Genomic DNA, 72,089 nt, shown 5'->3' with positions numbered 1-72,089 from the left:
ACTTCTGCTTTTTTCTTACAATCTACTCAGTCAATGCTGCTCAACACAAGGTGGAACAGAAAGCCTGGCTTTGGTCCTAAGAATGGCAGATCAATAGATTAAACTGGCCGGGCAAGTTTTTGACCAGTAATCTTTTTCATTTTATCATTTTGTTGATTTATCTTCATCATTTTATTTACCAGCAGCAGCAGGTTAAAGCTGTTCAACACCACCTATAGATATGAGATATTCATCTTAACTTGCCGTAACGTTCTTTCACACTGCAGCTAATGAATATGTCGATCAAGACTGTTCTGTTTAAATGTTTAGCGGTCAACCATCTCAAGAAACTGTAGTGACCATTTGATCCTCTCTGAGTGGGATGAACATTGTCATTCAGAATTTAATTCTTTAATAGTTTTTATTTTCATATACGGACTAAGAAATTACTTCAGTAAATATAAAAAAAATGGAGGACACAATGACACAGTATGAAATGCATGTATCAAAAATATAAACTGTGAGTTAGAAATTACTGATATAGTGTCTTTCTCTCTGACGCAGAGATTGAACTAGACTATATGGTTTTTTTCTATATTTCTTAGTAAACAGCAACGAATCCCGACAGATGTGCGGATGCTTGTGAAAGCCAACCAAGCCTTAAAATTAAATGTATGTCTTCCTCTGATTGGTGTAACTCTTGTCAGTGTTGCCTCAGTTATTTCACCAGCACATGAGAGCAAAGGAAACCAGGATAAACATCATTCAAAGTATGTATAATCATCTGTTGAGTCATATTCTGCCGACAGGAGCGGCAGCTTGACCTCAAAGGTTTGACTGAACACAGATTGATTCTTGCCTAAACAATACACTGCACTAATACAAGTACACTGTAAAATGTAATAGCTGTCCACACTTACATTAAATTAGTTAACTTTACTCGGTTATCAAAAATATGACTTCTTACTAGTTTTTACTAAATCACAGTTAATTGCAGGTGGAAAGAAACAATTTACTTATATTGTTCGGAGTTAATTAAGTCTGTAGTATATCAAGCTCTAGAAACACTGGATCCTGCCTCCGCAAACTCCACACCCATCCAGAATTACAGGCTTTTCCTTGTAAATGTTGTCTCAAAGTGCAAGCCGATGTAACCCTGATGATTTAATTAGGGGTTATTTCTCAAACCCAACAAAGCACCTCCAGAGCCACAAAGGAAATTATTACACAACTGTTTTCACAGGCTGAGAAGTACTCCCTATAACTAGTAAACTGACATGTATGTCTGAAATGTTGGAGTTTTTGTGTAAGTATACCCATGGCCAGGTATTATACAGTGAGACTAATCACTGACATTTAAAATGTGTGGTGCCCATGGACCCTGAAAATATGGAACTTCGACCCAGATTTGTTCAACCTAAAAGACACCAACCATCGTATGAGGTCAGTACAGTACGGTATGCCCTTATTATTATATAATATATTATAAGGTTTTGCTAACGCTCCCACTCCTCCCACACAGACATGTGAACACTCAGATGACTCACCAGCCAACGTTCCCACTGCTGATCCCAGCAGAGCATGGGCGGCCAGCAGGGGAGAGTAGAGCAGAACAGCACCCAGGATGAGGAGGGAGGGCCGCAAAGCTCCACAGGCAAAGATCTGACCCACACCCAGAAGGATGCCATGCGTAGAGAAGTTAAAACGGAGGATTACACGATGTAGCACATTGTAAATTATTATACACAGGTTTTATATAAAAGTATAAAAATCCAAGAGCAGAAGCACACTCACAAAAACGTAATGACAAAATGTGTGGATTCTACTCAATGGCTCTCTTTCCAGTCGAAACCAGCCTCTTTTCTTCTCCCAGTTAAAGGGCACATGAAAAACTCACTTTTTCAGTGCTTGTGCACATACATTTGGGTATGTGGAGGGACCTATCAACAAACTGTGAAATAAGACAAACCAGTCAGTTTTTTGTGGGCCGCCTAAATCACAAAACATGTGATTCAATGAGCCATTCAGATTTGGCTTCCATCACATGCAGACTCATAAGAATATACCTTTACAAGTCATAAATGGTGTTTAATTATATTGCAGCCAACAGCGGTGAGATGGTTTAGTCAGCGTAGGTAATTTACTTTAGAGAACTTCAGTCAGTTTGCAGATCTCCGTGTTCAGGAATACACTTATACAACATCCTTCACCACTCCTAGCTAATACTGTACTTCTAAAAACACACAAATGTCACGTGGTAAATGATTCAAACGACTCTCTTACAGGTCTAGTTAGCTGTCATCTCCATCTTCAGTGTTGCGTATTGGACATATTACAATATTGTGGTTAGTGCTGCTGAAATACAAAATTTGAGCAGTGAAGATATCTGTAAGAGCCATTTTGTTGTTTTTGTTTTGTACAACCTCCCACCACATGGGGGCGTAGTGCCTGTGTGAGTCAGGCCACTGGTAATATAATCAGTGGGGTCATTGGACACAGGTGGTTGCTAATAGGTAGAAGCAAACAGTTTTTGACCGTGCAGATTTAACGAATGCAAATATTATGATTTATTGGTATGAGGAGAAAATGGATAACTGAAGAGAAAGTGGTGAACTCATGGCACGTGCTGCAGCGCTACAGAAAAAGCATGTCTTGGAGGAACAAGCGGAACAGCTGAGGATGGCAAAGGAGCAACACGAAATGGACACTGAGATAGCAGCAACTACAGCAAAACTAGCAGTATTGAATGCCTCGTGTCATGGCAGTGTTTCAAATGCACATTCGGATGGAATGGAATCCTATTTCAAAAAAGGAGCAAAACTCAAGCCTCATGCTGAACAATACAACCCACTGCAAAAAGAATCATCTCGGCAGAAATATGCATGGTCTGCCAACCCTAAGGCAACAGTGGAAAAACTAATGGAAGCGGACAAATATGAAAGTAAAGGTGCGACTATGCAGACAAGCTTCAAGTGGCAAACTTCTGAGCAAAATAACTCGCATCAATCAGATATAAATCCTAGTGGTCAACCAGCAACACAATCCCAAGGCAATCCTCAAGTAACTGGAGATCTCTACAGTCTGTTACAAAGACAAAATGAAGTAACAGCACTCCTTATACAGACACAGAACTCTCAGTTTCTACCACGCAGAGAAATACCTATTTTTGGTGGAGATCCGCTGAAATTTAGATCATTCATCAGAGCTTTTGAACATTGTGTGGAAGCTAAAACAAACAACAGAGGAGATTGTTTGTATTATATTGAGCAATTCACTAGGGGGCAGCCTAGAGATCTGGTACGTAGCTGCCAGCACATGGCTCCGGAGACAGGCTATGCTACGGCCAAAGACCTTCTTGGAAAACATTTTGGAAATGAAATAAAGGTCACAGCTGCCTATGTGGATAAAATCATTGGATGGACTGCTGTTAAGGCAGAATATGTTAAAGGGCTACAGGCATATGCATTGTGTTTACGAGAGTGTTGCAACGCTATGAAGGAGTTGCAATATTTAGATGAACTCAATATGCCTGCAAACATGAAAACAATAATGCAGAAACTTCCTTACAAGCTCAGAGAGAAATGGAGAGTGACAGCGTGTGACATCTCTGAAACCGAAGGTCGCAGATCTGACTATAAAGACATAATCAGGTTCATCGAGTACCAAGTCAAGATCATTTCGGATCCAATCTTTGGCGACATTCAAGACACTCAAGGTGGTGTAAATAAAGGAGGCAACAAGGCCAAGTTAGAGCAAAAGGCGCAGTTCAAAAGAAACAGCTTTGCAACCACTGTCTTTATGTCTACTGAACCAGCTGTGAATGCAATCAAGAAAAGCATTCAGACTCAAACACAAAGTATGACACCTACAAGTTCAAATGTTGTTTCCTGTTTGTATTGTATGCACGGACATGCATTGGAGCATTGTCCACAATTGCAAAAAAGAACACATTGGGAAAAATTGGACTTTCTGAAAGAGAAAAGAGTTTGCTTTGGTTGCCTGCGCATAGGACACATGAGCAAGGATTGCAATAAACGCATATCTTGCAAAGATTGCAACCAAAGTCATCCCAGCATTCTTCACATTGAGAAAAAGGAAAGAAGCAAAGGCGAAGATCAGCCAAAGGAACTGTCGGTGAGTGGCACGGCTGTCTCTACCTGTGGTCATACAGGGGCCGGGGGCAGTAACGGCATCCTTTCAATCTTACCTGTCAATGTTAAGTGTACAAAGGGAAACAAAATCGTACAAACTTATGCATTTCTGGATCCAGGAAGTACTGACACTTTCTGTTCTGAAAGTCTAATGGAAAGGCTGAACATCAAAGGAAGAAAAACGAAGATTAATCTACGTACAATGGGTCACAGTACTACTGTTCCAAGTTGTATTGTCAAGGGTTTGGAAATCTCTGAATTTGCTGACGAGCAGTTTTTGGAGCTTCCTAGTATGTTCACTCAGAAGGAAATGCCCGTGTCGACAAACAATATCATTCCTGAAGAAGAATTGTCTAAGTGGACTTACCTGAAAGACGTACATATTCCCCGTATTAACGCTGATGTTGGTTTGTTGATTGGCACAAACGCCTCAAAGTTAATGGAACCGTGGGAAGTGATCAACAGCCGAGGAGAGGGACCATATGCAATAAGAACTCTACTGGGCTGGGTGATTAATGGACCTCTTCATGGAAACAGTGCAAAGCAGTGTAAGAGTAGCTGCCCTGCTGTTACTGTTAATCGGATTGGTGTTGACAAATTGGAAGAACTGTTGATAAGACAGTACAATCAAGATTTCAGTGAAAATGTCTCTAATGACAGAGGAGATGTCAATAGAAGAAAGAAAGTTCATGGAAATAATGAAAGGTTCAGTACAACTTAAAGATGGCCAGTACAAGATTAAGTTGCCTTTCAAGACACCCCATGTAAACATGCCAAACAACTTTACCGTTGATAAACAGCGTGTCAGTTCACTGAAAAGGAGACTTCTGAAGGATGAAACCTTCACACAAAGAATATTCAAACTTCCTTACTGATGATAATCAAAACAGATTTCCAGCAGAAGTAATTGACATGGTCACAATAAGTTTTTATGTGGATGATCTTTTGAAAAGTTTGTCTTCTAAAGAAGATGCTACTATAATGGGCAAGAACCTCACAACTATCTGCAAATTGGGAGGTTTCAATCTCACCAAGTGGATCAGCAACAGTCGTGAGGTGCTATTGGTAATTCCAGAAGAACATAGATCCAAGACCTTCAAGGAGTTGGATCTTGACAGAGACAAATTGCCAGTTGAACGGGCTCTTGGACTACAATGGTGCATTGAGACGGACACCTTCAAGTTCAAATTTAACATCCGTGAACAGCCACACACAAGACATGGGATGTTATCTGTGATCAGTTCAGTCTATGATCCTTTGGGTTTCTTAGCCCCCATTACGATCCCAGCTAAGATGATTTTGCAGGACCTGTGTCGGTTGAAATGTGGTGGGGATGATCCAGTACCCCAATTCTTTCAACAGAAATGGAAAAAATGGTTGGAAGATCTTGAAAGAGTGGAAAGTTTCAAGGTCAACAGATACTTCAAACCGAAAGACTTTGGATACACAGCATCTGCTCAATTGCATCACTTCTCTGATGCCAGTGAAGATGCATATGGAACTGTTACATACGTCAGGTTGTGAAACAACAAGAACAAAGTACATGAAGATTTCATGCTTGGCAAAGCCAGGGTGTCTCCACTAAAACAAGTGACTATCCCTCACTTGGAACTGACAGCCGCTGCTCTTGCTGTTAAAGTGGACAAAAAGCTACAATCAGAGCTACAGCTTCCTTTGGAGAAGTCACAATTCTGGACCGACAGTACATCAGTAGTAAAATACATCAAAAATGAAGACAAAAGGTTCCAAACATTCGTTGCAAACAGAATATCAACCATTAGAGAGGCATCACACACTTCACAGTGGAGATACATTCCTACAGCACAAAATCCAGCAGATGACGCCTCAAGGGGACTGAAAATTGAACATTTGGTTCAAAAGAGATGGATTGAAAGTCCAAAGTTTCTGTGGAAACCAGAGGATGAGTGGCCAGCGCACGTCTTGGATTTGGACATTGCTGAGGACCCGGAAGTTAAAAGGAACTTCACAGTAGGCTAAATGCAATTGTCACTGAATATGATTCAAGTCCCACGCATCAACTGATTACTCACCTTTCCAATTGGAAAAAACTGAAAGTTGCAGTAGGTTGGATTCTCATGCTGAAGATGAATTTGCTGACTTTAAGTAAGAAAGGGAAGCAGCTGATTATTGCAAGAAAGGCAAAGATGGAAGGAGGAAAAAAAGAAATTTTTTACCTGGAAATATCGTCGTCGTTGTTGTTGATTCAACAGCGCCTCGTGGATCCTGGATACTTGGAAAGATACTACAGACATTTCCTGATAGGAAAGGACTAGTGCGTTCTGTTTTTCTGCAAACCAAGACCAGCATAATTGAAAGACCAGTGACAAAGATTTGTCTGCTTTGTGAAGCGACTGGTGTGTAACAATAATAGTGAAAACCCACAACCATGTTTTCAAGACATGGAAATATAATTTATCGATTGGACGTTTTTATGAAATTGACTGTTTAAAACAGTACATTTTTTGTTTCTAATGTAATGGCTCCTTACGTAAAACGTATAAATAATTGTTTTGTCTGCTGCCAGAACTAATTAGGGGCCGGTGTGTAAGAGCCATTTTGTTGTTTTTGTTTTGTACAACCTCCCACCACATGGGGGCGTAGTGCCGGTGTGAGTCAGGCCACAGGTAATATAATCAGTGGGGTCATTGGACACAGGTGGTTGCTAATAGGTAGAAGCAAACAGTTTTTGACCGTGCAGATTTAACGAATGCAAATGTTATGATTTATTGGTATGAGGAGAAAATGGATAACTGAAGAGAAAGTGGTGAACTTTGTGGTGATTATGTGAGAAATAAAATGCCTATATTCGAAACTGGACTTTGTTATTTATGGCACGCGTCAGAACAAACATTACAGCAACCGTAGTGACTTTTTTATTGGGAAGCAATGGTCACTACAATATCTAATATCTAGATATTTGAGTGTTTTATTATACATGTTTATGGGAATATGGATAGTTTGTTGTATCTGTATGTGAGGTTATGTTGCCAATTGTGATCAGCACTTATACACCAATGCTAACGAGTAATCCTTATGTTTTCTACAGCTTGCATTTTAATCACGGTGACTTTCAGTGGCATGCATATAGGCCTTACAATTTTATTGCTAGTTGTTTGTCTCTCTGGCTTTACAAAAGGTAACTGCAGCTATAAACTCCACCTCAATATTTCCTTCCTGGAAACCCATGTGACACTCATACTATCACTACCGTTCTGAATATTGTTCACGACCTCAGACACTATCTTAAATGCAACTGCCTTATTGCCACTATGAGTTTCAATCACCAAGAATTGTTAATTAAAACAGTTTGGGCTGATTATAATTTCCGAACCGGAGCTCCATCAGTAACTGTTGCTTAGTAACTGGTGAGTCATGGCTGATCTTATGCATATTTTGCTCCGATCAGTTACTTGTTCACTCCGGCTGCAACATAGCAGACACAAGGAGGATAACTGGCCTTAGTTTAGTGTTTGTCTTTTAAAAACAATCCAGTCGCTTCCAATAGTTCCCTTTGAGACAAGTAATGACCTGCACCTGTTTTTGTGATCATGTGACTTGACGGGCTGTCTCTGTTCAAATATAGATGAATCCCTCATGGTTTATTGCTGATAAAGACAAAATGCAAATTGGGTAATCTTTCCTTACACTCTGAGCACGGAAACGTGCCACACAAACAAAAGACAACATAAGACAATGAATACATATAATTGTCCTAAATATGGGATGCAATATATTAGCATTTGAATATGAATTTTCAAACATAAACAGCTTAACAATGTTAAAAGGATCATTTCTGGAGTTAACAGAAACAGCTTAAACTTTTGCTGTGACTTGTGATGATCTAAAATCTATGCTATCTGCAAAGCAATAGACAAAATATTTTTACTGTAATATAGTGTTATTTCATTACTGCTAATGGGTCATAGTGTGTGGAGTTTTGGGGAAATTGTGCCATGGAAAACATGAGGAACGCTAGAATAGCAAATAGTGAATTCATAAAAGGAGACATTATCTGCCCTTGAGAATAGAATGCTGGATGGAACTGGGTCACAGCAGGATTCTCGAATAAATTAGAATGTTATAATAATAATAATAATAATGTAACGGGTGTAGTTAGGACCCTGGTGTTGTACGACAACACCAGGACTGGTATGATTTGAGTTCTTTATTTGCAACACACGACAGGCAGAAGATTCTCTGGAAGAATCCGTTTCTCGTGGTCAAGGACAGAAGGGCTGAGTAAGTTACCAGGGCAGAGGCAAGGCGAGGTAGTCCGGGACAGGCAGGGTCGGCAACAGGGAATCAGTCCATGGGTGAGTGCGGGAAAGTTGAGCATGAATGCAAAGAACGACCTGGCAGTGAGTGTGTCTGAGGCAGGTGTTGAAATAGTGAAGAGGCAGAGTGAGCAGGTGAGAGTGATGAGCTGATGAGGTGAGTGTGACTGGCAGGTGCACTGAATGAACTAATTAGGTGAGTGAAAGGTGGATAGAAGTGACAGAGCTGTGACAGAACCCCCCCCCCCCCCTCAAGGGACGGCTCCGGAAGTCCAAAAAAAACCCCAAAGCGTCTCCCAAGGGAGGGTGGTTGGGGCCCGGAGGAGGGTCAAAACTCCTCCGAGGCCGCAGAGTCAGAATCCCCATCCGGGTGGGTGGAGGGGTTCAGGTGGTAGGGTTTCTTGGGCCCGGAGGGAGGTCTCTCATAGTCCGCACCGGGGACCTGCTGGGTGTTCCTGGCAGTCGTCTGGGTCCTAGACGGTTGTTCTGGGTGCTGCCTATGAAACCTGGCGATGAGTCTGGGGTCGCAGATGTTCCGAGCCGGAACCCATTGCCTCTCCTCCGGACTGTATCCCTCCCAGTCGACCAGGTACTGAAGGCCTCGCCCCCAGCGGCGGGAGCGCAGCAGGCGATGAACAGAGTAGACCGGACCTCCTTCAACGAGGCAAGGAGGCGGAGGAGGTGGAGCAGCCGGCACCAATGGACTCTCCAGGACCGGTTTGACCTTGGATACATGGAATGTGGGGTGGATGCGCATGGATTTGGGGAGCTTGAGCCTTACTGCCGCCGGGTTGATGATCCTCTCAATTTCGAACGGCCCGATGAACCTGGGGCCCAGCTTCTTAGACTCCACCCGCAAAGGTAGGTCCCGGGTTGACAACCACACCCTCTGACCCACCTGGTAGATAGGGGCTGGAGTGCGGTGTCGATTAGCCGCTGTAGCATAGCGGTCCGCAGCAGGGTTGCTCGGGCCCTAGCCCAGGTCTGGCGGCAGCGGCGGATGAATGTCTGGACAGATGGGCAGGAAACTTCCCTTTCCAATGCAGGGAACAGAGGTTGCTGGAACCCATAAGCACACTGAAAGGGTGACAAGCCTGTGGCGGAGCTGGTCAGGGTGTTATGGGCGTACTCCACCCACATGCAGCGAAGGGCCGTTTCCATCTCCTGATTCTTCCTCTCTGTCTGACCGTTGGACTGAGGGTGAAACCCCGAAGACAGACTGACAGTGGCCCCCAGCACAGTGCAGAATTCCCTCCAAAAGATGGAGGTGAACTGAGGACCTCGGTCGGAGACAACGTCGACTGGAATTCCATGCAGGCGGAAGATATGCAGACAGATGAGTTCAGCCGTCTCCTTAGCAGATGGGAGTTTGGGGAGAGGAATAAAATGGGCTAGCTTGCTGAATCTGTCGACCACTGTCAGAATGACGGTGTGGCCCTCAGATGTTGGTAGTCCGGTGACAAAGTCCAGGAGATGTGAGACCACGGACGATGAGGCACTGGGAGAGGCCGCAGGAGGCCGGCCGGAGCCTGGTGGGAAGGTTTATGTTGGTTACACACAGGGCAGGCGTTGACGAATTCCCTGGTGTCCTCATTGAGCGAGACCCACCAGAAGCGCTGCCGCAGGACGTCCTGGGTCCTCTGGATGCCCGGGTGGCAGGTAAGTGGAGAGGAGTGTGCCCACTGGAGGACGTCGGACCGAAGGGCTTGAGGGACAAACAGGCGGTTAGGAGGGCACGCGCTGGGACCGGCTTGACCCCTAGTCGCGGCCCTCACCGATTCCTCAATCTCCCAGGTGAGAACGCCTACTTGACAGGAGGCAGGGAGGATGGATGAGGGGCCAGAGGTGGATTCCTCCTCCCCCTGGAACTGATGGGAAAGGGCATCAGGCTTGACATTGCGGGAACCGGGGCGATAGGAGAGCGTGAAGTGGAACCGGGTGAAGAATAACGACCACCTGGCCTGTCGGGAATTGAGTCTCTTGGCTGTGCGGATGTACTCAAGGTTCTTATGGTTGGTCCAAACCAGGAATGGGAGCTTGGTCCCCTCCAACCAATGCCGCCACTCCTCCAGGGCCAGCTTCACTGCTAGTAGTTCTCGGTTACCAATGTCATAGTTTCTCTCGGCGGGGGAAAGCCGTCGCGAGAAAAAGGCGCAGGGATGGAGCTTTTGGTCAGTGGCCGAGCGCTGGGACAGGACACCCCCAACTCCTATGTCGGAGGCATCCACCTCCACCACAAACTGTCTGTCTGCATCCGGGACTCGGAGGATAGGTGCAGAAGTGAACCTGGACTTCAGGTTCTGGAAAGTCTCTTCAGCTGCAGAAGTCCAACGGAAAGGGGTCTTGGAGGAGGTGAGGGCGGTGAGTGGGGAAGTGGATAGTGGATAGAAGTGACAGAGCTGTGACAAATAATACTACATCAATTTTATATAGCGCTTTTCAAAATACCCAAAGACGCTTTACAGGGCAGAGACAAACAGAACATAGTAAAAAAAAAGAAAGACAGAGGAGCAAACAAAACAAACAAACAGAACATTTTGGTAAACAAAAAAAAGAATAACTGGAGGAGCTGTGCGGAATGGGTGATGTAGTGGAGGGTAGGGTGCAGGGGTTAGCAGGTGAAGGCGAGTTTGAAGAGGTGGGTTTTGAGGGCTTGTTTGAATGATGATAGGGAGGGAGCCTCACGGATGTGGATGGGGAGGGCGTTCCAGAGGGGAGGTGCAGCAGCTGAGAAGGCCATGTCACCCCAGGTCCGGCGCTTGGTCCTGATGGTCTTCAGAGTGTTTGCACAGGCGGACCTGAGGCAACGGGTTGGGGCGTGGAGGGGGAGGAGGTCTGAAAGGTAGGGAGGGGCCAGGTTGTTTAGGGCTTTGAAGGTGGTGAGTAATATTTTGAAGTCTATTCTGTATTTGACCTGGAGCCAGTGGAGGTTGCAAAGGACTGGGGTGATGTGATCATAGCGGCGGGTGGAAGTGAGCAGTCGAGCGGCGGAGTTCTGAACATATTGGAGTTTATTGAGGATTTTGTTGGGAGAACCATAGAGGATGCTGTTGCAGTAGTCGAGTCTGGAGGGCATGAGGGCATGGATGAGAATTTCGGTGGTGGCAGAGGACAGGGAGGGTCGGAGGTGTGCAATGTTCCTGAGGTGAAAGAAGGGAGTTTTGGTGATGTGGTTGGCGTGGGGTAGGAAAGAGAGGGTGGGGTCGAGGATGATACCGAGGTTGCAGACCTGGGTGGAGGGGGTGACGATGGAGCCATCAATGTTGAGGGAGAAGGGCTGGGCTGAATGGGTGAGGGAATATTGAGGTGTCATCTTGTGTATGAAGCCAGGCGCTTGTGCAAATTAACCTCAGTATCTTCCAAATCTTCCCAGAGGACACCTGGACAGCTCTGAGGCTCTGAGGCAGGCTCCGGCAGAAACACTGGTCATAACGTCTGCAGACAGTCAGATTTCACTCTGACGACAAAGCATGGCGTTAATGTTTTATAAAGTTATTTTATTCGACTGTGGTCAGGCTTCCTGGGGGGGCTCCCCACCCATCTTAGTTATGCTGGGATGGTGAACTTCTGTTAACGTGAAGGTCTATCATCTGGCTAATTGGCTGATGAACTTGCAAGCTTTTCAACCAATTTCATTCAGGTTTTGCCCTATCATGCTCATTGTGTTGAGCAGTTTGGGGAGTGTCCTGCAGCATATCTTAAGACAGGGGTGTCTTGAGTTTGACACCCCTGTCTTAAGAACTGCATTCTGGGAAGACTACGGAGTCACCCAGGTAGTAGCCCTGGCTTCTCGGAGCCAATGCTGACGGTGGGCGTTTGGACTGTGGGGAAGACTCAGTCGTGCTCTTAAGCCCTGGATGGTGATAGGTGTCGCTGTGTGGGTCAAGCCAGCGCGGCCCGGAGGACTTGTTCCTCTGGAGCTTGAGTGGCTGCCGTCAGCAGAGTGTGAAGATGGTCTTCAATGCTACCAGGGGGCAGGAAGTCTGCGTGTCAGTCTGCCTCAGAGCTCACTTCAGGCTTCCGGTGTGTCCGATGTAGGCTGATGTGGTAAGATACTGGCACAAAACTCCTGTCGTGTAAACCAGTAGCATATCTGACCTGTAACTTTGGATTCAGAATAGACTTTGACTGCTACCACTTTTCATAATTTGGCTCAGGATGTTTGGTGCCACCATAATGATTTTAGGATGACCAAATCCCTCCTTGAATATCAAATTGTTAACATTGATTATTTACTGAGAGTAAAGTACAGTAAAACTTGGAGAGCTTTGCTTAGAGGAGTGATATTTTGAAATACAGTATTTATAATCATACAGTTTTAAATGAATTAACTATGTATAGTTTGGGGATTTACTCTAACTTCCTACATTAGGACAGTCTTTTTATGCTCTCATTCACTCACAACTCTCTCTGACTCTCGCTCTCTGGCTCCTACTCTATCAGCTGACAGTGGGCGATTTCGCCACGGCCTCCCTCAGCCAATCATATATTTCCCGTCAAACTTTAAACAAAAGTACCAATGCCACACTGTGAAAACACTCCACTATACGTCCTGCATTCAAATCTGACTTAAAGTATGAAAAGTAAAAGTTCCCATAATGCTGTAAAATGTTCCCTCTGTGTTTTACTGTTATATGTGATGGTTCTGGATCAACACTTTCATTCTTCAAATGCAAAATCAACCCATCAGGAGCTCCGTAGTTTTCACTGCATAGGAAGAGGTTGAAAAATAGAAATCTGAAAAGTAACACATGACACAGTAAAGTAAATGTACCTTTTCAGTGGTATTCAAGTACTGTACTTGAGTAAATGTACTTAGTTACATTCCACCACGAATGCTTGGAGTTTTTTCTGCACATAGAAGTTATTATCTGTTGTTTTTTATGAGAAACAAATAAGTTACCTTTGATTGCAACTATTGCATTAGGACTTCGTATTGCTCACTTGTATGCTGCAACACTTTTCATCTACTTTGAATCACCGCAGTTACCAACGAGCCCGCTGACCGTGGTCGCCATCGTCCTCCCCGTCATCATCTTTCTGTCCTGCTGCTGCTTCAGGAGGTACGTTTTGCACACGGCACAAAGCACATTTCACATTTCGCAATCAATTTTTAATGAGTGGATGCCGTAAAGCGTACCTATGTGCAACGACGAAAACATGAGCTCATTGCAACACAGGGACCTGCCTTGCAATTTCAACTGACCTTGAGTGAGAGTGTGTGTGTGTGTGTGTGTGTGTGTGTGTGTGTGTGTGTGTGTGTGGGTGTGGGTGTGTGGGTGTGGGTGGCACACAGCTGACAAAGCCTCAACCTCAGGCAGAGGTAGGGAGTGTTTTAGGTTGAGCTGCAATAACAAGAAAAATGGCATAAAGGAATGTCCACTGAGCTGGACTCGCACTCTGGGAGAATTCCTCGAGGAACGTTTATAAAGTCTGTTGCACATCTGTCGTGTGCGGTGATGGAGTGAGCTGTGCCGACCTGACTCTGTGTCACTGCAGCCAGGGAACAACTTGAACCACTAGAGGTCGGCAAATAACAACATATTCAGCTGCTTTAGGCTAAAGCAGTGCAGATGTCCGGCTGCTGAGGCCTGGATTTGGCATTTTGGATTTGGGTGTGTCTGTGATGTCACAAAACCAGCCGGCTGACAGCCAAGCTGCTCTCCGTTTAACTGGTGCTCAGGTGCCTAAACTATGTTCTCCTCCCAAAACAAGTTGTGTACAAAGGTTGAAAAGCCATAACACCACGGGAGCCTCTTCCCAGTGTTACTCTCTCGTCATCTCTTCCATTTGTGCAGCAGATATCCAGGAACACAGCAGCTCCTGTTGGGACACTTCCCAGTAAATATAGCCTCCACTGGCCCGCAACCCGAACACAGGCTGCTCTCCCTCCCCAGTGCAGCCATGGAAAGCTTTCTTGCTTGTTAGTATTTCCGGGTCCACAGCCTGGTGGCCTTTTATTGTTGTTATGGTTGAAGGCTGCTCCAAAGATTCAGTGCATTTCCTTATCACCGTTACTCACACACTCCTTCCTTCCTTAAACCGAAGGAAGGGAGCCGTCTCCTGTTGCTTTGTTACATTTATACCAACACTTTTCTGTCGGGTGATTGTTGATGATTCTCGCTGCCTTTTTAATGAAAATAAAGAAAAGTGAAACATGTTTGTGTTGCTTGGTTGTGATTGGCTGCCACTGCCACCGTAGCAGCTACTCTTCATAACTCTTCGTGGGGCCCACACAAGGAAACGTTACTTTAAATGTGTAGTTCAGAATCCTGAAACAAAGAAAACAAACAAACTACAACAAGCTTCCAGATATTGTTGGTGGATTTTTGTTGTCAGTGGGCAGGTCACTGCTTCGGGATGTGTTATTGTTATTGTTTACCATTTCTACTAAAGTAACCCACAAAAATACCAACCCAAGCCCTCACAAGAAATTTTAGAGTTTTAGCTACTGGCTTTACTGATGTTACTGACTCATACTAATATCATGATACTTAATAGATCTGTTATAAAACTGTAAATAATAATAATGAACAATCCATTTGGCTGGAATTTATCAACATTTATAATGCAGATTACTTTTTTTAACTGAAAAAAATGTATTAAAATATTTATAAACATTGCAGACATGTACTAATCCTAATGGTAAAGAGATATGAATTTAAGTAAATAAATTGAAATTATAATAAAATTTAAAAAGAAAATAGAATTTGGAGATAGAAACTTAAACAATGTATAAAATGATAAGACAAAAAACGAATTAACCATACATTGGACAGTTGTATCTCTTTTGTTGGTGTTTGTAAGTTTGAGTCTTATATATATATATTCTTTAAAATCAGATAGAAATACGGTGAAATTGGCGCTAGTTTTAGTTATTTGACATTAAATTGACTATGTTTAATCAATAACTTTACCATGAATGTTCATGTTCATGTTATGTTCAAAATGTGTGACACTTTTACAATCAATTTTGATATTATGATATATTATTTACACAACAAATAATCTTTCATCCAAGTCCAAAAAGTAAGATTTGTGCATTGTGAAATAAATGTGTTATACACTCTGGTTCATCATTACAGAGATTACATTTTATTTCAATTTCTATGAAATCTGGAGAAATATAAATTGTCTGGATATATATTATATATGTGTAAAATACAGCTTTGTCTTTAATCTTGTTATATCTTTAATATATATCTATATATATTGTATACAGAATGCATATGGTAATAGCTGAGCTCTTTTCCAATCAGAACCTTTAAGAATGTTCTCCCAAAAAAGCTTTTCCTCTGGGAGTCATTTTCCTTCTTTCTTTGAATGTATATGTTTATTTAGCATTCGTGATGTCAATAGTAGAATACATGTTACATCAAAGGATTTATGACGAAGTAATCGTTTATAACTACTTAATCACTTAAATAAAAAATATCTTTATCAACCCAATTTTGTTTAGTTTTTTTCCGCGGCAGTAATGTCTCCATTATTATTATTATTATGGTTTTGTGTGGAAGGCAACTTATTCATGGTACAATTACAAGTTAGTAGAACATAAAAAAACACCCATTTTTCTAGAAATATTGCATTTGATTTGGAAGATTAAAGTGCCGTTGGGTAGAGATGGAAAGCAACAAGAGAACAAAGTAATGCCTGTTAGGTAGGGCCTCTTACCGGGAACCACACTACTGGAAATTGTGATTATTTTTATTTGAAAATGTTGTTTTGTAGGGCACACTTTTAGGCTATTTATGTAAATAGACTATTTATGTAAATAGTTTATGTTTCATCTGCAAGATCTTCCTCTGGCACTGTGCCATACAGTTAAGTATTAAGTATATCTTTGCCACAAACTTGGTCCCTCTTCTGAGATTATTTAGTAAAATGCGTTTCTTTTCATTTGGATGGTTTGTTCTGGACGAGGCTCAGGAGATGGAACGCCTGTCTAGTAATGGGATGTCCCTGGTTCGGTCCTGTCAAAGTGTCCTGTGCAGCCTCTGCCTTGAATGTGTGTGTGAATGTTGCCACACATGTAGTGAAGCGCTCTGAGCGGTTGGTAGACTTGAACAACATTATATTCATGCAGTCCCTTCACTATGTGGATGTGAGGAAAAGTGACAAAGACAAATCAGTAATTAATGATTGATCTGCCTTGGAGCAACACAAATACGCTCCAAATCTCCAAGTACCAAAGATTGATAGGAACATTCTATGCATGAACGCTCCATCAGTTATTTATTTATTATATTAAAACTCGACCGAAATAATCCCTGCACTGGGACAATCGACAACTCTGCAACCATTTGCAATTCAGTAAAAGTTGAAGACAACGTAAAATAGCTGTATGAATGTTGGACTTTTAACTTATGGCAACTGTTCAGTTACATGAAACTGAGCACTTTCTGATCAATCAAGATCAAGAAAGTCAAAATACAAATACCTTCCCACCCAATCCATTCAACATTTCCCCGGCTGAATTACACCACTAAGGGGAGCCGTTGCACCATCATGAACTTCACACGCGGAAACCTGAACTCCTGTCAGATTGGGTTGGGCAATACCAAACATTTTGTCACAATTTTATCAACAGATACTGATCATTTCTTAATAGATCATTATGTTCAAATCCTACACACTGCACCTTTAAGACACGTAAAAGCTTCTAAATTCACCAGAGTTGTATTTACTGACATTTTTCTGACTATCACATTTCAGTCCAGTTTCTTCAGATTCAGGGTCATGGGTCTCATCTGTGGAAGAACTTTGCCAAAAAATTATAGTTAAAAGTGTGCAACTAACCGGGGATTTAATATCAATGCTAACAAAAAAATTGTTTTGGGAGATCATAAGCAAAATCAATAGCATAGCTCGGAATAATGACCCCTTGGCAGGAAATGTGGAATAATGAGAGTAAGGGTAGAAATGATAACAAAATTCAGATGTCAGTCAGAGTGAGAAGTGACACTCAATGTAAAAAACAGTGCCAGATAAATATGAGCCATGTAAGTGAGGAAACTGTTGAACATGTGCTGATCAGATGTAGCAGTTTCAGTGAGGAAAGAGAAAGACTGAGGGGCAAGGTGCTAGATATGAAAGAGAGTGCAGCATAGAGACAGGGGATGAACAAGTTAAAAAGGCTTTAATTAAATATTTGAATGAAAAAGGTTTAATATCCAGAATAGAACTTCCTAATAAAGTCATGATGTTTATTAATATTACTCGGTGTGACTCGAAATAACTGCTCCATGTTCACTTTGATGACGAATTGATCAAAGAAAACAGACAGTACCAGTTTTCTAACCTCATCTTACATTTTCGAAACCACAAACATAAAAATGACATAACCACGTTCAGCGGAGTCTTATCTCTCTGATGATATCAATACGTTGTTAATTGGACTCATGGCTTTTGAATTGGGGGCTTTGACAGGTAGTTTTGTTCAAAATCACTGTCTGTCATTGTCTTATGACTAAGAGCAGCCAAGTTACATTTTTTTAAATGTTTGCACACAGTTCAAAACATGTCAGTTCCTCATGGTATGACTTGGCTATGACAAAGAAGTTTTTCAAATGAGGAGCTAACATCCAGCCCAATCAGCAGAATATTACAGGATTTACACGAAGGTCAATGTGAAGTTTTAAATAAACGATGTCTTAATTGTAGGTTTCTTCTCACTGTAGATCAATACTTAAAATAAAGTTGAAGATGCTTTTGAAATAAATACCCGGACTAAGATTACGTAGCGCCAGTGAAAATATGAATTTTGAAATGCTTCTGTTCTGTGTGCATGTGAGGAAACCTTACTTTTGACCCCTGGCTAGAGCAGTTGATGAAACATAAAATTCTGGAACCACGTTTGATATTTTAATAACACAATACTCAGAATGTGTCACCGTCTGTTCGGATGAGTGTGGATCAGTGATTACAGCTGAGATTTACACTTTACCATTATTATTATTATTATTGTCACTGTAGCATGTAAAAAAGTGTAACAATATCAGTACCTAATATCCAAGCTTTGCTTCAAATGCTGATATTTAAAAGTACTGAAATGGTGAGGTGGGCGTAGTGGTGAAATGGTGAAAGCGTAGACTTGTATTCTGTGACAAATTCTTGAATCTATGAAGGATAGCTCCTCTCAAGTTCAACACTGTCAATCAGAAAAACATAAATGATAGCGATAGCTACATTTTCTAGTTGTTATTATTATTATTGTTGTTTTTGTCTTTGAATTACAAAACTGTCATGAAGCCATGATGTTACACACTCCGGTACAGTAAGTGGCGGCATGCACCTTTAACGTTTGTTTGTAGTCTACTAGAGAAGAAGAACAAGATCAAACCGGAAGTGCGTAACCACCTGACGACACCGCTGCCATTTTGACGACGGGAACACCGGAAAGCTGGGATACTGCCTGTTTGGTTTCAACGGTGTTAGTTACACTTAAAAATATACCACAATGGCTATGCAAGCAGCAAAACGCGCCAATGTAAGTCTGAGCGAGTCCGCTGTTCTTTGAGGAATGTAACTAGCTCATTGTATTAGCTTAGTTAAGCTTGAAGCTAGCGTTACCCAGTGTTAGCATGCGGCTAACATTAGCATGCTAACGAATTGAAAACAATCACATTAGTTATCTGTGTTAAAACTTGCTGCTTTCGTGCTTTTAACACGTCGGACGCTACTTATTTAGGTGACTTATGTGGGGCCATCTTTTTGATATTTAGGTTTGTGAATGTGACATTAACAAACTTAATAGCACTAGTGCCTCGAAATTGACAATGTGCTAGCTAGCTAGCTAAAATTTGGTTATTGGTGCTTCAACACACAACTTGCCGCTTATCTAATCGAGGGGGTGGAAAAAACAAATCATTATTGATATGGAATTAAAATGGACTCAATTAGCGTTAATGGTCATTTCATATAGTAACGAGACAACTAGCTTTTAAAGGTGCAGCCTTCGTCGAAGTGCAGTAGTCGTGACGTTTATATTGCATTATCATTTACTTTCCTATAGTTAAACATATCTCAAAAGATGTTTAAGTCATGTGTTTTCCTCGCTGTGTGTTGCAGATACGATTGCCTCCTGAGGTGAACAGAATCCTGTACGTCAGGAACCTTCCTTACAAGATCACAGCTGAGGAGATGTATGATATCTTCGGGAAATACGGACCGATCCGCCAGATCAGAACGTAAGTGTGTGTTGGCTTTAGCTCTCTGCAGGGTTAAGCACACCAAATGGGCCAAAGGAAGAACAGAAGGTCGATTTCATCATCATTATTGGAGCAACATTCTATTCTAGTGTAACATACAGAATAGGCCGATGCATTTTTTTGGAGTGTGGTCAGTTTTGATTGTGTTATTATAACATGTAATGTTACATAGTGACACATACAGCACCCATCAATTTTGGGGGCTTTTTCAGTGACTTTCCAAAGTTTAAATGGATGCAAAACTACTACTTGATTTCTTGGAGGTGCATGTTATCAGATCTCTCTGCTACTCACATTAGTGATTTAGGAAGGTTACTTTATTGGGACAGCAGGAAAACATCACCTGAAAGATGATGGCCAGATATTTTGAAATGTCGGTATTTCCCATATATGTTTATTTTTTTCACAGTATTATCCTTCCTCCATATAGCAGATTATATACGGCTTTGGTTCGATTGAAATATCTTTTTTTTGTGGGGACGCGACTTATTTTGTTCTTGTCGTCACTTCTTGTGTGTTTTGCTTTTTCTTCTCAGAGGGAACACACCTGAATCCAGAGGAACAGCTTATGTGGTTTATGAAGACATCTTTGATGCCAAGAACGCCTGCGACCATCTGTCAGGCTTCAATGTCTGCAACCGTTACTTGGTGGTCCTCTACTACAACGCAAACAGAGTATGTATGAGCATTACACGGTCTGTAGGTGTCGTCAGGTCAAAGAGCAATAGTGGGATATGCTTTTGTAAAGGTCAAACAGAAAAATAATTTAGGAATTAAAAAAAATAAATATATAGGTGTTTAAAAATACGAACATGTATCTTCATGCAACTATTCCAGATTTAATCAAGTTTTCCCTTTATTTATCAATTATTTTTGCAGGCTTTCCAGAAGATGGACACAAAGAAGAAAGAGGAACAGCTGAAGCTTCTAAAAGAGAAATACGGCATCAACACAGACCCTCCAAAGTAGCGTTCTGGAAAAACCTCATCCGCTCTGTACAAAGCCCATGTTCCTTGCTTTATGCGGATAGTCATTTTACTGATACCGTTGTTAAAATGATCTTTTTTACAATGATTGTGTTGAAATGAGCATTTCATTTTAAATTTTTTTTTTTTGTATTTCCATCATGGGATACGTGTGAACACGTATGTGACTTAACATCGGGGCATGGAGCTAGTGTTCTCAAAACGCTCTCTGCCTGCTTGATATTCCAAACTTTGGTTGGTTGACAGGCCAAACAAACGGATTTCGATGGTGTCTGGTCATAGTATTCATCCTCTTTTTGTTATTCTTCTCACACACCTACAATCTTTAAATGTATAGCTAACCGTGGCCAAACAGTGTGTGACATGAAATCGATTGACCAGTACTGACTATGTAAAGTATATGGTTTCTGTGAAATAAATGCTCCTATTCTAACAGCTGCTGCCTCCTCTCTTATTACACACTGTAGAGGTACTGTAGTGGTAGTGCTGTCCTCTCTGTGAACCCATTCAGACCAATAGACTGTATACATTTGCACAGCGGTTAAGGGGTCTCCTGTTCAGTTAGCCTGAAGCTCTGGTAGTGATGCAATCCCTCGGGTCTGCTGTATTTGTGTGAGGACATAAGCCTCCAAGTGAACCCTGTGACATCAGTGGTGTTGTGGGTAAACACTGCAGCCTCTGTCATCTCCACTGCGAAGACTTACTGGATTCCCACTTGTGTTACTGCCATTGTAAATCCACCTGAAATTATGTTTCCTTGGAAAAATATGAAAATGAATAAACACTTGTTGATGTAGGCATACAGCTATTTCACTAACGTTCTCAATAGGGACATCTGGTGGATGTACAGGGACATTATGTTAGAAATACACAAGCCGTGCATCAGCACAGCCTTTTCAACACCGGCTGTAAGTATTGGTAGGATGCTCATTATATAGCACTGAGAAATCAAAGAAGGAAACAGGATTGTTTGTCTCAACAGGGGAAGTATCTTTGCATGCCCTCTGTTAGTAGTCCTGAAGGTATAAACCAAGCTGTGGATATTGATCAACTATGTGTGGGCAGCGCTGTCAACCTGGTGTCCTCGGTGACACGAAGTCCTCATGCAGACATGCTAGCAGAATGACACACAGGATGCTTTTTATTGAGTAAGTTCATGTTTTCTTAAAATTCTACTTTGTCGCTTTCCACCACTGGGTGAGAGAATTTATCGGATGCCAATATGTTTAAGTGTGCCAACCTCCAGTCAAGGTCAGCGGTTCACAGCCCACACACATGCACCACAGGGGGGGGGGCTTCAGCAGCTGCCAGGGAAATGTGGAGTCGCTCCACTCATTTGAAAAAGGAGGAATTATGATGAAAGTTTATTCGTGGGTGTTTTTGTTAATGTGAGGGTCCTGTTACAGAGGATGCCGTATGCGTACAGATTGTAAAGCCACCCGAGGCTGATTTGTGATTTTGGGCTCTACAAAATAAATTGAGTTGAATTAAATTTATGTTTAGGAGTGAAATAAACATCCACAAATTATTGCAAGTACATCATACAAATAGTTTTAATAGATTTTTAGTAAATTATTGAATTCAAATCTTATGTTTCTATAAAGATTATATGAAAAGCAGTGAGCACGTGAGAAGAACGGTAGAGTTTAAAAATGGATAAACATTTGAAATGGATTGATGAAAATAATGGATAGAACTTGACAAAACCAACCGAAACAGGTCAAATTGAATTGTATGAAAAACTATTTGTATAAAAATCTTTTTGTAGTGTGATGTCAGGTGAACATGTGACGAGTGAACAGACCAGACCAGAGCCCATAGAGTTCCTTTTATTAGATTAAATCACAACACAGGGAGTAGTGCAGCCATGTCGTCAGGGACACAATACATGCTACAAAAGAATCCTTGTACACGTTTGCCTTTGCTTACATTTGGTATCTTGATAGCAGTAATAGTAGTAACAGTTGGGATTAGAAACATTGTCTGGCCAAAGATGTTCATGTAAAGAAGTTCAGATCACAAAGACTGCTGAGACATGACGGGGGACCGGTATGCTGGATCTTTATTGCAATACTGTACGTATGGTGACGTGTCACGTCTCATGTAGCTCTTGGAACACTGGTGGTGTGGGTGCAGGTTGGGGGGGGGGGTAAACGGGGTTATGTGGGCTCACAGGTTTCTTTCCACAATCGTTTTATAGGAGGCGCCGCGCTTCACTGAACTTCTCTACATTTGGAATGCACCAGTACGTGTACAATGCGTGAGAGAAGGGAGTAAAAAAGTACAAAAAGTTTGACTGATTGGTAAGAGAGAAATACTTGGGAGGGTCTCTGAAGGGGCGAATTGTCCAAACTACTAAACGCATGGCTTTACAGTACGGGCTGTCCTCTACGGGTCACTAATGAAAAACCATTCGCTGCTTCAGCACTCATTGACTTCCACTGAAAAAGACGCTCCTCCTCTCCTTTAACGCTCAGAAAAAAACCTCAGAATGAATCGTGTTGATATGCAACCTGCAGGCTGGCCGGAAAAGAAGTGGATGCGATGGTGACACTTTGGTTGTAACTAAGTTTGATAACAATGCTCTCCAACTATGGACGAACGCTTAGATCTTCTCTCTAGTCGAACTCCAGCTGAGTGGAGCTTCGTTCGTTCTCCAGCGAATCCTCATCTCACTTTGCTTCACAAATCTATCAATTTAGCTCTCGTCTTTCAATCTCTGGTACAGGTTCAAAATGGCGGATTCTTCTACATTCAACATCTGCTAATTAGTAATGAGATAGTGTTTAAATGCACGGGGGGGGGGGGGAGACAGGGTTTTAGTTCTTAGCAACATTTACCACAGCTAATGTACAAGGAAACATGCTCCCACAGTTAAAGCAGTCAAGAGAAGACGCCTCGACGGATCACAGGAAGGACATCCCATACCCGACACGTGTAGAAGGACCTCCTGCAGGTCGGCAGACATCTTTTCTCACGGATTCTCCCGAGTGTCAGCGCACTGCTTTCGATAAGGCTTTCTGCCTTCGGTTACAGGATGCAAAACGAGGAGATTGTTTTAAGGCAGAACCTAAAGGCATGCAAATGAACTACGTTTACATCGTTTCACTGGCAGCACAAGCATGTTCTGGAAGGAGACGTTGGACGAACGATCGTCCGTCTCTTCTAAGAGCTATAGCGTTGGAGGCGACGGATAGAGAGTCTTACTGGAGGCAGATACATCATCGTAGGAATTTGGTTCAGTTGATATTACTCGGTATTATGAAACACACACAGCTAGAGTAAGCAAACTCGGAACAATAAATAGAGTAGCGGCGAATTCAACGTAGCACATCACTGATGCGCAAGCTCCGGTAGAATGAGACTGTATGGAAAATACTTTGCACACTTCACATTTTGGCAGTTGATCTTTTAAATAATTTAAATATATATATATATTCATATTTATATTTCTATATATATTATCTGTGCGAGGTGTGTGTGTGTTTGTGTCCGCTGTGAGTGTTTGTGGCGTGCACCCGCACACTGCACTGTATGTTTGTGTAAATCGTTTTTTTTTATAGCAAATAACATTCTCATGCACACGAGTGTTTCAAACACAAGAAGCAGATCCATTGAAAGGTAGTCCAAGCATATATATATATATATATTATTTTTTTTTCAGTGGAAATAGCTGCAAACTGAATGGAACATGAAATTCTTTCTGTGCAGTCCATGGCGGCTGGCGGAGCGCTCTGATCGCCCCCGCCGGCCTATTTCTGGAGGTCGCACTGCAGCAGTAGTACGATGGACGGGTCGCTCTTGGCCGCCTCTTTGAACTCGTCCAGCGAGATCTGGTCGTCGTTGTTCTTGTCCATCTTGGAGAAGATCTTGTCCACCCTCTGCTCGGGCGTCAGGCCGTCCTCGTTCATCTTCATCATGATCACCGTGCCCACCATCTTGTAGATTGCCTGCAAAGGGGGGTCGGAGAAGATGACTTACGTTTCCATCACTTCTTTTCCTGACAGGTGACGCGAGGAATCAAGGGAAATGTGTCAGCACCTGATGTCGGCAGCACAGCTGGATCACAGCTGGATCGCCCGTCGGCCTGCTATCTATAGCGTCTTCTTGATGCTGTGATGTGCCGTCCACATAATAACAGGGCCGCACGCTAACCACAGCCTGAGATATTAGCTATTAGTATTTATTGATTTAAGTACAGATGAGTCCACTGGACTTTTCACTGCTCAGATTTTGAACATGAACCTTTTTTACTGTTTATTAGAAAAAAATCATGCCGATAGACGATCTAATGTGTGTAACTACAATATTATCCATGAGCTCCAAACATCCACTTCTGCCTTTTGTTGCTTGTTTCACATTACATTTGTGTCTCTGCCCTCTGCTGCAGAACCTTCAACTAAGTACAACAAAAAAAAATGTTAGCTCATGCTACCTAATCGTTCCAGTTCAAAATATATATCTGAGAACATTTGGATTGCTAGTCCTCCAATCCATCTAGCTCCCTTAAAGGGATCATTCTCTGCTGTGATACCTGGATGATCTCCAGCATCTCCACCCGCGTGATCTTGCCGTCTCCGTCCAGGTCGTACATGTTGAAGGCCCAGTTAAGCTTCTGCTCGAAGCTGCCCCGCGACGTGATGGACAATGCGCAGATGAACTCTCTGAAGTCGATGGTGCCGTCGCTGTTCTTGTCGAAGGTCCTGAAGGCGTGCTGGGCGAACTTGGATGCGTCGCCGTACGGGAAGAACTGGGACGGGAAAAAAGAAAGAAAACTAACATCACCCAAAAGGAACATCATTTTTCAGCAAGAGATTGGTGTCAAAATACACCACATTTGCCTTAACACCTCCAAAACATGCAGATAACTTCGGTAAAAACTATCAGGTCACTGCACAATTTTGCCAGATCATGAGGTAGTTTGTAATTAAAGGGCAGATTAACAGAAACAGATGGGGCCAATTGGAAAAATAACGGCAGAGAATAATTTGCATTTAAATCGATGGCCATTCATTACCTGCAGTAATTAAATCAACTTTGATTTCCTATTCTCATCTAGTGCTTTTAAGTTCTGCAAATGTTGTCGCCGATCTGTGTATTCACGTGTATGGTTGCATTATTCACACTGCTAGGTGGCTTAGAGAAGTCTTGCTGAATTGCATCATCATGTAGAGTTACCTTGGGAAACTTCTAAATCTACAGCCTGCAGCCTTTCCTGAGAGATGCGTATGAAATTGTAGTTCTAACAACATTTACATTGTATTGGTCCCTGAAGGGAAGTTGTCTTTTCTCTTAGGCGCCTTCACTGGAAGGTCAGGGTCACCGACACAGCAGCCAGACCCGGTGGAGCCACTCACTCAGAAACTCTCACAGTGGGTGCGTCCTGACACTTATACCGTGAATACGAGTCCTCCAGTTACCTCATCCCTCAACACTTCACTCTGCATCTGAAGTGTTATAGCTTCATATCTCTTACAAAGTGTATTAAATGTTCTCCGACGCACATGGGAGTCGTCTCGAGGCTAAATGAGCTTTCTGATTCAAAGGGGCCCGTGGGTCTCACTCTGGTACTATCAATTCCAATTGAATCCCTTTATTTTGGTGTAGTGCTATCAACAGGTCACAATTTAAATTTGTCCTTCACTTTTTACGTTTATTTATCTGCAAAACTATTGACATTCCCATCAGCCTCAGCTGGTGCTAATTAGCAAATGTTAGCATGCCAACATGCTAAACTACGGCGACGAACATGGTAAACATTATACCTGCTGAACTTCAGAGTTTTAGCGTATTGAGCATGTTAGCATGCTGACGTTAGCTTTTGGCTCGGGCTACGGGCTCTTAGGTACATTTTATTAACATTCAAGTCAACTTCACAAGATTTTGCAAAATATACCAAATTCTAAAAATACATTTTCCCTTTGATGTGATTGTCCGGACCAATAGCAGGATTTAACAGGACAGCTAAATCAAGCCAAGTTAACCAAGTGACAAAGGTCAGAGAGTTACAGTGAAGAAGGTAACGATACAACTTTGCCCTTTGCACATGTAAACGGTTGTTGTAAACGGTTGTTGCACTTTGGTGTGTTGATGCCAAAGTCTGCGGCCCCACAACTCTCCTGTATATCATTAAGTAAACGCTACGGATCAACTGTGATCTGAGAACTTAAAACCCCACTGAGTGCAAACCAATGTCATCACTGCATCCCTGCGCTACATGTGCACGAGATCAGAGGCTAATGCAGTGACCCTGTGGATGAGCACTGAGCCTCTGCTCACCCTGTGGGTGCTCACCAGAAGCCGAGTGACTCATTGGATATAACCTTCCACTTGACCTCTCTGGAAAAAACTCTAAGGGCTGATGGGTAATCTAAGCTCAGCGAGGCGGCTCTCAGCTTCCATTAAGGAAAATAGAACAAACTGGGAGACATATCCATTCTGTTATCGTTTGAGGGAATGTCTTATAGTTTACCTTGATGCAGTTTTGTTGCTGAGCTCACACAAACCACTCATGGTTTGATGTATGGGAACTATAAATTCAACAACTCTTACGTAAGCAAAGGAATCGCTGAAAAAAGAGAATCAGGTGCTCTTGAACTTTGTGTTACGTCTTAGGTTTTGTTTGCTCATATTCAGCGAACGCTGCGAGCATGAATTTATTAAGTCAAGGTGAATCAGCTCAGAGGACATTAAGTACTTTCAGCATTTAATATTTCATCTGCCAGCAAATGTCATCAGATCCTGCTTTTACAATGAGTAAAACGTGATTTAAACTAGAAAGGTGCTCTCAGTAGAGTGCAACGACCACAGCTGTATTGTGTGATTGAATGAATACAACCATCATCTGGCTAACCCACCCACCCCCCCTTCTAGACAACAACAGGCTGTAAGGCGTAAAACAGGTCTTACAATCTTGCCAGAAGAAAACCAAACTCGCTAAGCTGTCTGCCCGTGTAGCAGTGTCTGAGAGGTGGCGATTTATTCACTGCTACATCCGTTAGCTGTTAGCCAAACGCATAGTCCAAAACACTAAAAGTGAGGAAACTGTTCCCGCCCCTCTTTGTCTTTGGTTGCAGAGTAGCGGCTGTGGGTCGCCGATGCACACGGCTGTGTTATCACCAGCAGCAACTAGAGTAGTGAGTGTGGAGTCAGCAGGCAGTAAATGGCAGTATAACACAGGCAATAAAAGGTGTTTTGAGAAAGTGAGAGTCACCGCAACAATGAGAGCTCCTTGAACACGCAGCCATAACTGACCACTCATAATATGATGCAGTTTGCTGCAGCGGAAGGCGAGGTTAGCCGTGGACAGACACAGAGGTGCACACTCACAAACGACTGCGCAACCGTTCAAATAATCCTCCTGGCAGTGATAAAAAAGTAATTTTTGAGCCACACAGTTGCTTATTGATTTCACACCCAGTAGTTCTGAAGCAACATTTATTTGAAGTCATGCTTGCCACCTGGAGAATATAAAGCATGTCCAGTATTCCCTTTCTTTAAGTTCTGTTTTGGTCTCCACCAACATCTGAGGGAAATAGCTGTCTCTTTAGCTGCTAAATGCTCAACTATGTTCACCAGCTAGTTGCTGGTGAACATAGTTGAGCTGTTGGCTGTTAGGTTCTGGACAGGTAGCATTCAGTGAGTTTTTAGAGATTTTTTGGTGCCAGTTGCATCTGGAAACGATGAGAGCTTCAAGAGCGAATCAAAACAGTACATTTGGTGGTTGTACAACCAAAACAGAATTAACTTTCCTGAAAGCTGAGGCGAACTGCAGAGTTAGTTGATTGTTATCAGTGGTTTCATCACTAAGAGCAACCCCTTTTCCAATAATCAATTTTATCCATAATTAATAGTTTGATTATGGCAGCTTTAAACTCCTCTGCTGCAGTTTCATGCAGCGAGCAATTGGAGGCACATGTACGTTTGTTTCAGGCGGTACGAGACTGAGTCCTTGTGCGCGGCAGACAGTGTCGTCATACGGGCAAAGAGAGAGGTGAGGACGCAACCTCAGCCTCTCGTTAGAGCAACCGCCCCAGCACGCATAAACTGTCTGGTGTCACGATGCGGGGGAGGTCGAGGCCATGAATCCTGATGTTAGGATGAGGAGAGAGTGCAGTGGATGGAAGACAAAAAGAGAGAGGAGGGAGAGGAAGAAACAGAGAGAAAGAGGAGGAGGATGAATAAGACAGGGTTAGATCGTGAGAGTCGGTTCGTGTTGCAAAACTGCCTGTCTGCAATGAGGTCCCACCCATGTGAATTCTGCTGCAGTAGAAAAGTAATCAGTCTGCAGTGAGGAGTTAACAGACAGAAGAGAATGTGTGTGTGTGTGGGGGGGGGACTTAGAGAGAGAGGAAACGAATAAGGAGATGAGGAGAGAAAACAAGACAGAAAAGAGATGGAGGAGACTAAAATGAGTGTGACAGAGAGAGTGTTAGAGGGAGTGTGGCAGCGATTGAGCTCCATCCCTATCTGGCCTTCTGCTCCGGAGAAACCGGGGGGGGGGAGGGGGGGAGAGAAAGACACTGCGGCTCCTCCTCAATCTGGCAAGTTATGAAACACTTTGTTCCGTAAAAAAAACGGAGAGAAGAAAGAAAGAAAAGTGGGACAGGGTGACGAGACGGTGAAAATCCTCCATCTTTCTTCAGTTCATCTCGTCTGTCGTTGTTGGACGTCAGAGAACTAGACTGTCGAGGACGAAACCGTCACTAGGTGTGACAATTACCATCACGACAGAAAAATAACCAGTCTGGACTTGAAGCCTTGACAGCTACGGATATTAGGCTGTTAACATTTCCATTAAGTCTCATTTCTTTCCTGATTTGGCTCCCGTTTGCCGTTACGGGTGTTTGACATGGTCATCAGAGGACAGGCTGAATGCCAGCTTCTGTCCACCCGGTGCAGAGCGAGGCGGATGGGCACAGCTCGCTTAATAAGGCTAATGTCAGTGTTTGTGTGGGTCGATGAGTGTGTGGCGAAGCCTGTTCTATCAAACCCACCCCAACCTCCACACACACACACACACACACACACACACACACACACACACACACACATGACCCAAAACATGCTGCCATTAAATGGGCCATTAAAGCCTTCATAATCGGACTGCAAGCTGGCTCTGGTGCTGATCCAAAAAGCGAGAGAGGGAAAGCCAGAGAGAGAGAGAGAGAGGAGGGGTAGAAGCAAGGGAAGAAAGGAGAAGAGAGGATAGAAAAAGTGGAACGGGGAGGAAAGAGAAGTGAGAGAAGTAGCGCGGAATAGAAAGTCACACTTAGACGAATGCCTTTCACACTAACAGAGCAGTGACTGGCTGCAAGATCATAGAGCTGATGAATAATAAGGCTCACTGCGAAACGGCACAGAGCAGTGATTCAACAGCAATCAGGCTCATCCGGAACAGAGTGACTGATGACTTGTGTGTGTTCGGTTTGAAAATAACTTCAGAGTTAGGCAACAGCAATGTTGGATCCAGATCAGTGCTCAGCGGCCCTGCCCGCTCCGCCAGCTCTTCGGATAACAGTTAAGCTGGACGGACATCTTGTTGCTTGAAAGCTTCCAGTGATGAGCTCGCAAGGGTCAGGATTTAAATGCCATGAAGATTTGTTTGCTACATGCACAGTCTGTTGCAGTCTGGGGAGCTGCAGATTGCATGTAACTGGATTACAGTTATGTGAGTAGTAGAAAAATAGTTTTATAATGGTAAATATAAAGCCTTTATAAGTGTAACTGATCTGAGGAAGCCTGCAGTAAGATGTTTTGGGATCTTTCCGGCTCTGCAGCTTCCTGATAGCTGTAGTTTACCCCCCCCCCCCCCATCCACTGAGACACCCTGCTGCCATCAAGCAATATGAATCACATGTATGTACTCTCTGGACCATTACATTTACTTTCACTCTCATTTCATCTGTTGATTAATTCATTTAGTGTTTTATTTAGTCCCAAAAAGCCAGTAAGAGGAACTTTTCTTCAAGGTCAACAATACACTGACATTCTCACCTCCAAAAAGAGAAAGAAACAAGCTGGTCATAGTTGTTTGTTCATAACTCATTATAGCTAATATTACATTATGAAATTATCTTTTTCAGTATACTGGTATATTTGTAGTAAGGTCAGTTTTTAAAATACAGGTCCCAGAGTCCATTCGAATAATGACGTGTACTTACCACAGTTGGATTGTTATTTGCTGATTATACAATAAAGAAAACTTACTTATTTACATTATTTTCCATGTCTGACAATAGATCCCCCTAAATGCACTGTTCCTTTAAGGACTGTATAATAACTTTTTGACCCATTGATTCTATCTTGACCAAAAGCTTAATGAGGACCCAGAACCTTCTATCTTGTATATCCCTGCTGTAATTAATCACACCTGACAAAGCCATTAGACAGCTGCAGACATGCCAAGACAGACCTCCCCCTGTCCACCCTGTCTCCCAGAAGAGGATCATTCATGCACTCGCTGTCCCATAATGCCCTGCCCTGGGCCGCTGCTGTGGCGATGCCGTGCTCTGTTGCGCGTACCTCTATTTTCCACTGATAGTGTCTGACTCTCATTCTCTCCATATCTTTCTGCTGCTTCCGCAGTCCAGAGTCGCGTGCTACAACATGACACGCACTCACTCACACGCACACTCCTTTGGGAGCCTCAGAGCTCATCTGTGCTCAGGTCCTGCCTCCCCGAGCAATATGGATCATTTCTGCTCCGTGGATAAACGTTATCATTACCTGCAGAAAAATGAATCCCTCACTGTAGGCTCAGTGGCCAACGAACACTCAAGTGGCACATAGAATAAAATAGAGCACCACAGATCTGAGCTGTGCAGCTAATAAGAATTTATGGACTAAAGCCTATTAATATTCCCACTCATGAAGCCATCAAGGTCACCTCTCCTCGCTAAAGGGTCCGACAGGACGCTCTGCACCGCCTCTTATGTTTTCAATAATGTGTAGCAGGTTTGCCACTGGCTATTCATCTCCCCAGCATGCGAGCACAGGTTCTAGAGGTCAGCCTGGGACTGTAATTTGTCCTTCGACGCACCTGAGGTCTGTATTTTTCCCGTTAGCGGTACACTCCGAAAACAAAGAAGCGTTTGGCTTCGACTTGTTTCTTAAGGTTTCCGTCATTCCCCCGCCGCACCGGAGGGCTGTGTAAATAACGCCTTATGCTTCATGCACGCCTTTGCTAACATTGTCACATACAGTCAAGCCTGTTTGGAGGGAACACACCAGCAGGACCTCGGCATGACAGCACTGGCTGTCTCTGCATATGGCTGCTTACACTGCTTCATCAAAGCATCGCTTGCATGCTACTTCACTGAGCAGAATGTTTGAGAGAGAATACATGCATAATACATGGCCGGGGTATTTACACTGTGTGTGTGTGTGTGTGTGTGTGTGTGTGTGTGTGTGTGTGTGTGTGTGTGTGTGTGTGTGTGTGTGAGAGAGAGACGGAGTCTGCCTGTGCTGTTACATAAACCCTTTGCGACATGGCAGGCAGCAACAGAAACGTAGCCAGCGCACTGCTGTAGCTGCTACTGCGTCCAAGCCTCCAGGGGCTGCTTGGATAGAAAACACACGCACGCACAATGCCCTCTGCTCTGTGAAATGCATTTTTAATCATCCACTCGCTATTTTTCAGATGGACGCCTGCTGTGATATCTGTGTCACCAAAGGTAAACAATTCAGCAGGGATATATGACCTGAGAACAACCGTTAAAATGAGCGCTTCACTCGGCTCTAATCTCATTCAAGTTCAAATCTTCACGATCCAAACCTGATGTTTCATACTATTTACGGTTTGCACTTCTTCTGCAGCAGCCATTCATCATCTAACCACCTCACTCTGCCTCCCCACGCTGGAGTCAAGTTGCCTTCACATATACATGGGATTCATACGGAACGCTGCATGTATCCAGCGTTACAATTATAACAGCCTACAGCCGCATCAGGGCTTAAGTTACTGCTAATGCTAAGCCAACATTTCCTACTTGCAGCTGCACCACATTAAAAACAGTAAACTGGCAAAACACAAGATTATTTCTTATGAAGAGCTGCGCTTGGCAAGCTGCAAACATCCATCTTCTTAGCAAGGTAACCAACTGTTGATTAGCTTACTTTGGTAACCAAAGTCACTGCTTTCTGCTAATGGCTGAGTGGGCCTATCCAATTGAAAAACCCCGGAAAACATTGCTGCTGTGTGCAGCATGACATCACAATGAGTGTTCACTCATTACTTCAATGTGGTCAGCCCTAATGCTATAACTTATAGCCACACCAGATAAATAGCCTGAATTAGCTACCTAATTGTAGCAGTTCAATACCAGGTGAAACCAGACACAAATAGTGTATATCCTACTAAGTGAGCAGAATCGGTTGTATCAGTGTTTGTGTTGGATTTAGTTTAAACTGCCAGCGATGCCAGTCACAGTGTAGCATCAGCCAACTGTCCAGCTCTGCTCCATAGACTCATAAAAAGGTTTCAGATGTTCTTCATGTTCAGGCTGGTTATGTGGGTTTGGAGCTCGTCATGGTAAACGTTGTGTAACAGTGATACTCGTTACCTGGAGACGTTGGAAGGAGATATACGTTTGTACGTTTCTACATAAAAATCTGTGCATTAGCAAAGTATGTTAGCACATTATTAACTAGTATTAGCACGTCTTTGCTGAATGTATACTCTGACAGCTCGAGTGGGGAGCGGGGCTTAGCCAAGGGCCAATTAAAAGTCGGAGGCTGACGTTAACCTCTTTTTTCCCCACTCGGCTGCTTGTAATTATGGTTTCAACAATGTGACGTGAATAATCACACAATCAAAGATGCTACAATGAGACGAACATGGCGGGCATCTGTGTCTGTCTACCGCTCTGTAATCAGACTGCGTTAATACACGTGTGATCTTTGTTTAGGATTGCTTTTGGTCTTGAGGGATGAGTCTTTGATTCACTGAGACAATAGGCTTTCAAGAAGAGGGGCCACGCCCGCTTGATTGAAACATAACCCCCGAATAATAAGTGTAGCATGCACTGGTCGTGTGTGTGTGTGTGTGTTGGAGGCGGGGAGGGGGGGCAGATGTTGAGGGGTGGGAATCCTCTTGTTTGACACCACATGTAAACCATAGAGTGGATTGACCAAAAATATATTAAACCAGCTTTGAATGGCTGACTACAGATCCCCGCTGTCTGTCATGAATAATTGTGTGCGGCTGATTCCTGGAGAGCACAAAATCAGTCAGCTTGTGATTTAAGGGGAATTTGGAGCAGACCTGTCCCTGACCCCTGGTTTATCTGTGGTTACAAAACACCCATCTGGCAGCACTAACTCTGCACGAGGAGTGTGAATGACAGCACAACGGCAGATGGCACTGTTGAGTGTGGAGACGTATTTCCTGCCTCAGGGGACGGTGAGGAGAACAGTTATTGGCATTGAAAGAATGATTAGAGGAGAGACAGAGCGGGAAGGCTGCAGCGAGAGGTAAATACATCAGACTACTTACAAAGCAATATTCATCATCAATAACCCAGCTCAGTAACTATCTATTCTGGTGTTAAAACAGTGTTAAAAACCTCTCAGCATAAAAATGTCACGTCTGGCGCATTCCACCAGTGCCATTTTTCTGCCTGATCGAAATCAGATGCAGAGAAGCAGCCAAGCAGAGCGTGACTCACTGCTGGCTGCCAGGTTTGGCAGGTAGATCTGAGGGCTACCCTCTGCTCCTTGTGATGCAACTCAAAGAGAGCCAGAATAACAGAAGGGAGAAAAAGGGAGGACTCGCTCGCTTTATCTTCACTGGCCAGTGGTGTGTCCAGAATGACTGGTCTCTAAAGCGCTTGGCAAGATAAATCCACAGCAGCTTGTGCAGTTTGAAGCCACCTTTTAAAAAAGCTCATGGCCGGCCCTGCGAGCTTCTCCCGCTCAGAGAACACTGCACGATGGAACACGACACACAACCTCTTTTCCATTTGTTCTTTAGATGGCTACATTATGGGTCGTTATTTGCATTGTGCCTTTGTTCTACATGACTCATCGAACCTCCTTGGCTTCTCCTCCTCAAGCATACGTTCATCATTCATGTCTGACTTTCCTGCACGTGTGCAATGTGTATGAAAAGACCTCAAATGCCTGAATCTGCATACAAACATTCATGTGCTTGTGCTGCCTTGTGCTGTCATTCCCATCTGACTGAAGGCCTTTACACACCGGGAGGCGGGATTAATAAATTACACACAAATGGGGAATACTCACCTGCGAATATTTCGTATCAAAACTATTCATAGCGGCGGTGATACCCAGAGCGTCTGTCAGTCAATCTGAGTTGTTACAACAGTCACAAATACAGCTGTACAGTTTGAAGTTGTTTTCTTTAAATATTAATTCTGAAATATTCATTTTCATCAAATTATAAAAACATCAATGGTTCCAATGCTGATGGAGTATATAACACTAACAACTGCTTCTGCTTTTTGTTTTTGTCACTGTGGTTTTGTTCAGATTAGCCTTCATAATCAAACGTTTTCATTGACTGTATATGGAAAAACAAGCTGTCTGTAGAACTTCATTTGGGAATATGGCAGCCATATTTATCTGACCCACTGCACCCATGGGTAATGGAACTCAGATGTAGCTGATTGTCTTCCATGGATTTACACATCTTTACTAATGTGTTTATCTATCAAACCACTTAGATGCAGTTGTGGCACCATCGGAACAAGGGCTGTAATGTTGCTAGTATCATTTTGGTGCAAAACAAGCCTCTGGCTCTCATGGCCCTAATGGTTTTGCTTTCTATCTGTCCTGTTTTGCCATCCTTCAGTTCTGAGAATAGTTTCAATCTGTCAGACACTTAAGTTGTGTTAAGTTATGCAGGTCGGACAGCAAGAAAATAAATAAGCCCATTTCCCAAAATGTCAAACTTTATCTTAACTACCAATGTGGTGGGATCATACTTTTGATCAAAAATACAGCAGAATACTAGATATCGAGGAAGACGCAGAGACAAGGAGTTAACAAAGCAGTCGAAAGCTGACAGCAACAAATGAGAACGATTACAAATGGCAAGACATAGAGAGACAAACCACGAGAGCAAAAGTGAGACGCAAGATAAGAACAGGAGGGAAAGAAAGGGAAGCCAGGCTCCTAACCTAATCATGTTCTACTCCAAAGCACTACAGGCTGGGAGGAGGACGGCACTCCATTCATTACCTAGGCCCATTCTATTTACAGACTACTTTGACAAATGCAAGACTACCTGACTTGACCTCGAGTGCATATTTGAATACACAACATCTTGGCATCATTGTTTTAATCAGCATTTATTTTTGTCATAATCTTTTCTTTCATACATAATAGAAATGTAACTTGCTTCCTATAAGGAATCTCCTTGCTTGTCTCCCTCCACACGAGGGTCAGAGGTCAGGCTGATGCTGATTCAGCGTCTCTCTCATGGGTGGGTGCTTGCTGACCCGGTGGCTTGAACCCTTGTTAACCAGTTGAAGGTCATTCTCCCCACCACCCCACTGGATTTAAACCTACACCGTGAGACTAATAGCTGTGTGACCCGATGCCCTCACCATTCAGCCATGATAAGTCATTTATTCCCACACAGGATGTGCTAACGGTTACACACAGCTCAATCAGGATATGATTTCCCCCCAGAACACGCAGCATTATCTTACTTTGTGCATCTAAAGGCACTCCCTAACTTCCCTTTTCCTCTTCCAACACTGCAGCAGCAGCAGTGAGACTCGCTGGAAGTTGCTGAATAATTCAATTGCAACTTCAAGGTCCGAAGTGAGACACTGCAAAGAGGCCAAACAGCGGCTGATAGGTCAAAAGCAATTCATTATCATAAATCCATCCATCCATTAGTCTCCCTTCAGTCTGTCTCTACGCATCCATCGTTCTTTCTTCCTTTCTGCCTCTCTCAGTGTATGTATGTGTCTGTTTTCTCCGTTACGGCTCATTTCGGATGCAACTCTCATCTCTGCAAACACTGACACAGACACTCTCAGCAATTAACACCAATTTTCTGTTCAGAAACCACTGTTTGTCTTTGTGAAAATTACAGTCTGCTTATTCAGTGTTAGATTCCCCTCCCTCTGTGCTTTCTAAACATTGTAAACTAGTCACTGTCATAATGAGTCATTTAGTCCGGAGTTTATCATTATCATTTGACTCAAATCTTCGTAGCAAAAAGTTGGGAATGTTTCTATATTGGAGCACAGCCCAGCTCATGAAAAGAAGTCTTTTCAAGTGAACACAAAGTGTTTTGTGTCTCTAAAACTGCATCAACAGAATTTCTTGCCTTTCTGGAGACACTGTGTGAAGCGCTCCGCTCTCTGTTCCTCTGCCTGTGTTGTGACAGCCATGGAGAGCTTCTGAGATGACAAAAGCTATTCTTAGTGTATGGCAGCCACCAGCCCACTTGGGCAGAGAGGAAGGGATGTGGGAGAGGTAAAGAGAGAGAGAGAGAGATGGGAGGGAAGAAGCGAGAGGTGGGAGAGGAGGTTGGAAAGAGAAAGACATATACACTGAAGCAGAGGGGGGAAATCCATACAGCAGAGTATCCTGATATTTACTGACGCCAGGTATCGATCTTTTATTTGATATAAAAAATATATAACTTTTAATATTTCAAATATAAATTGGTGAAACAATTGCTTATTCAGTCCACTAGATGGTGCGCTGTTGTTTTCTGTTGCAGTGATGGGTAAAGTCAGCGGGATTGGCAGGAAGTCGGTCAAAACAAAGAGTGTTGGTTGGTCGGTCTGAGATAAGCCTATAGTAAAGAATAGACAAACTGCAGCATATATAGTTATGAATTGCATTACATCGCAATATATGTTATCGCAACACTATCGCAAAATGTTTAAAATGGCAGTAATACTTTACTGTGACTTAAGTATTGTGATAATATCGTATTGTGGGGCCTCTGGTGATTCTCCACATTATTACCACTGTCCAGTGTGATGGGACACCACTTTATTTTTATGATCAGTTTCAGCTTTTAATCAAGTTGTTGGAATTAAAGAAGCACAAATATCTAACAGATGCCCTTACTCACACTGTAATGTTGTTCACTGATTCAGTATAATTGTATTGTATCTATCATAAGAGCCGTTTCAGGCCATAGTTGTATTTGCTACATTGTTTATGTTTACTGTAATATCTTATATCAAATTAAAACAACATTAAGTAAGTAATAGAGATGCCTGCCATGCCTGTGATCTGAATCTTGAAATAAAGCCCTGTTTCTGCCTTTTCCCTGCCTAAGTAGCCTTGGTATTTGGAACCAAGTGCTGTTTCATAAAATTTTGTTGACAGATTAGTAATTCCAAGCACACTGTATTTCAAAATCTACAAAACTAGTTAAAGGTGGAGTCTTTTTGTCAAATTGAGCGAATATCTCCTCACCGTCTGCCAACTGTCCGCTCTGTGTACAAATCCAGTGTTCATGAACAGCCCTGGTTCTAATGGAAACAAACAAAGTGGCTCGGACTGATCCACACAATCAGGTGGTGACCTCCGGGTCTAGAAATGTAAGCCATTGTGGAAGTGCCTTAAACTTGCCTTCTCTCTACTGACCAGCAGGGGGCGACTCCTCTGGTTGTATAGAAGTCTATGAGAATATGACTCTACTTCTCTCTTGATTTATTACCTCAGTAAACATTGTAAACATGAGTTTATGGTCTCAATCTCTAGTTTCAAGTACAGCATGATGTTCATTTAGTAAATGATGGTCCATTTAGAGTCAAATAGACCATAAAGCAGGGGATGCTTTAGGGCGGGGCTTACTGTGATTGAGCGGTCTGGGAGAATTTTTTTTGTCTTACAACTTAACCCTTAACAGTGTTTTTTGACTTCATAAAAGCTAATTGTAACATTTTGGTTGCCTACAAATGTCTTATTCAGTGTTCAGTTGCACTACACTATCTGTGTTATCACAAAAAGGATTTTCAAATAAATTAAAACAACGTCGATCCAATGCTGCCTCTCTGTCTTCTCCTTCAGTCTGTTGTCTCCCGTGATCAGGCGACATATGTTTCCTCACAGAAACAGGCGATTGGCCCGATGATGTCAGTGTCCGTCTGTCGCTCCATTTACCTGCCTATCATCTGTCTGTCCCTCTGGGGAGGCGATAGCAGTCAGTGCTACTGGATGGTAAGTGTTGCTCACACACACATGCACAAACACACACCAAGCCTTGAGGCTATGCAAGCGAGACGCAACAGAGCGGAATCCATCCACACATCCATATTCAGGCCAGCATCTGTGTGTGTGTGTGTGTGTGGGTGAGTGTGTGTGTGTGTGTGTGGGCCAGTGTCACAACAATGCTTCCAATCTACAGCAAGGCCGTCTTCTCTCCTCTTCATATCACTTCTCATCTAAAGCAACACACCAGGAGTTAAAAGTTATTTTTGTCATTTCAAAATGTCCTATTTCTTTCCAGCCTTATTATACATCATGATACTAACTGACACCTGAATTACAAAGTGCAATAAAGCACATTCTTAATGCCTTTCCAGTGCTACAGAGAAACCATGACAGCACCTGCAAGTTCAAAATACAAAGTTGTAGTGTGGAACTGCTTCTTCTTTGTTTCTCTTTTCCTGTTTTTCTCTGTGGAAACAACAACAGAGAGTTGCTGTGTGTAGCAGAAACCCTAATGAAGTCCATTATACTGACGCTGTAATGCTACCTCATCACATTAACAACAACAGAATACCCACTGGCAGGACACCAACCGTATTGGTGCTCATTTCATGTATAATATCCTGTGTTAAATCAAAAGAATGAACAATGTGTTGTGGATGTGTATGGATCACTGTTAAATGCATGTGTGTGTGTGTGTGTTCACAGTTATCTGCAAGGAAAAAAATAATAATCTAGTGACAAAATCGATCACCTTAGCATCTCGGGGAGTGTGGTAATCCTGTTACGAACGGCTCCCAGAGCGGCTGGCGTGTCAGGGAGGAGACGTTTCCCGCCCTGTGGTGAGCCGCTCAGTGTGACTTTTCACGGAAGACTCTCTTCCGTTTGTGCATCACTGTCTGGCATCGGCGAAGCCACTGAAAGTGAGGATCCAGTGGGGAAGAAAGACCTGCAGGAGGTCACTTCAATGATCTGGCATAGTTTGACCAGGTTTCATGAGCAGTGACAGGCAAGGCGTCATCACACTGACATCGCAGGTGAGGATATAGAGAGTGTAAATTGATTTTGAACAGAATTTATTTTCTTGCTTCTACAATGAACTACAATATCACACTGTTTTCTACCAAATACCTCAATATTGAAGATATTGTATGGTTGACTATTGGGGCTTTAATAAAAAATTGACATTTGATTTTTTATAAATAATCATCAGTAATGTGGATATAATGACTGTGTGGGTAACGACAAATAATAGAGCAACTAAATACTGTAATGCAGCCTTTAAAACCAGGAAAAGACAACATTACAATATCCAAAATCTAAGACAATATCTAGTCTCATATCATATATCGATGTATTATGGATATATTAAGGAGTCCTAAACACAGTGAGTCTAAAAGCTCACAGAGAGCTATTGTGACTGACTAGTTCTTATGTCCCAAGCCTCCAACACAAGGGTGCCCAATACGTCGATCGCGATCGACCGGTCGATCGCGGAGGTAGTGCGGGTAGATCGCATGCCATTCAAAATAAATTAGATGTCCGCATGGCATTTGCCACTTGATTTTCTAACACACGGGTCACCACGTATGACCCGTGTGTCACACGTGGCGAGCTACTGCAAAACTCCGGCGAGCTAATTAGTTAGCCTTCCAATTTATTTCTACTAAAGAAGCTAAAGCTGTAGCGCCATGATTTGGGAAACTTCCAAAACCTTGCGTCAGAACTGGAGACTCAACGGAAGGCGTGCGCGTAACTTGACAGTGCGCGCTACACAGAGCAGATTGACAAGTGTCTGTCAGAGTTTGACAAACGCTTTCAAGACTTTGCTTTACTCGAGCCAGTTGCTACACTTATGTGCTGCACATTTCGGGAAGATATTGAGGTTGATTCACTCGCATCAAAAATTGCAACGCTGTTTCTCCTGAACTCGTCTGGAGTGGAGGATTAGATTTTGACACTGCAAGCTGACATTCAGCTGAAGTCCAGGGCTCATGGACAGTTTTCTCACAGAGGAAAAGTACCCAAACATGAGGACATGTGATCCCTTTTTGACTGCATTATTCGGCTCTACATATTTATGTGAGTCAGCCTTTTCCCACATGAAGAACATTAAGTCCAAACACCGTTCCACCATGACTGATGATCATTTGAAGTCTGCTTGAGGCGGGCTACCAGCAGCTACTGTCAGGACTATGCAACTCTGGCCAATCCCATTCAGTGCAAGTCATCAGAGTAAGGTAATGACCAAAAATGTTTTTGATGTAGGTAGATCATTTTGACTTGGTCATTTTAAAAGTAGCTCGCAAGCCGAAAAAGTGTGGGCACCCCTGCTCTAACACAACTATTTGTGTTAGATGTGGGGATGATTTAGCTGTTTGACCGTGCCTGTACACATTACAGCACATGGGTATAACTCAAGAGATGTGCAGTTTTTTTCCCAATAAATCATCTATTCAGCCTCTTTACCACAGCGAGAGATTTCTGATTACTTTAATATAAAACATGCATTTAAATAAGCGATTCAATTTAAATTGATATTACTGATGGACATTTAAATTAAGTTATTAACATCTGGAAACCATTTCATCTACTTCTAATTTCACATTCTTCATTTCTATATCCATTCAGCCATCATTTTGAATAAAGCGACTGATCAAAAGTCATTGTTGAACTCAACTATCTGACTGTTTTGAAAGAACTGAGATTCATTACTTCCTCTTATAATGACATACCAAGTGATCATGACCCCCCAGTCCTGATCAAACTGTAGGAGCGATAATACTGATAACGCTCCACAAAGAAAGTATACGCTACACCGCAGCATCAAATATGAATATCACTATCCTCGAGATATGCACAGCATATTTCCATCTCCCCTTCCCTTGTTTCTTCCTCTCTTCCTGTTGTTTGATGCCTCTCCCTCTCAACTCTCCCTCTTTATCACCTTCTCTCTTCCTCTCCCTCCCCTTTCACAGCCTGGGAGATGATTACCTCCATAAAGGGAGGCAGTGGAAATTAAAGGAGTGAGAGACAGAGAAAAAAGGAAGAAGAAGAAGAAGAAGAAGCAGCAAGAGAACAGTGTGTGTGTGGAAGTCCAAATAAAACAGTACATTAAGTCCAGGCAGGTTGCTGAGTGGAGGTGCCCCCCCGCCAGGCGTTTATCACCCTGGCAGTGCAGATCTGTGTAAATGTAGGGAGATCTCACTGCGTGTTAAAAAAACACCTCGGTGCACAGGTGTAAGTTGAATCCTGCCTGTCTGCACACTCTCTCTCTCTCTCTCACACATACACACACACACACACACACACACGCGCGCGCACACACACACACACACACGCACATTCAAGCGCAACTCTTCTCGAACATTTCTCATGACTCCATCTGAGCTAATGACTAATAAATAATGTAGACACACTCATTCACTTGCTGACTTTTCCCATCTCTGATCCCTCCGTGTTTCTCGCTCTCAACTGATGCAAACACCCTGTTCTGTCTCCCTCTCCCTCCCACTGAACATATGCCCCCCCCCCCCCCCCCACACACACGCACAGAGTCACTCTTCACAGGAACAATCTGTCCCGTTACTGTAATGTGAGGTCGCAGCAGACTGTTTTTTCCCACTTATCAGCTCTCTGGATTTAAATGAAGCCCTATCACCAATACACTGTTGCCTAGAAACACAATAGGTTGCATCAATAATAGGATTTACCCAGAAGCCTAAAGACCCCTTCAGATCTGAGCTGTGTTGCCCCCTTTTGTGCGGCTGCAGATTTCTCCTGCGTCTGTTGCACATGTGCTGTCGTATTGTGCTGTGAAGAGATCTTTAAGGGATATTCCACCCGATTTCATTTGTGTTTGCATCCCTCTATTGTTATCTTATTTCCCAGAAGTCCAGGGGATTCTCGTTGTTCAATTTGAAAGGATTTTGATGGTTTTCGATTTTGGTTGGCTCAAATGGAAAACGTCATTCCCAGTGTCCACAGGTGTGCTTTGTTCTGATTATTTTCTTTTTTAAATCGTGGCTGGCATTCCTTCCCTTATTCCTGATGTTTTCAAGATTATTCTTTTTTTGTTACGTCCTCTTGTGGTCTCAGCTGACGCATGAGCTCTGATGGCATTTAGAGGAAGTGCCCCCATGACCTCAGTACCCAGGCGTGTCTTATGTAACAGCAGCCCCCTCTGGTTATGAGGCATTTCCTGGCACTGTGATAAAAGATGGATGCCTATTCTTACTCTACTCACAGCACTTTCTTCCATGAGGACTCTTAGAATATTGAAACATACAGTACAAAGAGGACACAAGGTGCTGAGATAAGCCTGACAAAATAGGGACATATAGTAAGTACTATGAGTCAGATGTGACTGTTAAATAGACAGGACATGGGCTTAACTCTGTATGCAGGTTTAATAATCACACTATATGATAACAAACACTTATTGTACTGTGAGTCATTTGTATTTGTTGTTTCAAGTTATTGTTTATTCATTTAAAGGTGGCTGCCTCCAATTTCATGCCCCTTTTACCAAATCCCACCAGGGTCAGGTTTAATGAGAGCATCAAAGTCAGTCAAGGCTTCTTGTAGGCACATGTGTACATCTATTTTTCTATTCAAAATAAATAAATAAATGTTCAGAGCTGAGGTACAACATTTGCCTCTTTCTGACCCTCTTTGTGTATTTTGTTATTATTAGCAGCAGAGAGTCGTATTAGCTATGCTAGTAGCAGCACTCATCGTAGCAGTGACTATATATTATTGAGCCTTTCTGGTTGTTTCTATGAAAGTGTTCCTGTCTGATTTCTAAGACTCAATGAACACATTATGGAATAGATTCACTCTGCTCTGTCAGAGGTAATGAGATACAGTAGGCTACATATTAGCAGGAGAAGATAATCATCACTCTGTTGGTTTTCTGCCCACATACGGGAGTGGCGAATGGTAACATGGCAGGATGCCTGCTAAAATCTTGCAGGGTTTATAATGGGAATGTGATTTCCCTCAGTGGTTTTTGTGGTGATTCAGAATGTATTCATGTGACCCCAACCAACCCTGTTAATATATATTGTGGCAAAACCCACATAGAGTGCATTTTGTTGTCCTTTTAAAATGAACACAGTTAATAATTAACACTGATGCTGCGATACTATTACTAATGCTACTGTTGCATCTTCTGCTAATACTTCTACAATTGCTAATAGTGTTACTACTACCATTATGAATATTACCCCGGTTACAAATACTACTTAAATTCAGTTAAGCTACACCATCACTCAAATCCTCCCATACACATTATAAATGACACACTAACCTGAATTTAAAGCTACATTTATCAATGTTTTGTTATTAACAATTATAATGTAACTGCAGTTCTCCTCAGCATCTTAAGCATCTTTTAGCTCCTTGTTCTGCTATTGGGTCACATCTTACAGTGCTCATAAACATTGTTTTGCTTTCATCAAAAAGGACTGATACATCTGTAGTAAAGTGGTTTTTAGCTACTACAGGCATATAGTTAGCGTTTTAGCACTTGGTTGCATATTGCGGCGCAGATTTTCCCATTCTGGTGGGTGTAGTTTTAAGAGTATGACGCATTACGCTCTCTCTATATATTCAATTGAGCTTTTCATAGGACATTGATTCAAGCACCATCAGCATTTGTTAACAACTAGTAGCCTATAATGAGTTCAGCAGCGTTCTGTGTAACACATCGCCTGTTCTCCTCGGTTGAACTCTAACAAAACGTACTCTATCCAACCTCATTGTTAGTGGCTGAACATCCACTGCTTTATTCAACTCCAGTCAGATCGACTCAGAGGTATTTGCTCCGTGTATGTGTGTGTGTGTGTGTGTGTGTGGGGCGAGCACGAACAAATGGGCGCTGAAACACACAGTGTGTGTGTGTATTATCCATGGAGTGGGAGCGAGTCTCACCTTGACATACAGCTGCTGGAACTCCTCCAGGTTGAGGCGGCCGGTGGGACAGTCCTTCAGGAAACCCTTGTACCACTGCTTCAGCTCATGTTCGTTAAACTCTGTGTTCTTCACCAGGTCCTCCATCACTTCAGGGGTCAGCTTGCTGTTCTGTTTCCCCATTTTGCCTGCGAACAGGACACACACATACACACACACACACACACACACACACACACACACACACACACACATACAAAATTAATGATTTTAGGCACCTTTCAGCTCAGACTTTACTGCTTTACAAATGACATGTTCTGAGCCTTAATATATGGAGGCTGTCACAGAGCTATTTATCGAGGCTGAAAATAGAGATTTCTAGAGAACTGTGAAAGTGCGAGCCAATCTGTCTGTGTGTGCACAGGGCTGAGGAGAGCAGCCTCTGGCAGGCATCCAAGGGGGGCTGCACGCATAACCAGGGGCCTGCCATGCTGCGTTAGCTTTTGCAAAGTTCCATTCAAGGACGCTTCTTAGGGACCATTTTTCTAAAGCATGCCATGCGTTTTTAGATTGATTGTGGACCTTCAACGTTGCATCTGGTGTCCATTTGTTTCAATATGTTATAAAGATCAACAACGCAGACACTTGGAGCTCACCTGAGACAGGTAACGCATCGCTTTGCTGCCTTTTTTGAAAGCCAGAGTTACATCATAGACAGGAGACCACTGCCCGCGGTTCAATCATGTGAAGGCTCATAAGGGATTAAAGGGTCTACATTATAGTCTGGAGCCAGGTCATGAAGAAACTTAGACGTTATCAATAAAATCTGAAAATGAAAAATGGACCAGAGTTCAGCCTGGATGGATGTCCTCTATCAGCTGAGCCCAATGAAGCGCCTCGACATGACTGATGCTCACCGACAAACATCACTTCTGGCACATCCTTGATGAATTCATTAGGGATAAGCAGCATTTTGGATCACCTGCATTTGTGCAAATCAAGGCCCTTTTCTTTTTGCTTTGCAACTGTCAAACACAGGAAAATGATGTTTCAGATTCAGAAGCCTTGATCACAAAAATAACACTAAATCCAAACTGTAGACATCGTGTGAACTCAGAAAGTTATAGCTCATTTACTCAGCTAAGACACTTTGGTGCATAAAGCCACAGGACCATTACATCCCATCCATCCACCCTTTCCCCTACGTTTACATGAGCCGTCTGTGTGTGAGGAGGTAATACTGCAGTTATCACACAGATTATGCAATATGAGCACACAAAAAGTGTTTGAATAAAAAACCTTGCATCTCTCAAATAGGAGCTATTGAAGAGCATAGAAAAACAGCCTTGTGTTTATATGGCCTGCTGGTATTGTAAGTGCATTCAGCTGCTTCTGAAAGGAGAGGACGTTGTATATCGTTCTCGCTCAGAATCAGAACTGACCCTGACATCCTTTAACTGCAGTTTTAATGGGAAAATCAACACAATTGGTGCTCTGCGTTTTTCAATGGTGGCAAATGAATTAGTAGCAGTGGATCAGCACAACAGCAAAACTGTTAGCAAACAATGTGTAATAAAATCCCTGTTGCTGGGCAATGATTTGTTTCCCCAAAACATAAACACATGGCAGTCTGATTTGTCTCGCATTCAGAATATGCCTCCTTGATATGTGAAAATGATGCTGCAACAACAGTAATTGAGCCGACAAAAGACGTTTTGACACGCCCATAAGTGCATTTGATTTTTACTTCTTTAGTTCTTGGTAGAGATGACAACTGTCTTTTTGGTTCTACAGGATTTAAGTTTTCAGAAGGGTTCAATTCAATTTTCAATTTAATTCAATTGTATTTGTTTGGAGGAGGGATGCCTCTCTCAGCATGGACAGAAGTAAAATAGATATTTGGTGGTGAAAGACTTGGATTCATTGATCCAGTGATGTAGTATTATGTGTCTATGACGTTTGGGGATTTATGAGAGGCTGATTAAAAAAAAACAATGGAAGCAGCAGATACAGTATATCCTGACTTTTAGTCCCTATGGCTCAAGACAAAATAAACGGGCACCAAAATGTTCCATAATGCAACTCAAAAGGTTTATTTCATTAAAGCCTCCCTGCTTGGTTTCACACTCTACTCCACCACTTAAGGCGGGCTTTCTGATATAACTTTGTAGTTTTGTACTATGACATCATCGGGGTTATTTCCCAGATCTCACAGCCAGCGCAACAGAAACAGTACGTTTCTTTAAAAAATAAAGATCGGCCTCTCCCCAAAACAATCCAGCTTAAAAGATTTGATGAGGGATTTGAATGATTGTGGTTCAAAAAGGGGATCTGATGCTCGATTCAGATTCAGTAAATGCTACTGTACCCTTGTTTTCAGCTCCTCTCTTAAGGGCAAACCACCGTGCACTGACCAGAGTAGAAGAGTACATGTGCAGCAGTCGTTATGGGTGAATCAATACTGTCTGAATATGACAACTAAAACAAGCCTCTTCTTGTTCCTGCGTGTAGCATTCAGAAACATTGGGTTACATGAGGAAAAACCTCTCAATGCTGCAGTGAAAGTGAGGAGGCAGTGCAGTCTGCATGGCAGCTAGTTGCTAACACTTTCCTGCTACAATATAGTCTGTCCGACAAGATGGGCTGAGTCTGAAGACAGCAGCTGCAGCTGGAGACAGATGTGTCCCGGGAGAGATGTGAGCACACAGCCGTGCCATTATGTTACTGTGCAGGTCTGTGTGATGCATTTGATGTGTGTTTGTCAATTTGCATGCACTCTGCATCCCACAACTACAGAAATCATTAAGAATTAAGCTTAATGTTCTCTATATGATATACAGAACATTAATATAGCTGACAACTGTTATCTATGTAAAGATATAGTGGAGTAAAGTACCTACCTGAGCAGAGAACGAAGTCCTCTGTGTGTTCTAATCAGAGCTTCTCTGTGCTTTGTTGACATAGCTGGGCCGGCCGTGCATGCTTTTTAGTGCATGTTAGTGCACGTGAGCATGCCCCACTGGCTAGCTCATGGCCGCCGTTGGGCACTGCTCTCATACGGCGGTTAGAGCTGGACACCATTGTTGTGGAAGCGTAGCGCCCACCCTCCAGTTCCCCCTCACGTTTACACTGTTAGCTCTGTCAGCACTGTTGTTGTTGTTGTTTGCACTGTTAGCCCTGTTAGCACGGTTAGCTCAGAGCCACCGGCTCAGCCTTTTTCATGTTGAGAGCCGTGTGGAGGCAATAGACATGCTCTGAATTTCGCTTTTAGCACCTTCAAGTGCTGCATTTCAAGGCTACACAAGCACTTACATGAGCATAATGTCAGCATAAATAAGAGCGCTGCAGGGATGACGAACGTTTTTGGGCCAACCCAGAAGTTAGCATTGTACTGGCTCTCTTGACAAAAAGTTGAATTTTGGATTAATGCAGAAAATGTGGCAAACTAACGTTTATGATTTGTTTTACAGGTTTTGTTTAGCAAGATATTCTTCTCAAATTTTGATCATAAAGCGTGACTGCAGTCACCAGAAGTAAACTAATGTTAGGCTGTAAACAAACTACACCACGGTCTCATGAGCGCGAGTAAACACGACGGGGCTGTGATGGCGGACTAATCGGTGTGATAGCGTTTAGCAGTCTCATTTAGCCACTTGTTAGCCACTGACTTTTTGAAGACACGTACACAAAACTTCAAAATTCACCAGAGGGGTATTTCTGAAGTATATTATATTGTAGAACAAAAGTGAAATTCTCTTAAGCTTCTGTTAATCACAGACCTCATTTAAGGCATCTAAACAAAAAACAAATCAAAAACCACATTGACTTAGAGACGAGGGAACTGGAAATGCTGACTCATTTCCAGGTTTCAGGACTCATTCCGCTATCACGCTAAAGCAAACACAACACGGAAAACTTGGGGAATATATCTGATGAAAGAGACAGACTTCTGATGGGGTTCTAAATGTTAATTCACTTCTAATATGAACACAATGTGCTCACAAGAGCTCACACTGCGTCTTAATGCAAGTGTTACTCATTACTCCGTCTCCCTTCATTCAAGCAGCAAGCAGCAGAGCTGAAGCTGCATCTGTATAATGTCAGCGTGTTACCGGTGGCCCAGCTTTGTCACTGTGAGAGCTTTTTTTACATGTCATGCAGTAATACACCTGATAAAACAAGTAACTTATACAGACTATATAAGAATTTATCTTGAGTTTTTAATTTATGGTGTACAAAAAGGCAAACTAACATTTAAATAAATCACACATTTTTGAATACCGCCCCCTCATCTCACTTTATGTAAAACCTCCAACTGCACAACCTTTAAAGTGACGCAAGTGGCAACATGCTGGAGCTTTCGCAAAACATCTTCCTACGCATGTTTGAATAGACTTTTTAAAGACCACCATTGTGTCTGTTTGCACACATCGGAGTTATTGGATGGTCAGTCAGAAAATACACATTTTTGTGCCGTTTTGCCAGGAATTAATGATCCGTCTTCCATACTTTTCATTCTCATATGAACACCACCAGTAATTGCCATTTTTCAGAGCTGGAGCCTTGTGACTCTCATCTGTCAATGCTCATCTTGCACTGCAATACTGAGGGAGGAATGGAATGAAAACCATCTTCAAATGTTAGATAACTTCACGAAATCTCTCTGCTCGGTAATTCCTCGGTAGTCAGCAGCCTTTAAATGTGAGAATGAGGAAATTACTACATTCTGCAGCTCGCTGTGTTACATTTCCACTGCTTCCACAACGGACAAACACGGACAAACACGGGCTAACAGTAACAGGAAAAGATGAACAAAGAAAAGGAGCATTTTTTTTTGAAGATGCGAGTAGTTTTCATCAGTAACTAATGACAACCATTACCATGCATAGAATTAAGCGCTAACAGGGGGGCGGGGTGTGTTCAGTATTTTGTACTGACAAGAATGACATGCCTCTGAATCCGTCTCAAACCCCCCCCCCCCCCCCTGATTATTTCATAGCACTTTCCTAGCATGTGTTATTTTTAATTTTTTTTACTGTGCACAGACATATATTGTGCATAATCAGCAGATGTCAGTGCTTTATCTTAGCCGGAGCGATGAGAGAGGCAGAGTCTAGGACAAGACACTCTGGGTCAGCCTGCAGTAGCGATGCACCATGCTGACTCCAGACCTGAGTCATTATCCCTATTCCGCCAGGTCCTCATCAGAACCAGCAAGAAAACAAATGGCAGCTGCGGTAACGCATCAGCAGACAGGTGTGGACCTGACACATTTTACGGTCCTGTAACAACCAGCAAGACCTGCAACTGAGCCAGGCGGTAGGTGGGCTAATAAATAACACTGTCCCTTTAGCATCATTTGCCAACAGGGGATGACCTTGAGCGGCAGGCAGAGCTCCAGCCAAGAGAGGCCCCATCAGATAGGAACAATGCAGCTCCAGGATCAGATTCACGGAAATCTGCTAGATTTTTTTCTGTCATCCTGCTGCCTTTGTATGTGTGTGTATGTGTGTGCGCAGAAGAGTATAAATGAATATAGCCTCCACAAAGCATGTAGGGATTCGTGGATGAGATGTGGTCACGCCTGCATTGATTTGCAAGTAGCCTCATTGTGAGAATGATGTGTGACAAAAAGAGACCCCACCCCCCTCCTCCTCCTTCAGCGCGCAACACACACCCTTGCAACATCAGCACCAGTGCAAAACTCCACCAGAATACATCATCACACCACCTCGTGCCACGTAGAGCCAAGACACGCAAAGTCACAATTGTAGTCGAGAAAAAAAAATCGGGGACATTGTGTTAACCAGCCGGCACAAATGCAGATTCGTCTCTGCCTTTACACTTTTTGTTGTTGAATCGAAAGCCTGGTGTGCGTGTGCGTGTGTGTCTAGGCAGTCCGAGTAAATCCAAGCAAGACATGCACAAAACCATGTTTATCTAACGGTGACAAGTCGCGTTTTTACGTGCAAAACGTACAAACGGCTACAGAGGCTATATATAAGTGTCGTTACTGAAGTTATCATTCATATTTAATTAATAACTCCATAAATGGGTCTTATGCAACCAAAAGGATGACGCACTGCAGGTTACATCATGCAGGTCAATACCATGATTTACTCCATGCTAAAAAAATCAGAAAAACAAAACAGGAACCCTTGAACGCATCACACAGAACATCCATCCTACCTTGCGAGAGTGCGGAGTCAACGGGAGAAGTCCGGGCTGGTGTCTAGAGTGGTCAAAAGAAAACCTGCGGGGACGGGAAAAAAGAAGCGGTTCAAAGGTCTGAAGCTTCCCGTTGAGCCACTGGTAGCTTAATATTTCTGTCGTGCGTTTTTGTTTTCTCTATGGGGTTTTATTTATTTTTCGGGAGAAAAGTCAGCGGTGCAGGTCCGGAGGGCGATGCTGCTGAACACACACTGATGTTGATGTGCCGAGAGGAGGAGACGGATACTGAGAGAGAGAGAGAGAGAGAGAGAGAGAGAGAGAGAGAGAGAGAGAGACAGACAGACAGACAGACAGACACAGAGACAGAGAGACAGAAAGAGAGAGGGGGGAGAGAGGGAGAGAGAGGGAGAGAGAGAGAGCGCGCGCGCAGTGCATCTCTGTCTCTCGCGCAGTGTGTTTTGAGTATTAAAACATTAAAACATGATGCAGCGAAGAATAAAGAAAGAACAAAGGCAGCAAGAAATTATAAATACAAACACGAGTTTTCATATTTGATAATAAAGTTCAGCTATTTCTTATCTGACCTTTCTATGACATCCAGTGACGGAAACAAACTATTTCTCAAATTCTTAAAGCAAATCCACACAATGTAACGCTATGTTAGCTAAACTAAATAAGGTTAGCTTCGTTCAGCAGCAGTGGTTTGGCGCCACATAGAGGATAACAGGAAAACGACATCATCATTAGCTAGCCAACAGACGCACATATCGGGTCAGGTATGTTATGCTTGCTTAATTAACTTAGAAGGTGAGTAATTGACAAAGTTAACTAACAATAGCTGGTTAAAGAAGCATAAGACCTAACTATCTTACAATGTCGAAAGGTTTGCTTATGTTCCGTTTTTAATAGTAGAGTTGGAATATAAGTTACCACAAACGCTAAGCTAGCTAACCGCTAACGTTAGCTGACTTTGCTAATGAAAGTCATTCTATTTAACATACTGTAATACATCGATATGCTGGTTTGAGTTATGAAAACTGATTAGCTCAAAACGGGGAATTGCCAGCATCCAGCCAGCTATCTTACCTGAAAGGTTTTTCTTTTCTTGCTAAATTTGGCATAAACTGGTTAGTAAGAAACATTGGTGAAACAAATCAGTCCACACAGCAACGGAATTCAAAAAATACGTTTTTTGAATGATATTATGAGATTGCTTTGATGATCCATTGTGTAATGGGATTATGTGAATGTTATAATATTACTATTTCACCTGGTAATTTAAAGTCCAGTCTGCTATAAAGCATTCTGTAGCTATGACAGTGGTAACGTATTTTGGGTGTATTATTTTTGCTCTGCTAAGTTATCATAGATTGCTTGATATTTAAAAAATAGCTCTTTGAGCATGTATTTACAAGACAGAGAGATAGGTAAGATACATCACATGTTTGATGCCTTCACCTTGGTTTCCTAAAATTCTTCCTTCTAACAATGAATACAGGACACATGAGGGCCCATTTTCATAGAAGACATTTAGACATGTCACATTAAGAAAAACACAGGTGTTATTATTAAGTATTAGTTATCATGACAAGTCAAAATGTCTGAAAGGGCCCACGTGCATTGAAACAAAGCTGGCCTTCTCAGAAACTGATGCACAGCAGTTGTTGATTTGGTAGTTAATGTATGGAAGCAACAGAACAGTGCTACAGTGCCATCTCTGTATTCTGTACAGTGAATCAGCATCATTCTGTGTAACATTCTGTTCTGTTATAGGAAATGCACTCACTGGACATTACGTAGTTGTGTTTTGCTGTGGGATTACTGTCATGTGTTTTGAACTGCAGGTTTGGTGTAAGAGGGACTATAGCTGTTATACAACAGAGCAAATGGGCTATTATGGTAATACATGAGGAAATATGACTATAGCACAGGCTGAGGTTCAAAAGACCATCCACTTACAGCCTATTTTGAATCACTAGATTGAGTCGGTATTCTAAGTCTTTCTTAATGTGGAATAGGTTATTCTAGAAATGTTATCTACCAAAATAATGTTATGCATTACATGATTGCATTCTTGTGATAGAGTGACACTCTAGTCATTGTTTTCACTCAAGCTGTTTCTTTTTCAGGTATTTCAGAAAAGAGAAAATGGATACAATAACACAAGAAGATATCAGTCCACAAACTGAGAGAGAGCTCACTTCACCACTTTCCCCCAAACGACCAAGGACAGACTGTACACACGACAACAATGGCAAAAGCAGTTTTGACTTTCCAGAACTTTTGGCGTTTTGGAAAACCTCCTCCTCATCGACAAGTACCTTGCAGGAGAATGCAGGCTTAGTATGCAGAGCAGAAAGTGCTGATATTGAAGATGAAAAACCTCATGAGCAACCACAAGACGCTCAATTAATTGTCATCCCCATTACTAGCTTGACTACTTCACACACTAAGGATGCACACACCGGATCATCTGAAGTCTGTTTGATCGCTGCAGAGAGATGCTTCAAACTCCTGGTGAGAGATGAGCAGCCTCCAGTCACTGCAACTGACAAACTCAGCTCATACCTGCTAGATGATGAAGATAGGGCATTAGCAGAGACCTTAAAAGAGACTTTAAAAGACGCGAGCGCTGATTCATCCAGTCATCCTGATTGTAAACTGCTGGGGAAATCAGTTGAAGACGAGCCCCCTGGTGCTCTCGGTCTTCACGCTGGAAATAACGAAGCTGGGAGACCGGTGCAAAACAGTGCCAGTCAAATCCGAGCATTAACAGTCAGTTCAAGTGATGGGTGGGTCAGATGCCACTCTGGTTGCACTTATGGAAATGCGCTACATGACACGGGTTTCTATAACACGTGGAGCCAATCTGTAGAAGCTGAAGACAGTAATCAGGAGTGGGAAGAGCATGGATTTAGTGAGAGTATCCTTTTCAGCAAGGAAAATGAAGAAGATAACAGTCTTCTATATTTCACTCAGGCAGACTTTGATTCTTTCTACTCAAACCTGCAACCCTCTGGGAACTTGGCACAAGGTATAAAAAATGAGGACAAAATATTAGAATTGCAGATTTGTGAATATGAAAATGTTGCCATCTGTAACGGGGAAACAAAAGACCAAGTTAATGAGAATGGCATGAGCATAAACTCCATCCCTTATGTTGCTCTATTTGCTGAGGGATCAATTGTTTCTTATGATGTGGTATCAGCCAGAAATATTGCAATTGAGAGTGCGAGTCTTGAGGCTGATGACTTCTTTGGGGCAAAAGGAGAGGAGGCTGCTGGCAGGATGATAGCCAAAGCTCTGAGTGAAACGCCTGATCACACAACAGAGACTCCAATGCCTGCACGAATCAGTCAAGGGCCTGCTGAAGGAGATAATGATGCAAGCCCTTTCAGTGTAATTGACCCTGCAATCTGGAGTGAAACTGACAGGGAGGCTAAAGAGAGGCGCTGTAACTCAGCGAGCGCCGCTGCAGGTGTAGAATTATTTCCAACAATAAAAGTCTTGGAGATGGAAACACCTCTCCCACTCTGTTCCGACGTCCGGCTATCACAGGAGGTTTCAGCCCCCGACCAGAACAGGAAGTCAAATCCCCACAGCAGAACACAGCAGTGCAAAGATGAAAAAGAGGACTTATGGCAGTCATACCCAGAACCACAGGCTTGTTCTATCAACACCAACGAAACACACAACAAGGCTGGCAGCGACGGCAGCTGTCACTGGAAATCCAGTCCCAGCAGCAGGCCAGCAAAGCCTCCTCCTGCAGGGAATGGAAGACGAGACAGCTATGATACTGTGGGACATCAGTTGAAAGAGCAGGATCAGTCTGGCTGTTTTCCTGTCAGTCCTGACCAGATGAAGACAAAGGAGGTTGAATATTTACAGGCTGAAATCGCCACAATGGATGGGGCAAGTGAGATAAAAGAAAGGGAAGGAATGACAGGTTTTGAAGAGGAAATAAGAACTGGTGAGCACGAGAAACAACCAGAAAACTCACCGGACTTTGAGCGAAAACTGCTGCAACAAAAAGAAAAATACACAGAAGACGCAACTGAAATATCAACTGGTGATTCCATCAGTGACGGGACAGAGGGCAAAATAAGTGAATATGACCACAAATTAACACATGTTGATGACGCATTGAAACATAATCTTGGAGTTTTGTCTGATCACCCATACAATGCTGTAATTGTAGCAATGGAAGGGACAGCAGAGGAAAAGGAAAGAGAAGAAAGTGATGTGCATGGTGACTCAGAGATATTAGTGAAATCAGAGGTGGATCATCAGCAGCAAAGTCAGCAGAAGGAAGACATGCCTGAGGAATGTGCCAGTGAACACACAGAGGGAAACGTGAGTATAACTGGCCACAAGTTAACCCTCGTGAGTCACCATGAGCAAGAAAACAAGCTCAGCTGTTTCTCTGATTCAACATTCATGGTTGGTAATAAAGATGAGCGTTTGGCCTTCACTGCCTTCACTTTCAACAGCCGTATGCCAGGGGGATTCGACACTTTCGAAAGGATCCAACTCTCACTGGATGGTGATGAAGACGGCCTGAGCAGCAGCCCTCTCCTCACCAGCCTCCCCGGGCAGCTGCTGAAATCACCCCAGCAACAACCTCACCACTCTGTGCGGGAGGCAGAGAGCAGTGAGCCTGAGGAGGTTCCACAAGAGGAGGAGGAGGAAAGATGTGTTCGTCACACTGAGAACATGGCAAAGGGATTTTCCAGCAGCGATACCAGCAGTAATGAAGTCCCCAACTTTATCTCAGCCGCAGCAGATGACATTGCTCTCGCACGGCCAGAGCAACAGCCTAACTGTGAATCAGCGTATAATTCCTCTGAGTGCTTCCACACACAGTCAGCCTCCACTGTCCCCTCTCACGGTGACTGTCCAGCCTCTGATGTGAACGACAGCCCTAAGTTTGAGAAGAAAAAACTATTCGACATGGTGTTGAAAGAGCTGAACCTGTTTTTTGGGGTCAGTATAAGTGATTTCACAGGAGACAGTAGAGCATCGTCGCCTGAGCAGTGTGTTGATGTAACTGAAGCCTTGGATGGAGACACTTTGAACTGCAAAGAAAATCTCAGCAGCCCAAAACTAGGATGCTATAGAGACACATTGTCAGGTAACAGTATGCATTATTTCATTTACAATATGAAAATGATGATTTATGGACAGGTTCCAGTATTGACAGCACCCATGAGCTACAGCTGCAGCAGTAAGCACTATTAGAAACAGGCTCACCTTGAACAGTGCCTTAGGGCCCCTCCCTCTCCTAAGTCAATCCTTTACAAATTGTTTAATTTATTAGTGGTTATCAAATGACAACAAAGACCAAAGTAATTGTGTTAGGAGATGGCTCCCTCCATAGCTACTGCCATCCTCAGCTCTGGAAAAAAAATGTGTTCAATTCTCTTCTTTACTAGCCCGACAGGACATTTGACTGGCCCCAGGTCAGCGGGCAGTCCTTATTGGTGAGCCCTGTGAATGTGTTCAGTGAACTCAAAGTGTAACTTAGGTATTCTTTTAACCTGGACCCTATTTTCCAATAGGAACAACAATTATTATTATTATTGGCAGTAACAATTACAATCAATCCTCTTAATCGACACCACGGTGCTCAAACAAGGATGCTAGAAAAACATGAAAACATGTCCTGATACATTCCAACTGCCCCGTGTTGCATGTCTGTTGTTTAGATGATGCTGATGACGACCCCAGCCTGGATCCAGAGGCTTCTTGTACCTCTGGGGGTGCTGACGGCGAGCAGGAGGTGCCCCATCTGTGCCAGGAAACATCCACGTGCACTGAAGAGAGACACAAAGGTTGGTTTTCTTTTTTTAAAAGGGTATTATTTCTTCAGGAAGAAAGAACCAAATATCAATAAGTATTTCAGTAATCACTGTTTATAGCAAGGGTGAAACTAAATAGTACTAAAAAGTAAAATAACGGTTTGCTCCACCAGAAAACTTCCTTTGAAGCACATTTTCAACAGTTAAATTAAAGTCTGAAATACATGACATAATAGTTTAATTAGAGCAAGCTGTTGTGTTGTTTGTTCCGTTGTTTTCAGTGTTGGGTGATAAAGGGTCAGCTAGGTTAAGTCACTGAGGAAATACAAATGTTTGTATTGATTTATCTTTTTTAATTGACACAGCTTGCTGTAATGGATGTTCATTCATTTCCCTTCCTCAATGAGCTGCAGTGGAACGATGAATGCAGAAGCCTTGTTTAAGCGTAAACGGAGCAGCCAATGAGACAGAATGAGCCGTCTCTAACTGTCAGTCTGTTCCTCCCAGAGCCCCCGCACACGGAGCACAAAAGGACACTATGGTCTCCGTCCTTCGAGGGTCCACCACTCTTGGAACAACTGAGCTACAGTGAGTTGTGATCATAGTGGCAGACAGCAAGATAAAAAGAGCATTTGATTGATATTTGATTTGTTTCAACGACTGAAAGAAAGGACACTTAAAAGATGTATTTTAATGTCCGCACACATTGTCATGATTGGTGCACACTGGGTCTAGTGATTTATTTTAGGGTAATTGTAAATCATTTGGACTTTATTTTCTACCATATAGTGAGATAAAAGCAAACCGAATATGGCATGGAAAGACAGAAACACGTCCTAAAGAGAAACATGTGCATGAAGCACAGAAGCTCGTCTCCACTGCATGAGGAACCCAGGTGTCTGCTGGGAGTTAAGTGGGCCGGCCTCTGAATATTTAAGAGCAGAGTCGGTCTAACAACCTGCAAACCTGGAGATGCAATGTGTTCCCCTGTCAGTTTGAGGGGACACATCTGTCTAATGGCATGCATACTCTGTCGAGCACATTGAGAAGCACTTTGTTACTCTTGTCAGCTTTAAGAGAGCTGAAAGCATCAGGAAAGGCAGTACGTCCATTTGCTTTTCTTTCAACCATTAATAGAAAACAAAAGCCAGAATGTGCTGCGTGGCTTTGTGTCTAACCAAATGAAGACTGTTTTATTTTCACATTGTTGTGTTTGTGTGTTTGCAGGACAGCCGGAGCAAACCAGGCGACTGGAGCCTCTGCGAACATGCACACGACCGATCCGGGTCGGACTGTCAAAGAGAGCCAAGACCAAACATCTGCACCGCCCACACCCCTACAAATGAACCAACGGCTTGGGGCTTAGAAGCCCTCTTTGTTGCCATGTCCAATAACTGTTGGTGCGTTTCTTGTTCTTCTACGCCTTCTTGTTGTCTGCGAGTGGTTCTGGTTCCTGTACATGTGTACAGCTGCTTCTTTACAATGCCTCGTCACCTTCGTCCATCTTCTTACGGAGCTTCCCGTTTGATCACAGTCTCCTGCTGTTTGCCCACTGAGCAGCTGGGGAGTGAGTGCCTTGCCCAATGACAAACCTGCTTCCTGTCCATATATACCCTGCTGAAAATAATATTCTAGTTTTAAAAATATATTCCCCAATTTTTATGCACTGATCAATCTATTTATATATTTATTTATTTGCTTCTTTCCAACCCAGATTAGGGTTTTAAAAAATGTATTTATGTATAACCTTGCTATGTATTTATACACTACATATTTAATATTTATATGAACTAGTTTTAACATGGTTGTGTGTTTGTTCCATGTGATTGTTTCTGCTGTTCCTCACTGTGCGTGTGTTGACACAGTGCTACTTGTTCCTGTAAGGTGTGGGTGCCTGCAGTCTGAATGAGCTGAGGATGCTCTGATGCTGTTGTCTCACGTGTACTCTGCAACATGTCCTTGAGCACTTCTGTGGGAGGTTAGCTGGAGTTGAACTGTTCCCCATTGAATTCAATAATATAATTGCATATAAAAATGTGTTTGTCATGTATATGCATGAATCTTCCTTAAGACAAAACATAGATCCAAGCTCTTTATTTTGACAAACGAGGAGAATTTACTCAACACAGATCTTTCCTTCCACAGCCGAACTTATTGTTTGTTCTAACTCATAAATAGATTTACTCTTTTTCAACAACTTGTTCAGCTAAATGTACTCTTCGTTATCGTAGCAGACGAACACATTCCAATTTTAATAACACCCTTCCACTACTGGAGCACAACATAGCAATACATATTAATGAGCTGATCATCTGTAAACTGGCTGTATTCGGTTAGTAGCTGAAGAGCTACCAGTGGAGTATAAATGGAGTTCAGCTCACGAGACGCTGAGCTGAGTTCCCAGATGCAACAGATAGAGAGCTGCTGAACTGGCTGTAGATAGTGGAAGTGATGAGAGTGCCGTTTGGGTTTGTTTACCACCCACGGCTCCCGAAATGTGAAGGGAAGAGGTTTGTTCTTTATTGTGTTTGTTCTCGTGCATGTAGGGAGCGATCTAGTGACAGTAACGAGGAAACCCACAAGACAACTTGACTGCAGCCGTTTAAATGAATAATTCAGCCTTATTGCCAGTGTTTACTTTTCTTCACTATCGTATTCAATGCAGCATTGCTTCTAACTGATCAAACAGAAGGTAGCCTGCTGCCGACACGCCCTGGTTCATTGCCTGGAAGTCCTCTTTGTAAAGGAGCAGAATGAAGATGTTGAAATGACATCACACGTTCTGTTGTATAACTGGACTAATTAGGAGATTCTTTCCTCTTAAATCTGGCTCCAATTGTTCCCTTTTTGTTCTTCAGTGTATTTTATCAAAGCAATTTGATTTTGTTGTATTCCCTGATGTTTTTCAGGGCTTTGGAATAACACTTGTATTTTATGTCCTGATCACATCTCTGAATTAAAATGGGAGGATTTGTTTTTTGTAAATATCAGCATTTGTTTGTGGAGCATGTGGTTTGAATGAGTGAGGTGCCTCAGCTGGCAGTCAAATCAAAAGGAAACAACGCCACGGCATGACTTTCCAAAAATAATTGGATTCAAATGCTTCACATTCAATCTGCCTTTTTAATCGGGCACAGTGAGGCCGGGGAGTGGAATTACATTGGTTCCCAGTTGATAATGACTTTGTCAGTGCTAGTTTTGTTTTCCCAGTTTGTTTGTGATGCTGATTGTTGCAGTGCTTAATCTTTACGAGGTTATGATATTTTTACCCCTTTAGCTGAAAACATATTTCATTCAGCCATTGGTAGTGACAGTTTATTATTACTTATTACATTATTCTAACAACGTAATGTTCCATTTATTGTCTTTAACAAGATCAGATTTCCATCTGGAACAGTATTTCATCCTTTTTTAATTTCTTACTGATTACACACAGGCCAGTAATCTTCTGGTGTTAGTTACACTTCACTTGAAGTGCAGTGGAGTGTGTTACCGAATGACCATTCTTACATAATTGTCATATTTCCAAATGAATTCCAGACAATTTTACAGTTAATGAACCACACTATTATTAAGAGGAAGCCTCTTCTGTCCTTGGCCTACTTACTGTAGGTATACGTGAAAGTCGACTGCTGCAGCTAATGAAGAAAGATTTGTCTATGATAGAATTAATGGCATTGAATATATGATTGTTTTACAAAGTTGTTTTATATATATATATATATATATATATATATATATATATATATATATATAGCATATTATTAACGGTTATTACCATGTGCTCATCAAATGTTGATGATGCTTTCAAATCTTTTGAACTCTTTTTTAGACCCTCACACGATCCCATTTCCAAAGATTGATCCGTTTTTTCGGTTCATGTATGATCTGAATTTCCCCAGAAAACAGGGTGAAATATATTTCCCCTACAACATAGTTCATGCAGTAGAGGGTTCATTTTCTTTTCCCATTAATGTCAGATGTGACGTTGAACTGGTATCTGCTGTCTTTATGTAACATGAAAGACACATTACAGCTTTAGAAATGGAGGAAACGTCAAAGCTTCCAGTGGAGCCAGAAGTTCTCTCTTCTTTCTTTTAAGTTCTTACTAAATGACTCTTTCATCCTTTTTACAAATGCTTCACTGTATAATTCACTTACCTCTAATTATGATCTCCCAGCATAACCCAGGGATTCAAGATGGAGAACAATAGCAGAAAGGAAACCTGGCAGTGACTTACACTCGGCGGAAGAGAACAGGAGCGTTATCCCAGCATGAGAATCCAAGTAATGTTGTTTTGCTCACGGAGAGACCTTGAAGATGTATTTCCCTCCCTTTATCCCTCCCGTTGAATCATTTGCATGGCTCCTCTGTGTAGGAAGAACCACTGTGGCCTATACTTGGAAAGCTTATTACTGGAAAGCTGCAGGATAATTAATGGGTATCAGCCAATTTGCCTTCAATATTTCAACAGCTAGCAGGAGCAGTTATTATACAGCTTTAAATATCTAGTTCTTCTTTGGCCCGGGCGTCTTGCAGAGTGTGAATACAAAGGAAATGTGAGCGATGCCTACATTAACAAGCAAAAAATTCTATCATATATGATGTCTTGTTTCTCCTGTGCAAGGAAAACACAACAGCTTTATCGTCTTCTTTCCGCTGTTACATCCACACCAAAGCTTTAAGGTGTCTGTCTGCATCAAGACGTTGTTTACATTGACGCTGAAGCATCTTTGTGCTTTTATCAAAGGAGAAGCTGTGGTAGGAACCTGTCTGCAGCAGACTACAGCATCTCCACAGCAAACAAGCAGGGCTTAAGCTAAGAGTGCCTCTCACACATTACAGCACTGTATGTATACTTGCTCACACACAAACTAAGCCTGCATTTGCTGCCTTTTCCAGATCAATAGCAATCACCGGGCCACAGCAGAATCAGAGGATCGAATCCAGAGACTAAAAATACACCGCCTCCGCACACTACTGAGCTAGCTGCTGGATCATAAAGCCATGACAGTGACCAGGACTAAAACACTTTTGATTGTACAAATGTCATTCCATGGATACTTTTGTCATAAGTGCATGATACGCTGCCTTATCAATCTGTGGGAATATCGCCAAAAAGCAGCTCTGGCAGAGAGCCTGATGTGGACCAGGACAAAAATAGTGCACAGTGGGGGCTGCTTGAATCTGAAGTTGTTGAATCACACTTGATTTATCTCACCCAGCAACTAAAAAGCCCTCAAAAGTGGACAATTTGTGAACACTCAAAATGTATCGCACTGCTGTGTTGCTCAGGTCTGCAGTAATCTCTACTCTGGTACAGAGAAGGAAGGGCAGCGGGCCGAGAGAAAGGACAATAAGAGGATCTCACAGTCCAGTGTTTTGACACAACTTTGCATTGTTGTTCTGCCTGTTCCTGAAAAGCTCTAATTAAATGGACAGGAGACTTGTCTGAGCGCCACAGACAGCAGTGGCAGTGGAATGCACGGGATCCTCGCTGAGTCACGACAGAGCCTCGATCAACTAGAGCAGGGGTTCTTAACCTTTTTGACCTCGGGGCTCAACTTTTCAAGTACAAAGTGTCCCGGGGCCCATTCAAATATTAACACTATTAGTTTAACTAATTGATCTCACTCTTGGTTTGATTTGTATTCAATAACTATATTGTTACCTGTTCAACTCCACCCCTATTTTGGAGCAAAACTGCCTAAAATGACATACCCAAATTAAAATGGCTGTAGCTTCTGAACCACTCTGACTATATGCATCAAAAGTGTCAGAAAACCTGTAGGTCATACAGAAACAGAGCAGTGGGCCTTTGGAGTCAGTAAAAATTGAAGATTTTTGTCCGCATAAAATAAAAAAGTATTTTTCAGTATAAATAACTGCCCGTGGCTGTATCTGTACAGGTAAGGGACAGTATAGGGCTGTAACTACACTATCAGTGAACAACTGCCTCAAATTTGAAGAAGATTGGACAAAGTATGACCATTCTACACTGTTTCTTCCATGAAGAGATCCAGGCGGAGCTCTAAAAGGATATTTGAAGACCCAAATGGACACATGGTAACCAAATGATATTCTGACACACTAAAGGTGTTTCTCCCTTTATATTTTGATATTATATTATTTTCCTTTTATTTTTAGCCTTTGCAAATTGCAAAAACTATGTATATATGGTCGAAGACGTGGTGTGTGAGTAGCAGACTTGCTGTGTGTAATGGCTGCGAGCAAGCGCACGATCGAGTACGCGGGTAGCTCAGTTACGCAAGGTTATATGTTGGTTGACGGCTTATATGAGAGGAAGATAAGGTTTGTACTATAAGTACTAGCGTTTTCTGAAGCCACTAGCTCCATGGTAACATCCGCTAGCACATTGTCGGGTCTGTAATGTGTCTTTTTCAGTCGAAATGCTGCAAGATCCGACTTGCAGCGGTTATGGCGACTTTGGACAGTGTGTGTTTGGGCTCCTTTTGTGAAACATCCATAAGAAATGAAAGAAAATCGATGATTTCTTTGCAAAGATGAGGATTTTCGGCATGCTGGGATACACACACACACACACACACACACACACACACACACACACACTGCCCCGCTGTCGCACATTGACGAAACTCATGAATACGTCTCTTGTTAAAACACTGTCATTCTTAAAGTATCAGTACTAACAAAATGGGGTGTTGTACCATTTTGATTGGGTATTGTAATACTTTTCTAGTACCGGTATACCGTGCAACACTAATACAGTAATAATAATTTAACAAGTTCATCGCATGTCACACTGCAAGATGGCTCTAATCTAATCTGGTCTTGGTCGTAATCTGTGTCCGACTGTACATTATGAATTTGGAGGCATGTCAGATTTGGCCTGTTAATAGCTGAAAGTGAAATGCTTTTTTAGCAATGGCATTATGCTAGTTTAACATTGTATTCTGTGTCATATCAGGTCATATTCTGAGTTGTTGTTGTTCTGTGATCCAACCCTATCGTCCACACTCACAGACTCACAGACTCACAGACTTTGAGACGCATTCCCGTTAAATCTGTGAGGGCTTTGGCCTGTCCTACAAGGGGCTTTAAAATCTGTACAGCAAATGACAAGCCCTATCGACCCTCGATTCGGATAGGGACCCCCCCCCCCCCAAAAATAAAAAAAACTTTAACGTGTGCTTTTATAACACAATGCTTTAAAATTCCCTATAGGCCCTAGAGCCCTTGCTGTGGTTTGGTGTTCCTAGTTGTTGATACGATTTGAATATTGACATAGGCACTATTGATTTGTGGGAAACTAGTGACAATGATAACTCCAATACGCCGTGAACATAAGGCCACGTCTCACATTAGTTCTTACCATCATACCATTAAGTGAGCCCTCCTGCCCCGGATGGAAGCATCTTCATTCTTTGTTTTTCGTATTTCTTAATTGAATGAAGTATCTGTATGAAGTTGTGTTATTCAGGAGACAAGTTTGCAAACCATGCAAGCAGCTGCATCTGATTACACATGACAATGATTCAACTTCTACCAGAGGCTGCATCTGAAAGATGTGCAGTAGACCTGCAAAAGTGTATTTTCACCTCTACACACCTGTCAAAAACCCTTTCATGCAGCACCTACCATATACTGCTTCTTCTGCCAACTCACTGCTTGAGTGGCTTAAATGTCAAAAGGCCACATGTGTTACAATTTCCTTCTGTACAGTTAATATTACTGCTATAACTGCTTTTAAGTCATAGGTGGCTTTGGATGGATGGAGTTAAATTATAGATTATTTCTCACAGTAACAGTGTTTTGGCTTTGTAGGTCAGAACCGGGTGGCTCCTGCCACACCATAAATCATCATTAGGTTGCTTAACATCGAATGCTGTTGTGGGCATCAGTGGAATGTGCTGCTGAGCAATGAGGCGGCTGGTTATTTCAGTGAGGCGAAGTCCAGTTGAGTGTGTGGAGCCTGAATCAGGGCCAGGGCCGATCAGCTGAAAGAACGTAGGCGGGGCCATTTAGTAATGGCCTGAATTAACAAGTGCCAGAATCTCTCATAATCCATTATGGTACTTCATTACGTGTATGCTGCAGTACCATTCCAACCCACCCACACTCTGAACACTGGCCTTCTGAATCCCAGCTGTCTCCAGAGTTCAGGTTTCAAGCTAAACGCTGTACATTGCTATTCAGATATGCAAAATACAAGAATCATTTATGCAGTTAAACATTATGCATTCGTGCGGCTTTTTCCAAGAAGGCTTTGATTGGCACATGAGGTCTCCAAACTCAATACAGATTTTATAACACGCTCACATTGGGCCGATTAAACTAGAAGATATTTAAAGTGTGTGTTATTGCTAAAGCACAGTCGCTGAGCTGACATGAAAATGAGGCTCTGTCATGAATCCAGCGCTCCCAGTGACTAATGGCTGTCTGCCTCTCAGCTAACCCCACAGGCATGATGGGAGAGGGCATTCATCTGAGGACCAGCAGGGGAATTTGTTCCCTCGTTTTAAATGACTGCGGTTTGTGCCGTTAATCTGTTTGAAAACAGTGAGCACTTTAACGAGCTACTAATATTAAATGATGTCACGATGTTAAAAGACGAGTCACTTGTAATAAAACAGTCAGGGTAGATCCTGGAGAGGGAATCTGTGCTGGAACAGCTCCTGCGGACTGACAGCCATAGAAAGGTTCTAATGTTCTAAATGGGATGAGCGTTGCTCGTTCTGGAGAAACTGCTATAAAGCTGGAACGCGCAGCACAACCGTGAGCAGATATGCCATCTTTCTCAACCTCGCGCTCCGGAGCAATTCACATTTTCAAGACAGTGTTTTATTTAGTTATATAATGCGGCTGCCACGTCACTGCACCAGTCAAATGACAACTGATCTGTTGATTGTCGTTCTGAGACTATAGGTTCACCAGTGAGAAAACGAAGCTTAGCGGTGCGAGCAAAGTGAAAAGATGAGTTATTTTCTTTCAGAATATAATCTGATTTATGCTTCTTCTCCTCAGACACTGTGAAGCATTATTTTTTTCAAGTGGATACTCTCTGAAATGGCTCGGCACTGTCCTCATTAATATGCCAGGCATGCACCTCATTTCTGCAGGATAATGTTTTGCTTATGAACAGCCCTCGACTGTTCTGTGGTGGAGGAAATTACTGGCTCCATCATTGGGTCAAAGTTTCATTTTGTTCAGTATTGTTACCAAATACCTGCAAAACTAATGACATCAGCGCCAGCTGTACATCTTGTTTAATGCTTATTAGCAAATGTTAGCATGCTAATGCACTTATTTGAGATGGTGAACATGGTCAACACTGTACCTGCGAAGCTGCCTTCAAGTCCTGGTGGCCTTAATTACAACACCCTGACTGCCAAGTGGTAATATTGTAATATTTACCTTGATTTAATCGGATTATGAGGCACGAGTGTGGATTTAATATTAGATTAGATGACAGTTAATGTATGACCAAATGTTTTGTCTTGTTGGGTTAATGCAAAGCCCAAATCCAAACAACAGACATTTTGACATGTAACAGCTGGAAAAGCACAGGTGTAAATGATCAAATGAATGATGACTGAATTATATTTATTTGTTTCAGGGCCCTTGTATATACAGTATATACATATATATATATATATATATGTATATCCAGCTAAATGCATGAAGAAACAGGTTGTTATAGTCGAAAATGTCCTATATTCAGAGGTATGATGTATATGAAAGTGTATGAATAGGATTAATTGGTGAATGACTGTAAAAGTGTTACATAATGTTTCTGGAAGAGGCCGCTGCTGATAGGCTGACAGGACACGCTGCTTATTTAGAAGCACAGTCGATTTCTTTCTGCCATCAGAGGCGATGCATGAGTCAGATCAAAAGAAAGTTACCTTCTATGATCTTCAGTAACATCAGGGATGCCAAAGATCATGCAAGAACCGCAGGATCACATATGATGCCATCATGTCAGGCTTCAAGCGACGCGTTTATGTCCGAGCTACTGGCAGCTAGGCGTGGCTTAAGTGTGTGTGAGAGGACACGGAGAGGCGACTGTTTGTTCTGAGCATTAGCATAGATGCTACAGTAACATAGATGCTACAGTAGCATAAGTCATATCAGAACTGGAGAGTGTTTCTTCATTTACAGAAGAGCAAAGAACGACACTGAAGGCTTTTCTCCATGGCAACGATGTGTTCGATCTTCTCCAGACTCGCTTCCAGTTTAATTGACAGATGGTTTATCCAATTACCTGCCAAGTATTTTTTAAAAGAGCCTGAATTTTACCAAACAGTTTCTAATGACGCCGTTTCAGATGGTTCTGTGTCACAAAACAGGACCGGTTATGCTGAGATGGCACAAGTAAGAAAGACGCGCTAAGAAGCGCAGCAGTATCGATCTTCATCACTGATGTGTGATGTGTTCAGAGCTACACTACACACTGTCTATTGCTCTGTATCTGTGTGGCCGTGGGTCTTGGAGTCAGCAGTCTCTCTGGTGCTTAATTAGGTGTATTTATTTCTGCTGGGAGAGAGGGGATATTGTTGTGGGAGGCTGAGGGTGTTTTCAGTGAGGTTGTTTATAGTGCATTGATCCCCCCCCTCTCTTCGATTTACCGCGTGAAACCAATTCCCTCATTGATCTCCAGGGTGCCGTTCCACAAAAGTCACGACGAAACGGTTCTGGACGCTGCTTTTAATACATGTGATGATAAAACGGAGCCTCGTGTTTCTTATTTTATTATTATCCTAAAGTATAAGATAATAAGACGGTGAGAGACGGTGGCAGTAGAACACGAGTTAGTCTGCGGGGTCCTAGAGCCACCCGTTTACACAGCCAACTGGGTTTAGTTTTTGTTTAGTTTAGTTTTTATTTGTTTTGTTTAGTTTGTACAGAGCTGGACCCAGCCGTGGAGCAGACTGGACACAGAGAGGTCAGCCCGCATGTCAAGCTACGGCAACCGCAAGGTCGGCAGTTCAATCCTTGGCTGCTACGAGTCCTGTGCCGCAGTGTCCCTGAGCAAGACACTGAACCCCTAACTGCTCCCCGGGCGCTTCTCAGCAGCCCACTGCTCCCAATAAACTAGGGATGGGTTAAATGCAGAAGTTACTCTTGCAGAGAAGAAACGGATACCAGCAAAAGCAACCGAACTACGATACACAGCGGACACAAAGTATAGCAGATTCTGCGACTGTGGCTAAGTAGAGAGCAGGGCCGTCCTTCAATCAGAGGATCGGAGGTTCAATTCTCAGCTCTGGTGCCGCATTTCGATGTGTCCTTGAGCAAGACACTTAACCCCAAAATTGAGCCCGTAGCTGTGCCTACGGTGTATGAATGTGATAGATTCTGAATTGTAAGTTGCTTTGCCTATTGACCGTACTAAAGATATAACAAACAGAAATGATGGATGTAAATTGAAGGTGCCTCCCATAAAGATGGTTGATTTGGGGTGGCAAGCGGAGACAGACGAGATACAGTGGAAAGGTAGAAATGATGGAATAAATTATTAATATTGCTGCTGAGAAATTTTTGTCGGCCACCAAGAATAAATCTGTGCACTGAGTGGATAATTTAACAATTGCACTTCAGAATGTAAAGCTGAAGTGTTATCTCTGGCTGCTGCAGCCTTTTATTTGAGGGACAGACTCTTTAACACTTCTCTGCTGCCTACCACATAACAGCTATTTCACTCAAATCCCAAAGGTTGAAGCTGCTCCAAATGGTCTGACCCAGTCTGTCCACTGTCTGGTAATTAACGACACAGTACTTTGCAGCTTCATGATAGCATAGAACCAACCTCAGGACATGTAGGCCCATTTCAGTCACCGGCTGAGGCTGTTTGGTTCAGTGTCCAGTTTGGATCATTCAGCTGTATTTGCATGACATATTTTATTCTTTTGATGTGTATTGGAATGGATACAGTATTTTATGGTACAACGTAATTAGCATAAAAGTATTCAGCAAAGGTAATCAAAAAACAAATACAAGTTGTATTTTAAGTTAAGAGTAATAGCAGCGGCCAATATGCAGAGTGGAAGTCTGGGGTCTCTATGAATGCTCAGTTAAGTGCCTTAAGTGGAGCTGGAGCCAGGAGACGATTATCTTAGCTTAGCATAAGTGAGGGAAGGGGCAGCCCGTTAGTGTGGCTCTGCCGAAAGATAAAAAGTCCAACAACCAAGAAAGCTCAATGATTAACACTTTATACAAAAAGAAATGAACTATAAAACCGACAATTAGCTGCAGACTAAATGTGAAGCTAGATACATTTAGTTTAGTATATTCATATACGTATATCATATAATAATATTCAGTATAATATAAAACACACACATACATATATATAAGCTATGATGAGTTTTCACTGTTCATCTACCATCTCAATTAAATGTTGATGCCTCCATGACCAAGTTAAGCAGATGAGACTGAGGACAACTATGTAGAAGAAAAGATGTTCACTTTGCCTAATATGTAGCTTGACAGAGTTCCATGTGTGTCCTGGTGTTCTCATGTTTCCTTACCTCCTCATCCCTCACTCCCTACCCTGGTGTTCTCATGTTTCCTTACCTCCTCATCCCTCACTCCCGTAGCTGTCCGTGCTGGATCTGTCCCCGTTGTTTTAATAAGCTAAATAAATTATTAGCATGACGTCATCAGCTAGCCAAACCTGTCTGTGTACAGCTAGTAGTGAAGCTTCGCATGTACTGCTTCCCTTTCCCGCTAGTCTGCTGTCTGATTGTGAGGTCAGGCTGATCTGGGATCAGCTCTTTGGCCTGAAGTTTCTCCTCCAAAGTTCTCCTCTCAAACGGGTCTTGGAGGAGTAGTGCTCGTGCTGGCCTGTAGAGACTAGTTCTGAGGAGAATGCGGAATTTAGGGCAAAACCGATTCTGCCCATGGCTGAATCTATTTGAGGACGCTGATTGGCTAAATTGTATGTCACACATTTATATCTTTAGTAATCAGCAATTGGCTAAACTGCTTCATAGACCCGCCTCCTGTGGGCGATTTCTCCAGCGCTGCTGAGACATGCAGACAGGTGGAGAAGTGCACGAAAAGCATATATTTTGTGCAGATATCATATTTTACATATATTAGTGGGTGCATTCCATATTTCAAAAACACAAATATTGAGAATTTGTATAATTTATTATTATTTTTTGTGGCTCAAGGGGGGGCGGTGCCCTAGCACCCTCTATTGACCAGCCGCCACTGCCCAATAGGCTATAATAGGTTCCTCTATTATGTACTCTCCAGTCTGTCTGATCTTTTAAAGGTCAGCAATGTCAAGACTGTGAATTTGGGATGGAGTTTGATAGCATCCACTTATCAAATCATAAAAATTAAAAATCTCTCATAGAATTATTTTTTACCTTTCACGTACAAATGCTAAAATGACTACAACTGGAACACTTTCAATCACCTCCCCTTGGCTGAGAAGTTTTTAGTCGCAGCTTAATTAATGTTCACAATCTGTACCTACAACCCGAAAAAGTCACGAGCAGCGAAATAAATGAAATGTTAATTAAGTGGAAGTGACATTTTCAATTAGCAGAAGTAGCTTACTGTACTTCACCAGCTACTTAACAAAGGTCCCATCTTACTCTCTAAGTTAAAGGCTCACAGCTCCTGGAGCTTTGCAGAAGACAGAGGTTAACAGTACGCTGCTCTTCCTCTCTGTCCCTCACTAAATTATTTAACCAGCACCTGAGAAGCTCATCAGTAAATTTAGGATGGGGACTAATCTGACATGACACCTTTCCCTCATCTTCAGCTCCGTCAGGAAGCAGCTCCTTGGTCTGGACTTGAACTACACTGGCTGCTGAAGGCAGCACTTTAAACAATATGACCACGGACTCGCTTCTCTGCTGTTTCCACGTTAGCTGAGTGACAGTTGAAACACGCATCCCTGGGCGTGCTCCAGCCAATCCTTATCTCCACGGCCCCTGAGACTGTGCATTACCATGCAGCAGCAGCATAACTTCATTAAAGTTTCATTGTGTCTCGGAGCAAGCTTGACGGGGGCTCTAAGCTGCCTGCCTGCATGCCACCGGTGACCCAAAATACAAACGTTCCTCTCTCTGACTCTTCTCTCTTCCTCCGACTCTTTCTCTTCATCCCTCCCTCTTCCCTTCCTCTCGAGTTAAGCTGAGCTCTTGTTCAATAACACGCGGGCCCCTTGAGATTTGACTATAAGCGTGTTGTTGAGCAGATGGACCAGAGGACTCGCTTACTCACTTATAGCTGTCTCTTCTGGTATGTGAGTTTCCATTAAGAGAGAAATGTAAGGAATGCATGAAGCGAGTTATCTCTGTACAGCAAACTAGACATAGTATACCAGAGAAAGAAACTTTCTTTGCCTTTGGAAATTCAGCTGAGGAAATGTATGGACTCTTTTACAGCAGACGTCATGATTACATTACAATGTTAGCAGGAGGCAAAACAAAGAAAAGACTGGAGGCAAACACTAATCACCTCACCTTTAGTAGTGGGCTAAAGTTCCACATCTCAAATGTCATCTTACATGTTGTTGGGTGCCTGAATTGATATTCTGTACATTTGAGATGATAAACTGTGATTGGAGGCTCTAGCAAGCTACAATCTCATCGAAGCGTTTCAGAAATGGAGAGAAAATGTCACAAATAGTTTAGCGTAGCCTTCTGCTATCCTCAGCCGTCACAGCTGCTAGACCACTGCAGGCTAAACTATTAGAGGGATGAAGAGATGCTGTTGGGCTCATCCTCTGCAATACCGCACTAAAGCATGGCAGAACCAGGAAGCCAACCAGCAGAAAGCTGGATTCTTATGCTGCGTTCACATCAGCACATTTGTGTTTATTTGCTTCATTCGCGCTAGAAGTGCCAGAGAGGAGGAGTGGCTTATCTCCATGGAAACCGTTGTCAACTAAGCCATTTATTTACGCCATCAACCATGGAAGTGGAAGTCCCAGACATCCCGGGAAACTAAACGCTGTCTTGTCTGGGTCCATAACAGTGCTGGGCCGTCAGGGCCTGCAAGGCCTTCTCTGCTGGCATAGACAGAATCACAAACTTATAGCTATTTTATAATTTTATAATTTTTCATAAATACACTACAGGTATTATCATTTTTTCCCCATTATCTTATTTTCTCATTGCACAGCTACTGTCTTCCTCAGTTGCTCTGCTTCCAGTGCAACTTGTTTTAAGTAGAGCTTTTATCCAATCAGATTTCACCTCTGTGTCTCTAGGTAAGAACAGAGGCCCGAGGCCTGCAGACTCACAAGTGCATCCATGTGCAGTTTAAGTGAATGGGGATGATATTGTTGATTGTCATAGTGTTCAACCAATCAGATCTTTAGTTTGACATGTTGGGCGTATTCTTTGACGTGTCAGAGCCTGCTAGCTGGCCTACAAGTACGTGATTGGTCAGTGGGCTAGCCTGACATGTTGGGTGGTGACAATCCCA

At 42.7% G+C, this 72,089-nt stretch overlaps 3 protein-coding genes across 3 annotated transcripts; 2 read left to right on the top strand and 1 right to left on the bottom strand.

The window, feature by feature from the left end:
* Positions 1-18,786: 18,786 nt before the first annotated feature.
* sf3b6 (splicing factor 3b, subunit 6) lies at positions 18,787-21,056 on the top strand. Its single transcript, XM_031872772.1, has 4 exons — positions 18,787-18,914; positions 19,496-19,614; positions 20,172-20,310; positions 20,515-21,056. Exons 1-4 carry the CDS (start codon positions 18,885-18,887, stop codon positions 20,602-20,604), a joined length of 378 nt encoding a protein of 125 aa, XP_031728632.1. The 5' UTR covers positions 18,787-18,884; the 3' UTR covers positions 20,605-21,056.
* Positions 21,057-24,110: 3,054 nt separating this feature from the next.
* vsnl1a (visinin-like 1a) lies at positions 24,111-51,141 on the bottom strand. The gene is made up of 4 exons (XM_031872771.1): positions 50,874-51,141; positions 44,706-44,872; positions 25,156-25,371; positions 24,111-24,571 (listed from the first exon to the last, which is right to left on the bottom strand). The coding sequence occupies exons 2-4, from the start codon at positions 44,865-44,867 to the stop codon at positions 24,374-24,376; spliced, it is 576 nt and encodes a 191-aa protein (XP_031728631.1). The 5' UTR covers positions 44,868-44,872; positions 50,874-51,141; the 3' UTR covers positions 24,111-24,373.
* Positions 49,790-58,937, top strand: LOC116397397 (uncharacterized). Its single transcript, XM_031872770.1, has 5 exons — positions 49,790-50,003; positions 52,985-55,986; positions 56,561-56,686; positions 57,161-57,241; positions 57,881-58,937. The coding sequence occupies exons 2-5, from the start codon at positions 53,004-53,006 to the stop codon at positions 57,997-57,999; spliced, it is 3,309 nt and encodes a 1,102-aa protein (XP_031728630.1). The 5' UTR covers positions 49,790-50,003; positions 52,985-53,003; the 3' UTR covers positions 58,000-58,937.
* The last annotated feature ends 13,152 nt before the right edge of the window (positions 58,938-72,089 follow it).

The sequence above is a fragment of the Anarrhichthys ocellatus genome, unplaced genomic scaffold (genome assembly GCF_004355925.1).
Source record: "Anarrhichthys ocellatus isolate YVR2014 unplaced genomic scaffold, GSC_Weel_1.0 scaffold66, whole genome shotgun sequence".
Taxonomy (NCBI): domain Eukaryota; kingdom Metazoa; phylum Chordata; class Actinopteri; order Perciformes; family Anarhichadidae; genus Anarrhichthys; species Anarrhichthys ocellatus.
The sequence above is the reverse complement of the archived record's forward strand: the minus strand, read 5'-3'. Positions and strand labels throughout refer to the sequence as shown.

Excerpts from the sequence above, each read along its gene's own strand:
- sf3b6 (XM_031872772.1), top strand. The coding sequence starts at position 18,885 with ATGGCTATGCAAGCAGCAAAACGCGCCAAT. Across the intron at positions 18,915-19,495 it reads AAGCAGCAAAACGCGCCAAT|ATACGATTGCCTCCTGAGGT; the intron begins GTAAGTCTGAGC and ends TGTGTGTTGCAG. Across the intron at positions 19,615-20,171 it reads CCGATCCGCCAGATCAGAAC|AGGGAACACACCTGAATCCA; the intron begins GTAAGTGTGTGT and ends TTTTCTTCTCAG.
- vsnl1a (XM_031872771.1), bottom strand. The coding sequence starts at position 44,867 with ATGGGGAAACAGAACAGCAAGCTGACCCCTGAAGTGATGGAGGACCTG. Across the intron at positions 25,372-44,705 it reads TCCAGCAGCTGTATGTCAAG|TTCTTCCCGTACGGCGACGC; the intron begins GTGAGACTCGCT and ends TTCCCGTCCCAG. Across the intron at positions 24,572-25,155 it reads AGATGCTGGAGATCATCCAG|GCAATCTACAAGATGGTGGG; the intron begins GTATCACAGCAG and ends CCCCCTTTGCAG.
- LOC116397397 (XM_031872770.1), top strand. The coding sequence starts at position 53,004 with ATGGATACAATAACACAAGAAGATATCAGTCCACAAACTGAGAGAGAG. Across the intron at positions 55,987-56,560 it reads CTATAGAGACACATTGTCAG|ATGATGCTGATGACGACCCC; the intron begins GTAACAGTATGC and ends TCTGTTGTTTAG. Across the intron at positions 57,242-57,880 it reads CTTGGAACAACTGAGCTACA|GACAGCCGGAGCAAACCAGG; the intron begins GTGAGTTGTGAT and ends GTGTGTTTGCAG.